This window comes from Heptranchias perlo, chromosome 35 (assembly GCF_035084215.1).
Source record: "Heptranchias perlo isolate sHepPer1 chromosome 35, sHepPer1.hap1, whole genome shotgun sequence".
NCBI classification, from domain to species: domain Eukaryota; kingdom Metazoa; phylum Chordata; class Chondrichthyes; order Hexanchiformes; family Hexanchidae; genus Heptranchias; species Heptranchias perlo.
This window is the reverse complement of record NC_090359.1, coordinates 2,283,977-2,347,459: the sequence shown is the minus strand read 5'-3', so window position 1 is coordinate 2,347,459 and position 63,483 is coordinate 2,283,977. Positions and strand designations below refer to the sequence as shown.

At 55.6% G+C, this 63,483-nt stretch overlaps 1 protein-coding gene across 1 annotated transcript; it reads left to right on the top strand.

Annotated features, from left to right (window-relative positions):
- The first annotated feature begins 3,387 nt into the window (after window positions 1-3,387).
- On the top strand, window positions 3,388-37,220 carry LOC137301970 (zinc finger protein 665-like). The gene is made up of 2 exons (XM_067971687.1): window positions 3,388-3,649; window positions 34,333-37,220. The coding sequence occupies exon 2, from the start codon at window positions 34,452-34,454 to the stop codon at window positions 36,501-36,503; it is 2,052 nt and encodes a 683-aa protein (XP_067827788.1). The 5' UTR covers window positions 3,388-3,649; window positions 34,333-34,451; the 3' UTR covers window positions 36,504-37,220.
- Window positions 37,221-63,483: the final 26,263 nt, after the last annotated feature.

Here is a 63,483-nt window from a genome sequence, read left to right as displayed (position 1 = left end):
TCCCCCTCCCCTCCCCAGTGACGGGGGTCTCTGCCCGTCCCCCACCCTCCCCAGTGACGGGGGTCTCTGCCCGTCCCCCCCCCTCCCCAGTGACGGGGGTCTCTGCCCGTCCCCCCCTCCCCAGTGACGGGGGTCTCTGCCCGTCCCCCCTCCCCAGTGACGGGGGTCTCTGCCCGTCCCCCCCCCTCCCCAGTGACGGGGGTCTCTGCCCGTCCCCCCCCCCTCCCCAGTGACGGGGGTCTCTGCCCGTCCCCCCCCCCTCCCCAGTGACGGGGGTCTCTGCCCGTCCCCCCCCCCTCCCCAGTGACGGGGGTCTCTGCCCGTCCCCCCCCCTCCCCAGTGACGGGGGTCTCTGCCCGTCCCCCCCCCCTCCCCAGTGACGGGGGTCTCTGCCCGTCCCCCCCCCCTCCCCAGTGACGGGGGTCTCTGCCCGTCCCCCCCGTCCCCCCAGTGACGGGGGTCTCTGCCCGTCCCCCGTCCCCCAGTGACGGGGGTCTCTGCCCGTCCCCCGTCCCCCAGTGACGGGGGTCTCTGCCCGTCCCCCCCCCCCCCAGTGACGGGGGTCTCTGCCCGTCCCCCCCCCTCCCCAGTGACGGGGGTCTCTGCCCGTCCCCCCCCCTCCCCAGTGACGGGGGTCTCTGCCCGTCCCCCCCCCCTCCCCTCCCCAGTGACGGGGGTCTCTGCCCGTCCCCCCCCCCCTCCCCTCCCCAGTGACGGGGTCTCTGCCCGTCCCCCCCCCCTCCCCTCCCCAGTGACGGGGGTCTCTGCCCATCACCCCCCTCCCCAGTGACGGGGGTCTCTGCCCGTCCCCCCCCCTCCCCAGTGACGGGGGTCTCTGCCCGTCCCCCCCCCCCCTCCCCAGTGACGGGGGTCTCTGCCCGTCCCCCCCCCCCCCTCCCCAGTGACGGGGGTCTCTGCCCGTCCCCCCCCCCCCCCTCCCCAGTGACGGGGGTCTCTGCCCGTCCCCCCCCCCCCTCCCGTCCCCAGTGACGGGGGTCTCTGCCCGTCCCCCACCCTCCCCAGTGACGGGGGTCTCTGCCCGTCCCCCCCCCTCCGCAGTGACGTGTGTCTCTGCCCGTCCCCCCTCCCCAGTGACGGGGGTGTCTGCCCGTCCCCCCTCCCCAGTGATGGGGGTCTCTGCCCGTCCCCCCCCCCTCCCCAGTGACGGGGGTCTCTGCCCGTCCCCCCCCCTCCCCAGTGACGGGGGTCTCTGCCTGTCCCCCCCCTCTCCCCAGTGACGGGGGTCTCTGCCCGTCCCCCCCCCCCCTCCCGTCCCCAGTGACGGGGGTCTCTGCCCGTCCCCCCCCCCCCCCCAGTGACGGGGGTCTCTGCCCGTCCCCCCCCCCCCCAGTGACGGGGGTCTCTGCCCGTCCCCCCCCCCCCCAGTGACGGGGGTCTCTGCCCATCCCCCCCCCCCCCAGTGACGGGTGTCTCTGCCCGTCCCCCCCCCTCCCCAGTGACGGGGGTCTCTGCCCGTCCCCCCCCCTCCCCAGTGTCGGGGGTCTCTGCCCGTCCCCCCCCCCCCTCCCCAGTGACGGGGGTCTCTGCCCGTCCCCCCCCCCCTCCCCAGTGATGGGAGTCTCTGCCCGTCCCCCCCCCCTCCCCAGTGACGGGGTTCTCTGCCCGTCCCCCCCCCCCCTCCCCAGTGATGGGGGTCTCTGCCCTTCCCCCCCCCTCCCCAGTGACGGGGGTCTCTGCCGTTCCCCCCCCCCCCTCCCCAGTGACGGGTGTCTCTGCCCTTCCCCCCCCCCCTCCCCAGTGACGGGGGTCTCTGCCGTTCCCCCCCCCCTCCGCAGTGACGGGGGTCTCTGCCGTTCCCCCCCCCCTCCGCAGTGACGGGGGTCTCTGCCCGTCCCCCCCCCCTCCCCAGTGACGGGGGTCTCTGCCCGTCCCCTCCCCCTCCCAAGTGACGGGGGTCTCTGCCCGTCCCCCCTCCCCAGTGACGGGGGTCTCTGCCCGTCCCCCCCCCTCCCCAGTGACGGGGGTCTCTGCCCGTCCCCCCCCCCTCCCCAGTGACGGGGGTCTCTGCCCGTCCCCCCCCCCCCCAGTGACGGGGGTCTCTGCCCGTCCCCCCCCCCCCCCCCCCCAGTGACGGGGGTCTCTGCCCGTCCCCCCCCCCCCTCCCCAGTGACGGGGGTCTCTGCCCGTCCCCCCCTCCCCAGTGACGGGGGTCTCTGCCTGTCCCCCCCCCCTCCCCAGTGACGGGGGTCTCTGCCCGTCCCCCCCCCTCCCCAGTGACGGGGGTCTCTGCCCGTCCCCCCCCTCCCCAGTGACGGGGGTCTCTGCCCGTCCCTCCCCCCCCCCCTCCCCAGTGATGGGAGTCTCTGCCCGTCCCCCCCCCCCTCCCCAGTGACGGGGGTCTCTGCCCGTCCCCCCCCCCCTCCCCAGTGATGGGGGTCTCTGCCCTTCCCCCCCCCCCCCCTCCCCAGTGACGGGGGTCTCTGCCCTTCCCCCCCCCCCTCCCCAGTGACGGGGGTCTCTGCCCGTCCCCCCCCCCCTCCCCAGTGACGGGGGTCTCTGCCCGTCCCCCCCCCCCCCTCCCCAGTGACGGGTGTCTCCCCCCCCCCCCTCCCCAGTGACGGGGCTCTCTGTCCCCTCCCCACCTCCCCAGTGACGGGGCTCTCTGTCCCCTCCCCACCTCCCCAGTGACGGGGCTCTCTGTTCCCTCCCCACCTCCCCAGTGACGGGGCTCTCTGTTCCCTCCCCACCTCCCCAGTGACGGGGGTCTCTGTTCCCTCCCCACCTCCCCAGTGACGGGGGTCTCTGCCCGTCCCCCCCCCCCCCCTCCCCAGTGACGGGGGTCTCCACCTCCCCAGTGACGGGGCTCTCTGTTCCCTCCCCCCCTCCCCAGTGACGGGGCTCTCTGTTCCCTCCCCCCCTCCCCAGTGACGGGGGTCTCTGTTCCCTCCCCCCCTCCCCAGTGACGGGGGTCTCTGTTCCCTCCCCCCCCCCCCTCCCCAGTGACGGGGGTCTCTGCCCGTCCCCCCCCCCCTCCCCAGTGACGGGGGTCTCTGCCCGTCCCCCCCCCCCCTCCCCAGTGACGGGGGTCTCTGCCCGTCCCCCCCCCTCCCCAGTGACGGGGCTCTCTGTTCCCTCCCCCCCCTCCCCAGTGACGGGGGTCTCTGTTCCCTCCCCCCCCTCCCCAGTGACCGGGGTCTCTGTTCCCTCCCCCCCCTCCCCAGTGACGGGGGTCTCTGTTCCCCCCCCCCCCCAGTGATGGGGGTCTCTCGGGGGGCAGTAGAGGGTGATGGGATTGCCCTTTGTGTTGTTTGTTTTTCTTTCTCTCGGGAGACACTGGCTCCTTTCAGTTCCACCCTTATTGGTCCAATGAAAATCGGTGATGTGATCTCCAAGCTCCTTCATCATCTTCACTTGTTCACCCAGTAGGTCTCCAGGAAGTCGCCCAACTGAGGGTCAGTGCTGTCAGTGGACAGTTTGTGCAGAGCATTGCCACCAGACCAGACCATTGCTCCACTCAGTCCTGCTCTGGCTTCTTGATGTCCTCCAGGATGACTCGGCCCCCACGCTGCTCCTGGATTGTCGGCAGTTTCTCAGCACGCTCCCATTCCTTATGTGACTTCTCCTTGAAGAACTCAGCACAGTGACGCAGGACAACATCATCCCGGTCAAAGTAGAAGGACATGGAGAGGTAAACAGGAGGAATCGAGCTCCATATTGACCTGCTTGTTGTCACCATCCTCACACTCCTTTTGGTAGTTCTGACGCACTTGCGAAATCATCTTTAATCATCTTTAATGGACCAGCCATTTGAGTTGATAGTAAGAATAGCACAGTAGGAGGCCCATCGTGCCTGTGCTGCTTCTTTGAAAGGACAATCCAATTAGTCCCATTCCCCTGCTCTCTCCCCACAGCGTTGTAAATTTTTTCGTTCAGGCAGTGAATTCCAGATCATAACAACTCACTGTGTAAAAAAATGTTTCCTGATGTCTCCTCTGGTTCTTTTGCCGATCACCTTAAATCTATGCCCTCAGGTTCTTGAGCCACCAATGGGAACAGTTTCTCTCGATCTACTCTGTCCAGACCCTTCATGATTTTGAACACTTCGATCAAATCTCCTCTCAACCTTCTCTGCTCCAAGGAGAACAATCCCAGCTTCTCCAGTCTATCCACGTAATTTAAGTCCCTCATCCCTGGAATCATTCTAGTAAATCTCTTCTGCACCCTCTCTAAGGCCTTTCCTAAAGTGCGGTGCCCAGAATTGGACACAATACTCAAGTTGTGGCCGAACCAGTGTTTTATAAAGGTTCATCATGACTTCCATACTTTTGTACTCTCTGCCTCTATTTATAAAGCCCAGGATCCCCTATGTTTTTTTAACCGCTTTCTCAACCTGTCCTGCCACCTTCAACGATTTGTGCACATATACCCCCAGATCTCTCTGTTCCTGGACCCCTTTTAGAATTGTGCTCTCTAGTTTATATTGCCTCTCCTCGTTCTTCCTACTGAAACGCATCACCTCACATTTTTCCGTGTTAAATTTCATCTGCCATGTGTCCGCCCATGCCACCAGAATGCCTATCTTCCTGAAGTCTATCACTATCCTCCTCACTGTTCACTACACTTCCAAGTTTTGTGTCATCTGCAAATTTGGAAATTGTGCCCTGAACACCCAAGTCCAAGTCATTAATATATATCAAGAAAAGCAGTGGTCCCAGCACCGACCCCTGGGGAACACCACTGTACACCTCCCTCCAGTCTGAAAAACAACCGTTCACCACTACTCTGTTTCCTGTCATTTAGCCGATTCTGTATCCATGCTGCTACTGCCCCCTTTTATTCCATGGGCTGCAATCTTAATAGCAAGCTTACCTTTTTGAAAGTCCATATAAACCACATCAACTGCATTCCCCTCATCAAAAAAACTCTATCAAGTTGGTTAAACACGATTTGCTTGTAACAAATCCGTGCTGGCTTTCCCCAATCAATCCACACTTGTCCAAGTGACTGTTAATTCTGTCCCGGATTATCGTTTCTAAAAGTTTCCCCACCACCGAGGTTAAACTGACCGGCCTGTAGTTGCTGGGTTTATCCTCTCACACTTTTTTGTACAAGGGTGTAAAGTTTGCAATTCTCCAGTCCTCTGGCACCACCCTGTATCTAAGGAGGATTGATTCACTAGATTAATTCCTGGGATGAGAGGGTTTTCCTATGAGGAGAGATTGAGTAGAATGGGCCGATACTCTCTGGAGTTCAGAAGAATGAGAGGTGATCTCATTGAAACATATAAGATTCTAAGGGGGCTTGACAGGGTCGATGCTGAGAGATTGTTTCCCCTGGCTGGAGAGTCTAGAACTAGGGGGGCATAGTCTCAGGATAAGGGGTCGGCCATTTAAGACTGAGATGAAGAATTTCTTCACTCAGAGGGTGGTGAATCTTTGGAATTCTCTACCCCAGAGGGCTGTGGATGCTGATTCGTTGAATATATTCAAGGCTGAGATCGATAGACTTTTGGACTCTAGGGGAATCAAGGGATATGGGGATCGGGGGGGAAAGTGGAGTTGAGGTTGAAGATCAGCCATGATCTTATTGAATGGCGGAGCAGGCTCGAGGGGCCGAATGGCCTACCCCTGCTCCTATTTCTTATGTTCTTATGTGCGTACCAAAATGTATCACTTCACACTTCTCTGCGTTAAATTTTATCTGCCATGTGTCTGCCCATTTCACCAGTCTGTCTCTGTTCTCCTGAAGTCTGTTACTATCCTCCACATTGTTTACTACATTCCCGAGTTTCATGTCATCTGCAAACTTTGAAATTATAGCCTCGAAACCCAAGTCCAGGTCATTAATATATATTGAAAAGAGGTGGTCCTAATACTGACCCCTGGGGAACACCACTGTATATTTCCCTCCAGTCTGAAAAACAACCGTTCACCATTACTCTGCTTTCTGTCCCTTAGCCAATTTTGTATCCACACTGCCCACTGTCCCTTTAATCCCATGGGCTTCAATTTTGCTAATAAGTTATTATGTGGTACTTTTTCAAACGCCTTTTGAAAGTCCATATACACAACATCAACCACACTCCCCTCATCAACCCTCTCCGTTACTTCATCAAAGAATGCAATCAAGTTAATCAAACATGATTTTCCTTTAAAAAAATCCGTGCTGACTTTCATTTATTAGCCCATATTTTTCCAAGTGCCAATTAATTTTGTCCCAGATTATTGTCTCTAACAGTCGCCCCCCACTGAGTTGTTGGGTTCGGTTGCCCTGGGCCAACTCTTGGGGTTGTTGGTTGGCCTTTGGTTTATTGGGTTCAGTTGGTCTGGGCCAGACCTTTGGGTTCTTGACCAAAAGACGCCTCCTGCTCCCTCGACCCTATTTCCACCAAACTGCTGACCACCCAACTTGCCTTCCTGGCCCCCGTGTCAGCTGATATTGTAAACGGTTCCCTCTCCTCAGGAACTTTCCCCCTCCCCTTCAAATCTGCCTTCATCACCCCCTCCTCAAAAAAACCCACCCTTGACCCCCTCTGTCCCTGCAAACCACCACCCCGTCTCTAACCTTCCTCTCCTCTCCAAAGTCCTTGACCGTGTTGTCGCCTCCAAAATCCGTGCCCAACTTTCCCACAACTCCGTGTTTGAATCCCTCCAATCAGGTTTCAGCCCCTCCCACAGTGCTGAAACGGTCCGAATCAAAGGCACAAATAACATCCTGTGTGACCGTAACCGTGGGAAACGATCCCTCCTCATCCTGTGTGACTGTGGGAAACGATCCCTCCTCATCCTGTGTGACTGTGGGAAACTATCCCTCCTCATCCTGTGTGACCGTGGGAAACGATCCCTCCTCATCCTGTGTGACCGTGGGAAACGATCCCTCCTCATCCTGTGTGACCGTGGGAAACTATCCCTCCTCATCCTGTGTGACTGTGGGAAACGATCCCTCCTCATCCTGTGTGACTGTGGGAAACGATCCCTCCTCATCCTGTGTGACTGTGGGAAACTATCCCTCCTCATCCTGTGTGACTGTGGGAAACTATCCCTCCTCATCCTGTGTGTCTGTGGGAAACTATCCCTCCTCATCCTGTGTGACTGTGGGAAACGATCCCTCCTCATCCTGTGTGACTGTGGGAAACTATCCCTCCTCATCCTGTGTGACCGTGGGAAACTATCCCTCCTCATCCTGTGTGACTGTGGGAAACTATCCCTCCTCATCCTGTGTGACTGTGGGAAACGATCCCTCCTCATCCTGTGTGACTGTGGGAAACTATCCCTCCTCATCCTGTGTGACTGTGGGAAACTATCCCTCCTCATCCTGTGTGACTGTGGGAAACGATCCCTCCTCATCCTGTGTGACCGTGGGAAACTATCCCTCCTCATCCTGTGTGACTGTGGGAAACTATCCCTCCTCATCCTGTGTGACTGTGGGAAACGATCCCTCCTCATCCTGTGTGACTGTGGGAAACTATCCCTCCTCATCCTGTGTGACTGTGGGAAACTATCCCTCCTCATCCTGTGTGACTGTGGGAAACGATCCCTCCTCATCCTGTGTGACTGTGGGAAACTATCCCTCCTCATCCTGTGTGACCGTGGGAAACTATCCCTCCTCATCCTGTGTGACCGTGGGAAACTATCCCTCCTCATCCTGTGTGACCGTGGGAAACTATCCCTCCTCATCCTGTGTGACTGTGGGAAACTATCCCTCCTCATCCTGTGTGACTGTGGGAAACTATCCCTCCTCATCCTGTGTGACTGTGGGAAACGATCCCTCCTCATCCTGTGTGACCGTGGGAAACGATCCCTCCTCATCCTGTGTGACTGTGGGAAACTATCCCTCCTCATCCTGTGTGACTGGGAAACAATCCCTCCTCATCCTGTGTGACTGTGGGAAACTATCCCTCCTCATCCTGTGTGACTGTGGGAAACGATCCCTCCTCATCCTGTGTGACTGTGGGAAACTATCCCTCCTCATCCTGTGTGACCGTGGGAAACTATCCCTCCTCATCCTGTGTGACCGTGGGAAACTATCCCTCCTCATCCTGTGTGACTGTGGGAAACTATCCCTCCTCATCCTGTGTGACTGTGGGAAACTATCCCTCCTCATCCTGTGTGACTGGGAAACTATCCCTCCTCATCCTGTGTGACCGTGGGAAACGATCCCTCCTCATCCTGTGTGACTGTGGGAAACGATCCCTCCTCATCCTGTGTGACCGTGGGAAACTATCCCTCCTCATCCTGTGTGACTGGGAAACTATCCCCCCTCATCCTGTGTGACTGTGGGAAACTATCCCTCCTCATCCTGTGTGACTGTGGGAAACTATCCCTCCTCATCCTGTGTGACTGTGGGAAACTATCCCTCCTCATCCTGTGTGACTGTGGGAAACTATCCCTCCTCATCCTGTGTGACTGTGGGTAACGATCCCTCCTCATCCTGTGTGACCGTGGGAAACGATCCCTCCTCATCCTGTGTGACTGGGAAACTATCCCTCCTCATCCTGTGTGACTGTGGGAAACTATCCCTCCTCATCCTGTGTGACTGGGAAACTATCCCTCCTCATCCTGTGTGACTGGGAAACTATCCCTCCTCATCCTGTGTGACTGTGGGAAACTATCCCTCCTCATCCTGTGTGACTGTGGGAAACTATCCCTCCTCATCCTGTGTGACTGTGGGAAACTATCCCTCCTCATCCTGTGTGACTGTGGGAAACGATCCCTCCTCATCCTGTGTGACCGTGGGAAACTATCCCTCCTCATCCTGTGTGACTGGGAAACTATCCCTCCTCATCCTGTGTGACCGTGGGAAACTATCCCTCTTCATCCTGTGTGACTGTGGGAAACGATCCCTCCTCATCCTGTGTGACTGTGGGAAACTATCCCTCCTCATCCTGTGTGACTGTGGGAAACGATCCCTCCTCATCCTGTGTGACCGTGGGAAACTATCCCTCCTCATCCTGTGTGACTGGGAAACGATCCCTCCTCATCCTGTGTGACTGTGGGAAACTATCCCTCCTCATCCTGTGTGACTGGGAAACTATCCCTCCTCATCCTGTGTGACTGTGGGAAACTATCCCTCCTCATCCTGTGTGACTGGGAAACTATCCCTCCTCATCCTGTGTGACCGTGGGAAACTATCCCTCCTCATCCTGTGTGACCGTGGGAAACTATCCCTCCTCATCCTGTGTGACCGTGGGAAACGATCCCTCCTCATCCTGTGTGACTGTGGGAAACGATCCCTCCTCATCCTGTGTGACTGTGGGAAACTATCCCTCCTCATCCTGTGTGACTGGGAAACTATCCCTCCTCATCCTGTGTGACTGTGGGAAACGATCCCTCCTCATCCTGTGTGACTGTGGGAAACTATCCCTCCTCATCCTGTGTGACCGTGGGAAACTATCCCTCCTCATCCTGTGTGACTGTGGGAAACTATCCCTCCTCATCCTGTGTGACCGTGGGAAACGATCCCTCCTCATCCTGTGTGACTGTGGGAAACGATCCCTCCTCATCCTGTGTGACCGTGGGAAACGATCCCTCCTCATCCTGTGTGACTGTGGGAAACGATCCCTCCTCATCCTGTGTGACTGTGGGAAACTATCCCTCCTCATCCCGTGTGACTGGGAAACTATCCCTCCTCATCCTGTGTGACTGTGGGAAACTATCCCTCCTCATCCTGTGTGACTGTGGGAAACTATCCCTCCTCATCCTGTGTGACTGGGAAACTATCCCTCCTCATCATGGAATCATAGAAGTTTACAACATGGAAACAGGCCCTTCGGCCCAACATGTCCATGTCGCCCAGTTTATACCACTAAGCTAGTCCCAATTGCCTGCACTTGGCCCATATCCCTCTATACCCATCTTACCCATGTAACTGTCCAAATGCTTTTTAAAAGACAAAATTGTACCCGCCTCTACTACTGCCTCTGGCAGCTCGTTCCAGACACTCACCACCCTTTGAGTGAAAAAATTGCCCCTCTGGACCCTTTTGTATCTCTCCCCTCTCACCTTAAATCTATGCCCCCTCGTTATAGACTCCCCTACCTTTGGGAAAAGATTTTGACTATCGACCTTATCTATGCCCCTCATTATTTTATAGACTTCGATAAGATCATCCCTTAACCTCCTGCTCTCCAGGGAAAAAAGTCCCAGTCTGTCTAACCTCTCCCTGTAAGTCAAACCATCAAGTCCCGGTAGCATCCTAGTAAATCTTTTCTGCACTCTTTCTAGTTTAATAATATCCTTTCTATAATAGGGTGACCAGAACTGTACACAGTACTCCAAGTGTGGCCTCACCAATGCCCTGTACAACTTCAACAAGACATCCCAACTCCTGCATTCAATGTTCTGACCAATGAAACCAAGCATGCTGAATGCCTTCTTCACCACCCTATCCACCTGTGACTCCACTTTCAAGGAGCTATGAATCTGTACTCCCAGATCTCTTTGTTCTATAACTCTCCCCAACGCCCTACCATTAACGGAGTAGGCCCTGGCCCGATTCGATCTACCAAAATGCATCACCTCACATTTATCTAAATTAAACTCCATCTGCCATTCATCGGCCCACTGGCCCAATTTATCAAGATCCCGTTGCAATCCTAGATAACCTTCTTCACTGTCCACAATGCCACCAATCTTGGTGTCATCTGCAAACTTACTAACCATGCCTCCTAAATTCTCATCCAAATCATTAATATAAATAACAAATAACAGCGGACCCAGCACCGATCCCTGAGGCACACCGCTGGACACAGGCCTCCAGTTTGAAAAACAACCCTCTCCAACCACCCTCTGTCTTCTGTCGTCAAGCCAATTTTGTATCCAATTGGCTACCTCACCTTGGATCCCATGAGATTTAACCTTATGTAACAACCTACCATGCGGTACCTTGTCAAATGCTTTGCTGAAGTCCATGTAGACCACGTCTACTGCACAGCCCTCATCTATCTTCTTGGTTACCCCTTCAAAAAACTCAATCAAATTCGTGAGACATGATTTTCCTCTCACAAAACCATGCTGACTGTTCCTAATTAGTCCCTGCCTCTCCAAATGCCTGTAGATCCTGTCCCTCAGAATACCCTCTAACAACTTACCCACTACAGATGTCAGGCTCACTGGTCTGTAGTTCCCAGGCTTTTCCCTGCCGCCCTTCTTAAACAAAGGCACAACATTTGCTACCCTCCAATCTTCAGGCACCTCACCTGTAGCGGTGGATGATTCAAATATCTCTGCTAGGGGACCCGCAATTTCCTCCCTAACCTCCCATAACGTCCTGGGATACATTTCATCAGGTCCCGGAGATTTATCGACCTTGATGCGCGTTAAGACTTCCAGCACCTCCCTCTCTGTAATATGTACACTCCTCAAGACATCACTATTTATTTCCCCAAGTTCCCTAACATCCATGCCTTTCTCAACCGTAAATACCGATGTGAAATATTCATTCAGGATCTCACCCATCTCTTGTGGTTCCGCACATAGATGACCTTGTTGATCCTTAAGAGGCCCTACTCTCTCCCTAGTTACCCTTTTGCCCTTTATGTATTTGTAGAAGCTCTTTGGATTCACCTTTGCCTGATCTGCCAAAGCAATCTCATATCCCCTTTTTGCCCTCCTGATTTCTCTCTTAACTCTACTCCGGCAATCTCTATACTCTTCAAGGGATCCACTTGATCCCAGCTGCCTATGCATGTCATATGCCTCCTTCTTCTTTTTGACTAGTGCCTCAATCTCCCGAGTCATCCAAGGTTCCCTACTTCTACCAGCCTTGCCCTTCACTTTATAAGGAATGTGCTTACCCTGAACCCTGGTTAACACACTTTTGAAAGCCTCCCACTTACCAGACGTCCCTTTGCCTGCCAACAGACTCTCCCAATCAACTTCTGAAAGTTCCTGTCGAATACCATCAAAATTGGCCTTTCCCCAATTTAGAATTTTAACTTTTGGGCCAGACCTATCCTTCTCCATAGCTATCTTAAAACTAATGGAATTATGATCACTGGTCCCAAAGTGATCCCTCACTAACACTTCTGTCACCTGCCCTTCCTTATTTCCCAAGAGGAGGTCAAGTTTTGCCCCCTCTCTAGTCAGGCCATCCACATACTGAATGAGAAATTCCTCCTGAATACACAACAAATTTCTCTCCGTCCAAGCCCCTAATGCTATGGCTGTCCCAGTCAATGTTGGGAAAGTTAAAGTCCCCTACTATTACCACCCTATTTTTCTTGCAGCTGTCTGTAATCTCCTTACATATTTGCTCCTCAATTTCCCGTTGACTATTTGGGGGTCTGTAGTACAATCCTATCAAAGTGATCTCTCCCTTCTTATTTTTCAGTTCTACCCATATAGACTCAGTGGGCGAACCCTCGGATATATCCCCTCTCACTACTGCCGTGATGTTCTCCCTAATCAAGAACGCAACTCCCCCTCCTCTCTTACCTCCTGCTCTATCTTTCCTATAGCATCTGTACCCTGGAACATTGAGCTGCCAGTCCTGCCCCTCCCTTAGCCATGTTTCAGTAATAGCTATAACATCCCAGTCCCATGTACCCATCCATGCCCTGAGTTCATCTGCCTTGCCCATCAGACTTCTTGCATTGAAATAAATGCAGTTTAATCTAGACTTCCCTTGGTCTTTGCCCTGCTTTCTCAGACCATCTGTCCGGTCATGTTCTGTACACTCTCCCTTACTGCCTTTTGTTTCTGTCACCACTTTATTTCCCACTGACTTCCTGCATCGGTTCCCATCCCCCTGCCACATTAGTTTAAACCCTCCCCAACAGCACTGGCAAACACTCCCCCTAGGACATTGGTTCCAGTCCTGCCCAGATGCAGACCGTCCAATTTGTACTGGTCCCACCTCCCCCAGAACCGGTTCCAATGGCCCAGGAATTTGAATCCCTCCCTCTTGCACCATCTCTCAAGCCACGTATTCATCTTAGCTATCCTGTCATTCCTACTCTGACTAACCCGTGGCACTGGTAGCAATCCTGAGATTACTACCTTTGAGGTCCTACTCTTTAGTTTAACTCCTAACTCCCTAAATTCAGGTTGTAGGACCTCATCCTGTTTTTTACCTATATCGTTGGTGCCTATATGCACCACGACAACTGGCTGTTCACCCTCCCCCTCCAGAATGTCCTGCAGCCGCTCCGAGACATCCTTGACCCTTGCACCAGGGAGGCAACATACCATCCTGGAGTCTCGGTTGCGTCCGCAGAAACGCCTGTCTATTCCCCTTACAATCGAGTCCCCTATCAGTATAGCTCTGCCACTCTTTTTCCTGCCCTCCTGTGCAGCAGAGCCAGCCACGGTGCCATGAACCTGGCCACTGCCACCTTCCCCTGGTGAGCCATCTCCCCCAACAGTATCCAAAACGGTATACCTGTTTTGGAGGGAGATGACCGCAGGGGACCCCTGCACTGCCTTCCTACTCTTCTGTGTGACTGTGGGAAACGATCCCTCCTCATCCTGTGTGACTGTGGGAAACTATCCCTCCTCATCCTGTGTGACTGTGGGAAACTATCCCTCCTCATCCTGTGTGACTGTGGGAAACTATCCCTCCTCATCCTGTGTGACTGTGGGAAACGATCCCTCCTCATCCTGTGTGACTGGGAAACGATCCCTCCTCATCCTGTGTGACTGGGAAACTATCCCTCCTCATCCTGTGTGACTGGGAAACTATCCCTCCTCATCCTGTGTGACTGTGGGAAACGATCCCTCCTCATCCTGTGTGACTGTGGGAAACTATCCCTCCTCATCCTGTGTGACTGGGAAACTATCCCTCCTCATCCTGTGTGACTGTGGGAAACTATCCCTCCTCATCCTGTGTGACTGTGGGAAACGATCCCTCCTCATCCTGTGTGACTGTGGGAAACTATCCCTCCTCATCCTGTGTGACTGTGGGAAACTATCCCTCCTCATCCTGTGTGACCGTGGGAAACTATCCCTCCTCATCCTGTGTGACTGTGGGAAACTATCCCTCCTCATCCTGTGTGACTGTGGGAAACGATCCCTCCTCATCCTGTGTGACCGTGGGAAACGATCCCTCCTCATCCTGTGTGACCGTGGGAAACTATCCCTCCTCATCCTGTGTGACTGTGGGAAACTATCCCTCCTCATCCTGTGTGACTGGGAAACTATCCCTCCTCATCCTGTGTGACTGTGGGAAACTATCCCTCCTCATCCTGTGTGACTGGGAAACGATCCCTCCTCATCCTGTGTGACTGGGAAACTATCCCTCCTCATCCTGTGTGACCGTGGGAAACTATCCCTCCTCATCCTGTGTGACTGTGGGAAACTATCCCTCCTCATCCTGTGTGACTGTGGGAAACGATCCCTCCTCATCCTGTGTGACTGGGAAACTATCCCTCCTCATCCTGTGTGACTGGGAAACGATCCCTCCTCATCCTGTGTGACTGGGAAACTATCCCTCCTCATCCTGTGTGACTGGGAAACGATCCCTCCTCATCCTGTGTGACTGGGAAACGATCCCTCCTCATCCTGTGTGACTGGGAAACTATCCCTCCTCATCCTGTGTGACTGGGAAACGATCCCTCCTCATCCTGTGTGACTGTGGGAAACTATCCCTCCTCATCCTGTGTGACTGTGGGAAACGATCCCTCCTCATCCTGTGTGACTGTGGGAAACTATCCCTCCTCATCCTGTGTGACTGTGGGAAACTATCCCTCCTCATCCTGTGTGACTGTGGGAAACTATCCCTCCTCATCCTGTGTGACTGTGGGAAACTATCCCTCCTCATCCTGTGTGACTGTGGGAAACTATCCCTCCTCATCCTGTGTGACTGTGGGAAACGATCCCTCCTCATCCTGTGTGACTGTGGGAAACTATCCCTCCTCATCCTGTGTGACTGGGAAACTATCCCTCCTCATCCTGTGTGACTGTGGGAAACTATCCCTCCTCATCCTGTGTGACTGGGAAACTATCCCTCCTCATCCTGTGTGACTGTGGGAAACTATCCCTCCTCATCCTGTGTGACTGTGGGAAACTATCCCTCCTCATCCTGTGTGACTGTGGGAAACTATCCCTCCTCATCCTGTGTGACTGTGGGAAACTATCCCTCCTCATCCTGTGTGACTGTGGGAAACGATCCCTCCTCATCCTGTGTGACTGTGGGAAACTATCCCTCCTCATCCTGTGTGACTGTGGGAAACTATCCCTCCTCATCCTGTGTGACTGTGGGAAACTATCCCTCCTCATCCTGTGTGACCGTGGGAAACGATCCCTCCTCATCCTGTGTGACTGGGAAACTATCCCTCCTCATCCTGTGTGACTGTGGGAAACTATCCCTCCTCATCCTGTGTGACCGTGGGAAACGATCCCTCCTCATCCTGTGTCACTGTGGGAAACGATCCCTCCTCATCCTGTGTGACCGTGGGAAACGATCCCTCCTCATCCTGTGTGACCGTGGGAAACTATCCCTCCTCATCCTGTGTGACTGGGAAACTATCCCTCCTCATCCTGTGTGACTGGGAAACGATCCCTCCTCATCCTGTGTGACCGTGGGAAACTATCCCTCCTCATCCTGTGTGACCGTGGGAAACTATCCCTCCTCATCCTGTGTGACTGGGAAACGATCCCTCCTCATCCTGTGTGACCGTGGGAAACTATCCCTCCTCATCCTGTGTGACTGTGGGAAACGATCCCTCCTCATCCTGTGTGACTGTGGGAAACTATCCCTCCTCATCCTGTGTGACTGTGGGAAACTATCCCTCCTCATCCTGTGTGACTGTGGGAAACTATCCCTCCTCATCCTGGGTGACTGTGGGAAACTATCCCTCCTCATCCTGGGTGACTGTGGGAAACGATCCCTCCTCATCCTGTGTGACTGTGGGAAACGATCCCTCCTCATCCTGTGTGACTGTGGGAAACTATCCCTCCTCATCCTGTGTGACTGTGGGAAACGATCCCTCCTCATCCTGTGTGACTGTGGGAAACTATCCCTCCTCATCCTGTGTGACTGTGGGAAACTATCCCCCCTCATCCTGTGTGACTGTGGGAAACTATCCCTCCTCATCCTGTGTGACCGTGGGAAACTATCCCTCCTCATCCTGTGTGACTGTGGGAAACTATCCCCCCTCATCCTGTGTGACTGTGGGAAACTATCCCTCCTCATCCTTTGTGACTGGGAAACTATCCCTCCTCATCCTGTGTGACTGTGGGAAACTATCCCTCCTCATCCTGTGTGACTGTGGGAAACTATCCCTCCTCATCCTGTGTGACTGTGGGAAACTATCCCTCCTCATCCTGTGTGACTGTGGGAAACGATCCCTCCTCATCCTGTGTGACTGTGGGAAACTATCCCTCCTCATCCTGTGTGACTGTGGGAAACTATCCCTCCTCATCCTGTGTGACTGTGGGAAACGATCCCTCCTCATCCTGTGTGACTGGGAAACTATCCCCCCTCATCCTGTGTGACTGTGGGAAACGATCCCTCCTCATCCTGTGTGACTGGGAAACTATCCCTCCTCATCCTGTGTGACTGTGGGAAACTATCCCTCCTCATCCTGAGTGACTGTGGGAAACTATCCCTCCTCATCCTGTGTGACTGTGGGAAACTATCCCTCCTCATCCTGGGTGACTGTGGGAAACGATCCCTCCTCATCCTGTGTGACTGTGGGAAACGATCCCTCCTCATCCTGTGTGACTGTGGGAAACGATCCCTCCTCATCCTGTGTGACTGGGAAACTATCCCTCCTCATCCTGTGTGACTGTGGGAAACTATCCCTCCTCATCCTGTGTGACTGTGGGAAACGATCCCTCCTCATCCTGTGTGACTGTGGGAAACTATCCCTCCTCATCCTGTGTGACTGTGGGAAACTATCCCTCCTCATCCTGTGTGACTGTGGGAAACTATCCCTCCTCATCCTGTGTGACTGTGGGAAACTATCCCTCCTCATCCTGTGTGACTGTGGGAAACGATCCCTCCTCATCCTGTGTGACCGTGGGAAACTATCCCTCCTCATCCTGTGTGACTGTGGGAAACTATCCCTCCTCATCCTGTGTGACTGTGGGAAACGATCCCTCCTCATCCTGTGTGACTGTGGGAAACGATCCCTCCTCATCCTGTGTGACTGGGAAACTATCCCTCCTCATCCTGTGTGACTGTGGGAAACGATCCCTCCTCATCCTGTGTGACTGGGAAACGATCCCTCCTCATCCTGTGTGACCGTGGGAAACGATCCCTCCTCATCCTGTGTGACTGTGGGAAATTATCCCTCCTCATCCTGTGTGACTGGGAAACGATCCCTCCTCATCCTGTGTGACTGTGGGAAACGATCCCTCCTCATCCTGTGTGACTGTGGGAAACGATCCCTCCTCATCCTGTGTGACTGGGAAACGATCCCTCCTCATCCTGTGTGACTGGGAAACTATCCCTCCTCATCCCGTGTGACCGTGGGAAACGATCCCTCCTCATCCTGTGTGACTGTGGGAAACTATCCCTCCTCATCCTGTGTGACTGTGGGAAACTATCCCTCCTCATCCTGTGTGACTGTGGGAAACTATCCCTCCTCATCCTGTGTGACTGTGGGAAACTATCCCTCCTCATCCTGTGTGACTGTGGGAAACTATCCCTCCTCATCCCGTGTGACTGTGGGAAACGATCCCTCCTCATCCTGTGTGACTGTGGGAAACGATCCCTCCTCATCCTGTGTGACTGTGGGAAACTATCCCTCCTCATCCTGTGTGACTGGGAAACGATCCCTCCTCATCCTGTGTGACTGTGGGAAACGATCCCTCCTCATCCTGTGTGACTGTGGGAAACGATCCCTCCTCATCCTGTGTGACTGTGGGAAACTATCCCTCCTCATCCTGTGTGACCGTGGGAAACTATCCCTCCTCATCCTGTGTGACTGTGGGAAACGATCCCTCCTCATCCTGTGTGACCGTGGGAAACTATCCCTCCTCATCCTGTGTGACCGTGGGAAACGATCCCTCCTCATCCTGTGTGACTGTGGGAAACTATCCCTCCTCATCCTGTGTGACCGTGGGAAACTATCCCTCCTCATCCTGTGTGACTGTGGGAAACGATCCCTCCTCATCCTGTGTGACTGTGGGAAACGATCCCTCCTCATCCTGTGTGACTGTGGGAAACGATCCCTCCTCATCCTGTGTGACTGTGGGAAACGATCCCTCCTCATCCCGTGTGACTGTGGGAAACTATCCCTCCTCATCCTGTGTGACCGTGGGACACTATCCCTCCTCATCCTGTGTGACTGTGGGAAACGATCCCTCCTCATCCCGTGTGACTGTGGGAAACTATCCCTCCTCATCCTGTGTGACTGGGAAACTATCCCTCCTCATCCTGTGTGAGTGTGGGAAACGATCCCTCCTCATCCTGTGTGACTGGGAAACGATCCCTCCTCATCCTGTGTGACCGTGGGAAACTATCCCTCCTCATCCTGTGTGACTGTGGGAAACTATCCCTCCTCATCCTGTGTGACTGGGAAACTATCCCTCCTCATCCTGTGTGACCGTGGGAAACTATCCCTCCTCATCCTGTGTGACCGTGGGAAACGATCCCTCCTCATCCTGTGTGACTGTGGGAAACGATCCCTCCTCATCCTGTGTGACTGTGGGAAACGATCCCTCCTCATCCTGTGTGACTGGGAAACGATCCCTCCTCATCCTGTGTGACCGTGGGAAACTATCCCTCCTCATCCTGTGTGACTGTGGGAAACTATCCCTCCTCATCCTGTGTGACTGTGGGAAACTATCCCTCCTCATCCTGTGTGACTGTGGGAAACTATCCCTCCTCATCCTGTGTGACTGTGGGAAACGATCCCTCCTCATCCTGTGTGACTGTGGGAAACGATCCCTCCTCATCCTGTGTGACTGTGGGAAACTATCCCTCCTCATCCTGTGTGACTGGGAAACGATCCCTCCTCATCCTGTGTGACTGTGGGAAACTATCCCTCCTCATCCTGTGTGACTGGGAAACGATCCCTCCTCATCCTGTGTGACTGTGGGAAACTATCCCTCCTCATCCTGTGTGACTGTGGGAAACTATCCCTCCTCATCCTGTGTGACTGGGAAACTATCCCTCCTCATCCTGTGTGACCGTGGGAAACTATCCCTCCTCATCCTGTGTGACTGGGAAACTATCCCTCCTCATCCTGTGTGACTGTGGGAAACTATCCCTCCTCATCCTGTGTGACTGTGGGAAACTATCCCTCCTCATCCTGTGTGACTGGGAAACTATCCCTCCTCATCCTGTGTGACTGGGAAACTATCCCTCCTCATCCTGTGTGACCGTGGGAAACTATCCCTCCTCATCCTGTGTGACTGGGAAACTATCCCTCCTCATCCTGTGTGACTGTGGGAAACTATCCCTCCTCATCCTGTGTGACTGGGAAACTATCCCTCCTCATCCTGTGTGACTGGGAAACTATCCCTCCTCATCCTGTGTGACTGTGGGAAACTATCCCTCCTCATCCTGTGTGACTGGGAAACTATCCCTCCTCATCCTGTGTGACTGTGGGAAACTATCCCTCCTCATCCTGTGTGACTGGGAAACGATCCCTCCTCATCCTGTGTGACTGTGGGAAACTATCCCTCCTCATCCTGTGTGACTGGGAAACTATCCCTCCTCATCCTGTGTGACTGTGGGAAACTATCCCTCCTCATCCTGTGTGACCGTGGGAAACTATCCCTCCTCATCCTGTGTGACTGTGGGAAACGATCCCTCCTCATCCTGTGTGACTGTGGGAAACGATCCCTCCTCATCCTGTGTGACTGTGGGAAACGATCCCTCCTCATCCTGTGTGACTGTGGGAAACTATCCCTCCTCATCCTGTGTGACTGGGAAACGATCCCTCCTCATCCTGTGTGACTGTGGGAAACTATCCCTCCTCATCCTGTGTGACTGTGGGAAACGATCCCTCCTCATCCTGTGTGACTGTGGGAAACTATCCCTCCTCATCCTGTGTGACTGTGGGAAACTATCCCTCCTCATCCTGTGTGACTGTGGGAAACTATCCCTCCTCATCCTGTGTGACTGTGGGAAACGATCCCTCCTCATCCTGTGTGACTGTGGGAAACGATCCCTCCTCATCCTGTGTGAGTGTGGGAAACGATCCCTCCTCATCCTGTGTGACTGTGGGAAACTATCCCTCCTCATCCTGTGTGACTGTGGGAAACGATCCCTCCTCATCCTGTGTGACTGTGGGAAACGATCCCTCCTCATCCTGTGTGACTGTGGGAAACGATCCCTCCTCATCCTGTGTGACTGTGGGAAACTATCCCTCCTCATCCTGTGTGACTGTGGGAAACTATCCCTCCTCATCCTGTGTGACTGTGGGAAACTATCCCTCCTCATCCTGTGTGACTGGGAAACTATCCCTCCTCATCCTGTGTGACTGGGAAACGATCCCTCCTCATCCTGTGTGACCGTGGGAAACTATCCCTCCTCATCCTGTGTGACTGTGGGAAACTATCCCTCCTCATCCTGTGTGACTGTGGGAAACTATCCCTCCTCATCCTGTGTGACTGGGAAACTATCCCTCCTCATCCTGTGTGACTGTGGGAAACTATCCCTCCTCATCCTGTGTGACTGTGGGAAACGATCCCTCCTCATCCTGTGTGACTGTGGGAAACTATCCCTCCTCATCCTGTGTGACCGTGGGAAACGATCCCTCCTCATCCTGTGTGACTGTGGGAAACTATCCCTCCTCATCCTGTGTGACTGGGAAACTATCCCTCCTCATCCTGTGTGACCGTGGGAAACGATCCCTCCTCATCCTGTGTGACCGTGGGAAACGATCCCTCCTCATCCTGTGTGACTGTGGGAAACTATCCCTCCTCATCCTGTGTGACTGGGAAACTATCCCTCCTCATCCTGTGTGACTGTGGGAAACTATCCCTCCTCATCCTGTGTGACTGTGGGAAACGATCCCTCCTCATCCTGTGTGACTGTGGGAAACTATCCCTCCTCATCCTGTGTGACCGTGGGAAACGATCCCTCCTCATCCTGTGTGACTGTGGGAAACTATCCCTCCTCATCCTGTGTGACTGGGAAACTATCCCTCCTCATCCTGTGTGACCGTGGGAAACGATCCCTCCTCATCCTGTGTGACCGTGGGAAACGATCCCTCCTCATCCTGTGTGACTGTGGGAAACGATCCCTCCTCATCCTGTGTGACCGTGGGAAACGATCCCTCCTCATCCTGTGTGACTGTGGGAAACGATCCCTCCTCATCCTGTGTGACTGTGGGAAACGATCCCTCCTCATCCTGTGTGACTGTGGGAAACTATCCCTCCTCATCCTGTGTGACTGTGGGAAACTATCCCTCCTCATCCTGTGTGACTGGGAAACGATCCCTCCTCATCCTGTGTGACTGTGGGAAACTATCCCTCCTCATCCTGGGTGACTGTGGGAAACGATCCCTCCTCATCCTGTGTGACCGTGGGAAACTATCCCTCCTCATCCTGTGTGACTGTGGGAAACTATCCCTCCTCATCCTGTGTGACCGTGGGAAACGATCCCTCCTCATCCTGTGTGACTGTGGGAAACGATCCCTCCTCATCCTGTGTGACTGTGGGAAACTATCCCTCCTCATCCTGTGTGACTGTGGGAAACTATCCCCCCTCATCCTGTGTGACTGTGGGAAACTATCCCCCCTCATCCTGTGTGACTGTGGGAAACTATCCCTCCTCATCCTGTGTGACTGTGGGAAACTATCCCTCCTCATCCTGTGTGACTGTGGGAAACTATCCCCCCTCATCCTGTGTGACTGTGGGAAACGATCCCTCCTCATCCTGTGTGACTGGGAAACTATCCCTCCTCATCCTGTGTGACTGGGAAACTATCCCTCCTCATCCTGTGTGACTGTGGGAAACTATCCCTCCTCATCCTGTGTGACTGGGAAACGATCCCTCCTCATCCTGTGTGACTGTGGGAAACTATCCCTCCTCATCCTTTGTGACTGGGAAACTATCCCTCCTCATCCTGTGTGACTGTGGGAAACTATCCCTCCTCATCCTGTGTGACTGTGGGAAACTATCCCTCCTCATCCTTTGTGACTGGGAAACTATCCCTCCTCATCCTGTGTGACTGTGGGAAACTATCCCTCCTCATCCTGTGTGACTGTGGGAAACTATCCCTCCTCATCCTGTGTGACTGTGGGAAACGATCCCTCCTCATCCTGTGTGACTGTGGGAAACTATCCCTCCTCATCCTGTGTGACTGTGGGAAACTATCCCTCCTCATCCTGTGTGACTGTGGGAAACTATCCCTCCTCATCCTGTGTGACTGTGGGAAACTATCCCTCCTCATCCTGTGTGACTGTGGGAAACGATCCCTCCTCATCCTGTGTGACTGGGAAACTATCCCCCCTCATCCTGTGTGACTGTGGGAAACGATCCCTCCTCATCCTGTGTGACTGGGAAACTATCCCTCCTCATCCTGTGTGACTGTGGGAAACTATCCCTCCTCATCCTGTGTGACTGTGGGAAACTATCCCTCCTCATCCTGTGTGACTGGGAAACTATCCCTCCTCATCCTGTGTGACTGTGGGAAACTATCCCTCCTCATCCTGTGTGACTGTGGGAAACGATCCCTCCTCATCCTGTGTGACTGTGGGAAACTATCCCTCCTCATCCTGTGTGACTGTGGGAAACGATCCCTCCTCATCCTGTGTGACCGTGGGAAACTATCCCTCCTCATCCTGTGTGACTGTGGGAAACGATCCCTCCTCATCCTGTGTGACTGTGGGAAACGATCCCTCCTCATCCTGTGTGACTGGGAAACTATCCCTCCTCATCCTGTGTGACTGTGGGAAACGATCCCTCCTCATCCTGTGTGACTGGGAAACTATCCCTCCTCATCCTGTGTGACTGTGGGAAACTATCCCTCCTCATCCTGTGTGACTGTGGGAAACGATCCCTCCTCATCCTGTGTGACTGTGGGAAACTATCCCTCCTCATCCTGTGTGACTGGGAAACTATCCCTCCTCATCCTGTGTGACTGTGGGAAACGATCCCTCCTCATCCTGTGTGACTGTGGGAAACTATCCCTCCTCATCCTGTGTGACTGTGGGAAACGATCCCTCCTCATCCTGTGTGACCGTGGGAAACTATCCCTCCTCATCCTGTGTGACTGTGGGAAACGATCCCTCCTCATCCTGTGTGACTGTGGGAAACGATCCCTCCTCATCCTGTGTGACTGGGAAACTATCCCTCCTCATCCTGTGTGACTGTGGGAAACGATCCCTCCTCATCCTGTGTGACTGTGGGAAACGATCCCTCCTCATCCTGTGTGACCGTGGGAAACTATCCCTCCTCATCCTGTGTGACTGTGGGAAACGATCCCTCCTCATCCTGTGTGACTGTGGGAAACGATCCCTCCTCATCCTGTGTGACTGTGGGAAACTATCCCTCCTCATCCTGTGTGACTGGGAAACTATCCCTCCTCATCCTGTGTGACTGTGGGAAACGATCCCTCCTCATCCTGTGTGACTGGGAAACGATCCCTCCTCATCCTGTGTGACCGTGGGAAACGATCCCTCCTCATCCTGTGTGACTGTGGGAAACTATCCCTCCTCATCCTGTGTGACTGGGAAACGATCCCTCCTCATCCTGTGTGACTGTGGGAAACGATCCCTCCTCATCCTGTGTGACTGTGGGAAACGATCCCTCCTCATCCTGTGTGACTGTGGGAAACTATCCCTCCTCATCCTGTGTGACTGTGGGAAACTATCCCTCCTCATCCTGTGTGACTGGGAAACTATCCCTCCTCATCCTGTGTGACTGTGGGAAACTATCCCTCCTCATCCTGTGTGACCGTGGGAAACGATCCCTCCTCATCCTGTGTGACTGTGGGAAACTATCCCTCCTCATCCTGTGTGACTGGGAAACTATCCCTCCTCATCCTGTGTGACTGTGGGAAACGATCCCTCCTCATCCTGTGTGACTGTGGGAAACGATCCCTCCTCATCCTGTGTGACTGTGGGAAACGATCCCTCATCATCCTGTGTGACTGTGGGAAACGATCCCTCCTCATCCTGTGTGACTGTGGGAAACTATCCCTCCTCATCCTGTGTGACTGTGGGAAACGATCCCTCCTCATCCTGTGTGACTGTGGGAAACGATCCCTCCTCATCCTGTGTGACTGTGGGAAACGATCCCTCCTCATCCTGTGTGACTGTGGGAAACTATCCCTCCTCATCCTGTGTGACTGTGGGAAACGATCCCTCCTCATCCTGTGTGACTGTGGGAAACGATCCCTCCTCATCCTGTGTGACTGTGGGAAACGATCCCTCCTCATCCTGTGTGACTGTGGGAAACTATCCCTCCTCATCCTGTGTGACTGTGGGAAACGATCCCTCCTCATCCTGTGTGACTGTGGGAAACGATCCCTCCTCATCCTGTGTGACCGTGGGAAACGATCCCTCCTCATCCTGTGTGACTGTGGGAAACGATCCCTCCTCATCCTGTGTGACTGTGGGAAACGATCCCTCCTCATCCTGTGTGACTGTGGGAAACGATCCCTCCTCATCCTGTGTGACTGTGGGAAACTATCCCTCCTCATCCTGTGTGACTGGGAAACTATCCCTCCTCATCCTGTGTGACTGTGGGAAACTATCCCTCCTCATCCTGTGTGACTGTGGGAAACTATCCCTCCTCATCCTGTGTGACTGTGGGAAACTATCCCTTCTCATCCTGTGTGACCGTGGGAAACTATCCCTCCTCATCCTGTGTGACTGTGGGAAACGATCCCTCCTCATCCTGTGTGACTGTGGGAAACTATCCCTCCTCATCCTGTGTGACCGTGGGAAACTATCCCTCCTCATCCTGTGTGACCGTGGGAAACGATCCCTCCTCATCCTGTGTGACTGTGGGAAACTATCCCTCCTCATCCTGTGTGACTGTGGGAAACTATCCCTCCTCATCCTGTGTGACTGGGAAACGATCCCTCCTCATCCCGTGTGACTGTGGGAAACTATCCCTCCTCATCCCGTGTGACTGTGGGAAACGATCCCTCCTCATCCTGTGTGACTGGGAAACTATCCCTCCTCATCCTGTGTGACCGTGGGAAACTATCCCTCCTCATCCTGTGTGACCGTGGGAAACTATCCCTCCTCATCCCGTGTGACCGTGGGAAACTATCCCTCCTCATCCTGTGTGACTGTGGGAAACGATCCCTCCTCATCCTGTGTGACCGTGGGAAACGATCCCTCCTCATCCTGTGTGACCGTGGGAAACTATCCCTCCTCATCCCGTGTGACCGTGGGAAACTATCCCTCCTCATCCTGTGTGACTGTGGGAAACTATCCCTCCTCATCCTGTGTGACTGTGGGAAACGATCCCTCCTCATCCTGTGTGACTGTGGGAAACTATCCCTCCTCATCCTGTGTGACTGGGAAACGATCCCTCCTCATCCTGTGTGACTGTGGGAAACGATCCCTCCTCATCCTGTGTGACTGTGGGAAACTATCCCTCCTCATCCTGTGTGACCGTGGGAAACTATCCCTCCTCATCCTGTGTGACTGTGGGAAACGATCCCTCCTCATCCCGTGTGACTGTGGGAAACTATCCCTCCTCATCCTGTGTGACCGTGGGACACTATCCCTCCTCATCCTGTGTGACTGTGGCAAACGATCCCTCCTCATCCCGTGTGACTGTGGGAAACTATCCCTCCTCATCCTGTGTGACTGGGAAACTATCCCTCCTCATCCTGTGTGAGTGTGGGAAACGATCCCTCCTCATCCTGTGTGACTGGGAAACGATCCCTCCTCATCCTGTGTGACCGTGGGAAACTATCCCTCCTCATCCTGTGTGACTGGGAAACTATCCCTCCTCATCCTGTGTGACCGTGGGAAACTATCCCTCCTCATCCTGTGTGACTGTGGGAAACTATCCCTCCTCATCCTGTGTGACTGGGAAACTATCCCTCCTCATCCTGTGTGACCGTGGGAAACGATCCCTCCTCATCCTGTGTGACTGGGAAACGATCCCTCCTCATCCTGTGTGACTGTGGGAAACGATCCCTCCTCATCCTGTGTGACTGTGGGAAACGATCCCTCCTCATCCTGTGTGACTGGGAAACGATCCCTCCTCATCCTGTGTGACTGTGGGAAACTATCCCTCCTCATCCTGTGTGACTGTGGGAAACTATCCCTCCTCATCCTGTGTGACTGGGAAACGATCCCTCCTCATCCTGTGTGACTGTGGGAAACTATCCCTCCTCATCCTGTGTGACTGTGGGAAACTATCCCTCCTCATCCTGTGTGACTGTGGGAAACGATCCCTCCTCATCCTGTGTGACTGTGGGAAACGATCCCTCCTCATCCTGTGTGACTGTGGGAAACTATCCCTCCTCATCCTGTGTGACTGGGAAACGATCCCTCCTCATCCTGTGTGACTGTGGGAAACTATCCCTCCTCATCCTGTGTGACTGGGAAACTATCCCTCCTCATCCTGTGTGACTGTGGGAAACTATCCCTCCTCATCCTGTGTGACTGGGAAACTATCCCTCCTCATCCTGTGTGACTGTGGGAAACTATCCCTCCTCATCCTGTGTGACCGTGGGAAACTATCCCTCCTCATCCTGTGTGACTGTGGGAAACGATCCCTCCTCATCCTGTGTGACTGTGGGAAACGATCCCTCCTCATCCTGTGTGACTGTGGGAAACGATCCCTCCTCATCCTGTGTGACTGTGGGAAACTATCCCTCCTCATCCTGTGTGACTGTGGGAAACTATCCCTCCTCATCCTGTGTGACTGTGGGAAACGATCCCTCCTCATCCTGTGTGACTGTGGGAAACTATCCCTCCTCATCCTGTGTGACTGTGGGAAACTATCCCTCCTCATCCTGTGTGACCGTGGGAAACGATCCCTCCTCATCCTGTGTGACTGTGGGAAACTATCCCTCCTCATCCTGTGTGACTGTGGGAAACTATCCCTCCTCATCCTGTGTGACTGTGGGAAACTATCCCTCCTCATCCTGTGTGACTGGGAAACTATCCCTCCTCATCCTGTGTGACTGGGAAACTATCCCTCCTCATCCTGTGTGACTGTGGGAAACTATCCCTCCTCATCCTGTGTGACTGTGGGAAACTATCCCTCCTCATCCTGTGTGACTGGGAAACGATCCCTCCTCATCCTGTGTGACCGTGGGAAACTATCCCTCCTCATCCTGTGTGACTGTGGGAAACTATCCCTCCTCATCCTGTGTGACTGGGAAACTATCCCTCCTCATCCTGTGTGACTGGGAAACTATCCCTCCTCATCCTGTGTGTCTGTGGGAAACTATCCCTCCTCATCCTGTGTGACCGTGGGAAACTATCCCTCCTCAACCTGTGTGACTGTGGGAAACGATCCCTCCTCATCCTGTGTGACCGTGGGAAACGATCCCTCCTCATCCTGTGTGACTGTGGGAAACTATCCCTCCTCATCCTGTGTGACCGTGGGAAACGATCCCTCCTCATCCTGTGTGACCGTGGGAAACTATCCCTCCTCATCCTGTGTGACTGTGGGAAACGATCCCTCCTCATCCTGTGTGACCGTGGGAAACGATCCCTCCTCATCCTGTGTGACCGTGGGAAACTATCCCTCCTCATCCTGTGTGACTGTGGGAAACTATCCCTCCTCATCCTGTGTGACCGTGGGAAACTATCCCTCCTCATCCTGTGTGACTGTGGGAAACGATCCCTCCTCATCCTGTGTGACTGTGGGAAACTATCCCTCCTCATCCTGTGTGACCGTGGGAAACTATCCCTCCTCATCCTGTGTGACTGTGGGAAACTATCCCTCCTCATCCTGTGTGACTGGGAAACTATCCCTCCTCATCCTGTGTGACTGTGGGAAACTATCCCTCCTCATCCTGTGTGACTGGGAAACGATCCCTCCTCATCCTGTGTGACTGTGGGAAACTATCCCTCTTCATCCTGTGTGACCGTGGGAAACGATCTCTCCTCATCCTGTGTGACTGTGGGAAACTATCCCTCCTCATCCTGTGTGACTGTGGGAAACTATCCCTCCTCATCCTGTGTGACTGGGAAACTATCCCTCCTCATCCTGTGTGACTGTGGGAAACTATCCCTCCTCATCCTGTGTGACCGTGGGAAACGATCCCTCCTCATCCTGTGTGACCGTGGGAAACGATCCCTCCTCATCCTGTGTGACCGTGGGAAACTATCCCTCCTCATCCTGTGTGACTGTGGGAAACTATCCCTCCTCATCCTGTGTGACTGTGGGAAACTATCCCTCCTCATCCTGTGTGACTGTGGGAAACTATCCCTCCTCATCCTGTGTGACTGTGGGAAACGATCCCTCCTCATCCTGTGTGACTGTGGGAAACTATCCCTCCTCATCCTGTGTGACCGTGGGAAACAATCCCTCCTCATCCTGTGTGACTGTGGGAAACTATCCCTCCTCATCCTGTGTGACTGTGGGAAACTATCCCTCCTCATCCTGTGTGACTGTGGGAAACTATCCCTCCTCATCCTGTGTGACTGTGGGAAACTATCCCTCCTCATCCTGTGTGACTGTGGGAAACGATCCCTCCTCATCCTGTGTGACTGTGGGAAACGATCCCTCCTCATCCTGTGTGACCGTGGGAAACGATCCCTCCTCATCCTGTGTGACTGTGGGAAACTATCCCTCCTCATCCTGTGTGACTGTGGGAAACGATCCCTCCTCATCCTGTGTGACTGTGGGAAACTATCCCTCCTCATCCTGTGTGACTGTGGGAAACTATCCCTCCTCATCCTGTGTGACTGTGGGAAACTATCCCTCCTCATCCTGTGTGACTGTGGGAAACTATCCCTTCTCATCCTGTGTGACCGTGGGAAACTATCCCTCCTCATCCTGTGTGACTGGGAAACTATCCCTCCTCATCCTGTGTGACTGTGGGAAACTATCCCTCCTCATCCTGTGTGACTGTGGGAAACGATCCCTCCTCATCCTGTGTGACCGTGGGAAACTATCCCTCCTCATCCTGTGTGACTGGGAAACGATCCCTCCTCATCATGTGTGACTGTGGGAAACGATCCCTCCTCATCCTGTGTGACCGTGGGAAACTATCCCTCCTCATCCTGTGTGACTGGGAAACGATCCCTCCTCATCCTGTGTGACTGGGAAACTATCCCTCCTCATCATGTGTGACTGTGGGAAACGATCCCTCCTCATCCTGTGTGACCGTGGGAAACTATCCCTCCTCATCCTGTGTGACTGTGGGAAACTATCCCTCCTCATCCTGTGTGACTGGGAAACGATCCCTCCTCATCCTGTGTGACTGGGAAACTATCCCTCCTCATCCTGTGTGACTGGGAAACGATCCCTCCTCATCCTGTGTGACTGTGGGAAACTATCCCTCCTCATCCTGTGTGACCGTGGAAACTATCCCTCCTCATCCTGTGTGACTGTGGGAAACTATCCCTCCTCATCCTGTGTGACCGTGGGAAACTATCCCTCCTCATCCTGTGTGACTGGGAAACTATCCCTCCTCATCCTGTGTGACTGTGGGAAACGATCCCTCCTCATCCTGTGTGACTGGGAAACTATCCCTCCTCATCCTGTGTGACTGTGGGAAACGATCCCTCCTCATCCTGTGTGACTGGGAAACGATCCCTCCTCATCCTGTGTGACTGTGGGAAACGATCCCTCCTCATCCTGTGTGACTGGGAAACTATCCCTCCTCATCCTGTGTGACTGTGGGAAACGATCCCTCCTCATCCTGTGTGACTGGGAAACTATCCCTCCTCATCCTGTGTGACTGTGGGAAACGATCCCTCCTCATCCTGTGTGACTGGGAAACGATCCCTCCTCATCCTGTGTGACCGTGGGAAACGATCCCTCCTCATCCTGTGTGACTGTGGGAAACTATCCCTCCTCATCCTGTGTGACTGGGAAACGATCCCTCCTCATCCTGTGTGACTGTGGGAAACTATCCCTCTTCATCCTGTGTGACCGTGGGAAACGATCTCTCCTCATCCTGTGTGACTGTGGGAAACTATCCCTCCTCATCCTGTGTGACTGGGAAACTATCCCTCCTCATCCTGTGTGACTGTGGGAAACTATCCCTCCTCATCCTGTGTGACCGTGGGAAACGATCCCTCCTCATCCTGTGTGACCGTGGGAAACGATCCCTCCTCATCCTGTGTGACTGTGGGAAACTATCCCTCCTCATCCTGTGTGACTGTGGGAAACGATCCCTCCTCATCCTGTGTGACTGTGGGAAACTATCCCTCCTCATCCTGTGTGACCGTGGGAAACGATCCCTCCTCATCCTGTGTGACTGTGGGAAACTATCCCTCCTCATCCTGTGTGACTGTGGGAAACTATCCCTCCTCATCCTGTGTGACTGTGGGAAACTATCCCTCCTCATCCTGTGTGACTGTGGGAAACTATCCCTCCTCATCCTGTGTGACTGGGAAACGATCCCTCCTCATCCTGTGTGACTGTGGGAAACTATCCCTCCTCATCCTGTGTGACCGTGGGAAACGATCCCTCCTCATCCTGTGTGACTGTGGGAAACTATCCCTCCTCATCCTGTGTGACTGTGGGAAACTATCCCTCCTCATCCTGTGTGACTGGGAAACTATCCCTCCTCATCCTGTGTGACTGTGGGAAACGATCCCTCCTCATCCTGTGTGACTGTGGGAAACTATCCCTCCTCATCCTGTGTGACTGTGGGAAACGATCCCTCCTCATCCTGTGTGACTGTGGGAAACTATCCCTCCTCATCCTGTGTGACCGTGGGAAACGATCCCTCCTCATCCTGTGTGACTGTGGGAAACTATCCCTCCTCATCCTGTGTGACTGTGGGAAACGATCCCTCCTCATCCTGTGTGACTGTGGGAAACTATCCCTCCTCATCCTGTGTGACTGTGGGAAACTATCCCTCCTCATCCTGTGTGACTGTGGGAAACTATCCCTCCTCATCCTGTGTGACCGTGGGAAACGATCCCTCCTCATCCTGTGTGACTGTGGGAAACTATCCCTCCTCATCCTGTGTGACTGGGAAACTATCCCTCCTCATCCTGTGTGACTGTGGGAAACTATCCCTCCTCATCCTGTGTGACTGTGGGAAACTATCCCTCCTCATCCTGTGTGACCGTGGGAAACGATCCCTCCTCATCCTGTGTGACCGTGGGAAACGATCCCTCCTCATCCTGTGTGACCGTGGGAAACGATCCCTCCTCATCCTGTGTGACCGTGGGAAACTATCCCTCCTCATCCTGTGTGACCGTGGGAAACTATCCCTCCTCATCCTGTGTGACTGTGGGAAACTATCCCTCCTCATCCTGTGTGACCGTGGGAAACTATCCCTCCTCATCCTGTGTGACTGTGGGAAACTATCCCTCCTCATCCTGTGTGACTGTGGGAAACTATCCCTCCTCATCCTGTGTGACTGTGGGAAACTATCCCTCCTCATCCTGTGTGACTGTGGGAAACGATCCCTCCTCATCCTGTGTGACTGTGGGAAACTATCCCTCCTCATCCTGTGTGACTGTGGGAAACTATCCCTCCTCATGCTGTGTGACTGTGGGAAACTATCCCTCCTCATCCTGTGTGACTGGGAAACTATCCCTCCTCATCCTGTGTGACTGTGGGAAACTATCCCTCCTCATCCTGTGTGACTGTGGGAAACTATCCCTCCTCATCCTGTGTGACTGTGGGAAACTATCCCTCCTCATCCTGTGTGACTGTGGGAAACTATCCCTCCTCATCCTGTGTGACTGGGAAACGATCCCTCCTCATCCTGTGTGACCGTGGGAAACTATCCCTCCTCATCCTGTGTGACTGTGGGAAACTATCCCTCCTCATCCTGTGTGACTGGGAAACTATCCCTCCTCATCCTGTGTGACTGTGGGAAACTATCCCTCCTCATCCTGTGTGACCGTGGGAAACTATCCCTCCTCATCCTGTGTGACTGGGAAACTATCCCTCCTCATCCTGTGTGACTGTGGGAAACGATCCCTCCTCATCCTGTGTGACCGTGGGAAACTATCCCTCCTCATCCTGTGTGACCGTGGGAAACTATCCCTCCTCATCCTGTGTGACCGTGGGAAACTATCCCTTCTCATCCTGTGTGACCGTGGGAAACTATCCCTCCTCATCCTGTGTGACTGGGAAACTATCCCTCCTCATCCTGTGTGACTGTGGGAAACGATCCCTCCTCATCCTGTGTGACTGGGAAACTATCCCTCCTCATCCTGTGTGACTGTGGGAAACGATCCCTCCTCATCCTGTGTGACTGTGGGAAACTATCCCTCCTCATCCTGTGTGACTGTGGGAAACGATCCCTCCTCATCCTGTGTGACCGTGGGAAACTATCCCTCCTCATCCTGTGTGACTGGGAAACGATCCCTCCTCATCATGTGTGACTGGGAAACTATCCCTCCTCATCCTGTGTGACTGGGAAACGATCCCTCCTCATCCTGTGTGACTGTGGGAAACGATCCCTCCTCATCCTGTGTGACTGTGGGAAACTATCCCTCCTCATCCTGTGTGACTGTGGGAAACTATCCCTCCTCATCCTGTGTGACTGGGAAACTATCCCTCCTCATCCTGTGTGACCGTGGGAAACTATCCCTCCTCATCCTGTGTGACTGTGGGAAACTATCCCTCCTCATCCTGTGTGACTGTGGGAAACTATCCCTCCTCATCCTGTGTGACTGGGAAACTATCCCTCCTCATCCTGTGTGACTGTGGGAAACTATCCCTCCTCATCCTGTGTGACTGGGAAACTATCCCTCCTCATCCTGTGTGACTGTGGGAAACTATCCCTCCTCATCCTGTGTGACTGGGAAACGATCCCTCCTCATCCTGTGTGACCGTGGGAAACGATCCCTCCTCATCCTGTGTGACTGTGGGAAACTATCCCTCCTCATCCTGTGTGACTGTGGGAAACTATCCCTCCTCATCCTGTGTGACCGTGGGAAACTATCCCTCCTCATCCTGTGTGACTGTGGGAAACTATCCCTCCTCATCCTGTGTGACTGTGGGAAACTATCCCTCCTCATCCTTCTCCACCTGTCCCCAGCCTTTGACACGTTGACCTCACCATCCTCCTCCAATGCCTCTCCTCCATCCTCCAGCTGGGTGGGACTGCCCTCACCTGGTTCCATTCCTATCTATCCAGTCGTTGTCAGAGAATCACCTGCAATAGTCTCTCTTCCCACTCCCGCACCGTTACCCCTGGAGTCCCCCAAGGATCTCTCCTTGACCCCCTCCTGTTCCTCATCTTCATTCTGCCCCTCGGCGACATCATCTAAAAACATGACGTCAGATTCCACATGTACGCTGACGACACCCAGCTCTACCTCACCACCACCTCCCTCGACCCCTTCACTGTCTCTGATCTGTCACATTGCTTGTCTGACGTTCAGTACTGGATGAGCAGAAATTTCCTTCAACTTAATATTGGGAAGACCGAACACATTGTCTTCGGTCCCCAGCACAATCTCCGTTCCCGAGTCACCGACTCCATCCCTCTCCCTGGTCACTGTCTGAGATGGAACCAGACTGTTCACAACCTTGGCCTCCTATTTGACCCTGAGATGACCTTCCGACCCCATATCCTCTCCATCACCAAGACCTTCCACTTCCACAACATCGCCCGTCTCCACCCCCGCCTCAGCTCATCTGCTGCTGAAACCCTCATCCATGCCTTTGTTACCTCCAGACTGGAATATTCCAGTGTTGTCCTGGGCGGCCTCCCATCTTCCCCCCTCCATAAACTATTTGAGCTCATCCAAAACTCTGCTGCCCGTATCGTAACTCGCACCAAGTCCTGTTCACCCATCACCCCTGCGCTCGCTGACCTGCATTGGCTCCCGGTCCGGGAACGCCTCGATTTTAAAATTCTCATCCTTGTGTTCAAATCCCTCCATGGCCCTCACCCCTCCCTATCTCTGTAACTTCCTCCAGCCCTGCAACCCTCCGAGATCTCTGCGCTCCTCCAATTCTGGCCTCTTGCACATCCCCGATTTTATACACCCTACCCTTGGCGACCGTGCCTTCAGCTGCCTCAGCCCTAAGCTCTGGAATTCCCTTCCTAAACCTCTCTGCCTCTGTACTTCTCCATCTTTAAGACGCTCCTTAAAACCTACCTCTTTGACCAAGCTTTTGGTCACCTGTCCTAATATCTCCTTATTTAGCTCAGTGTCAAATTTTGTTTGAAAATCGCTCCTGTGTAGCGTTTTTCTATGTTAAAGGCGCTGTATAAATGCAAGATGTTGATGGTTGGCGTGGCTGGATCTTTGGGGGGCTGGATCTTTGTGGGGCTGGACTCGATGGCCGAGAGTGGGTCCACTGGGTCATTGGTCGGTATTGGGTGCTGTGTGACGGTGCTGATGTGCAGTGTGAGTATCCAATGGTTACTTTTTCTTTCCCACATACCTGTGACCAGGGACCCTGAGCACGTTGAAGAGTTGGATCTCACTGAGACTGGGGGGACGAGTCTGCCCCCCCCCTGAAAACGGCCTGCGCGAGCGGAAGGACAAACTGGAGAAAGAACCGCGTCTGCAAATGGAAGTGGTGTCGTCGGACGAGTCGGAGGGAGGGGGCAGGGTGTTGGAGGGCGGGGGAAACGAGTCCAAGGATGCGGGAGACCCTTCCGAAACCGCAGAGCCTGAGAAGGATGGTACCGAGGAGGCGTTGCTGGAGGCTGGACGGAAAGGTGGGAGGTGGGCGAGGGCCGCCTCGTACTGCTGCTCCCAGTGCAGGCAGGACTTTGTCTCAATGTCCAAGCTGCGATGCCATGAGAGGACCCACACAGGCGAGCAGCCCTTCACCTGCTGCAGCTGCGGCAAACGCTTCTCACAGAGGTTCAACTTCCAGCGCGACTCCAGCACACGTGAGGAGCAGCCCCCCTCCAAGTGTGGCCCGTGTGGGAGGGCCTTGGTCAGCGTGTTGGCCCTGCAGGATCACGAGCGCGTACACACTGACCAGCGGCCCCGCCCATGCTCGCATTGCGACGGGAGCTTGAGCTGCGTGTCCGCACTCAGTGACCTCGTGCGCCCGTTTGAGTGTCCCAAGTGTGATAAAGGCTTTGGGCGCCTCGCCACGCTGCCCGGCCACCAGCAGATCCACAGCGCCCAGTGCCCGTCCAGGTGCAGCAAGTGTGACCAGACCTCCCACCACCTGACGGGCCTGCAGGAGCACCAGCGAGGCCAGGCCCAGGACAAGCCCCACCGATGTGACGAGTGTGGCCTGACTTTGGTCTTTGTGAAGCAGCTGTCTAACCAGGCCGGGGCCAGGCCCTTCACCTGCTCCCAGTGCCACCACTCCTTCCACCGCCTGCAGGAACTGAAGCAGCACCAGGAGAGACACAGCACCCAGAACTCCTACACCTGTGGGCCACGCGGCATGGGCTGTACGTCGGCCGCAGACCCGGAGAGACACAGCCAGGTGCACGGCCCAGAGACCAGGCCCTTCGCCTGTGGCAAGGCCTTCAGCCAGGCCAGCACCCTCCAGAGACACAAGTGTTTCCTCCCCAAGGGGCAGGCCGGGACGAGGGACCGGAGGTCAGGCTGGCATCGGGGGTCGGACCAGGGACCGGGGTGCGGTCGGGGGTCTGGGCGGGGACCGGGCCGGGGGTCGGACCAGAGACCGGGGTGTGGGCGGGGACCGGGCCGGGGGTCGGACCAGAGACCGGGGTGTGGGCGGGGACCGGGCCGGGGGTCGGACCAGAGACCGGGGTGTGGGCGGGGACCGGGCCGGGGGTCGGACCAGAGACCGGGGTGTGGGCGGGGACCGGGCCGGGGGTCGGACCAGAGACCGGGGTGTGGGCGGGCGTTGGCTCGGGGTCGGGTTCAGCCCTACAGCTGTCCTGAGTGCGACGTGGCATTCAGTGAGAAGGCCCAGCTGCAGTGTCACCTGGCCTCCCACGCAGGGGAGCGCCCGTTCGAGTGCACCGAGTGCGGGAAGGCCTTCACCCGACTGCGCGGGTTGCAGGACCACCAGCGGATCCACACGGGCGAGCGACCCTTCCTCTGCATCCAGTGCAGCAAGTCCTTCACGCGGATGTCGGCCCTGCGGGTTCACCTACAGGTGCACGGTGGGGACAGGCCCTACGCGTGCAGCCTCTGCGGCATGAAGTTTGCCTTCGGCTCCCGCCTGCGGCGTCACATGAGGACTCACACGGGCGAGCGGCCGTATGTCTGTGCCCAGTGCGGGGTGGCCTTTGCTCAGTCCTCCAACCTCAAGGACCATCAGCGCAGCCACTCTGGGGAGAAGCCCCACGTGTGCCGGGACTGCGGCCGGGCCTTCGTCTCTTCCTCCACGCTGGTCAAACACCTGCGCACTCACACTGGGGAGAAGCCCTACACCTGCCAGCTGTGCTGCAAATCCTTCACCCAGTCCTCCACCCTGAAGAGGCACAAGTGCCCAGCGGCTCAGCAGGAGGCGGGGGAACCCGGGCAGGACGGAGCTCCTGCTGCCGAGGGGATGGAGCAAATTGAGGAGGATATCCTGTGTATCTGCGAGTGCGGCAAACCGTACGTGAAGCGACCCTGCGGCCAGCCCCTGCGATGCCCACATAAAGCCCAGGGACGCTGCAAGAGCAAGGACCTGTCGTGAGGGACATCAGGTGCCAACACTGACCTGACCGGCAGTACCTTGGATGCTTTGTGCTGATCACTGCACTGGTGCTGATTATCAGAGGCGTTGACAAGCACACAGTGGGCAGTGCCAGTCTACAAGTGGCACTCTCCTCACAAACAAATAACCAACAGAACAAACATTCAGAGAGAAGCTGCTGTGGAAGGAGAAGGATTGCACCAAGTGGAGACCTGGGTTGCAGCTGCTGAATGTGGTTCATCACTGCCAGCCCTGGGCCATTCCGTCACCATCACCATCTCCGTCGGGCTATGGCGGTGACTGCTCTATGGGCTCTGGCATTGTGAGAGATGAGGCAACAACTGGGCATGAGCAGGGCACACTGCCAGCTGCCCATGTCAACAGTATTGATGTAAACTGCAAGCTGACAGTCCAGCCTTTCACCTTCAATCAGACAAACTAACCCACAGGGAGCCCTCACTCCTCTCACAAATCCCCTCAGGATGCCTCAGATCTCCACCTCAATGAACGCTTACTGATCAATCAGAATTGAGCTGAATGTTCTGACTCCAGAAACCTCCTGTGCTGTAATAGTTTGAGACGTGACAGGCGGTGGACCAGGGCCCCTTTTCAAAGGGGTGGGATGGGCAGGATGAGAGGACAGCCAGTGTATCGAGGAGCAACAGGCAGCCAAGGTCAGGGGGTACAGACTAGTGCATTGGGGAGAGGGTGGGGCAGGGTGAGGGGGTACAGACTAGCGCATTGGGGAGAGGGTGGGGCAGGGTGAGGGGGTACAGACTAGCGCATTGGGGAGAGGGTGGGGCAGGGTGAGGGGGTACAGACTAGCGCATTGGGGAGAGGGTGGGGCAGGGTGAGGGGGTACAGACTAGCGCATTGGGGAGAGGGTGGGGCAGGGTGAGGGGGTACAGACTAGCACATTGGGGAGAGGGTGGGGCAGGGTGAGGGGGTAATGGGTAGAGACGAGTATCGGGAGTTTGGCCAGGATAAGGGGGTACACTAGAACGGAGAGAAGGGGCACGGTGAGGGGGCAGATACTAGTTTGTCGAGGTGGGGGGGGGGGGGCAAGTGAGACAGTATACACGAGTCTATCAGGAGATTGGCCAGGATGAAGGGGTATGCATTAGTGTGACAAAGGGAGAGGGGCAGGGTGAGGGGGAACAAAGTAATTTATCGGGGAGAGAGGGTGAGGGGGACCACAATAATGAACACTCGTGTATCAGGGCGAGGGGCATGTCGAGGGAGTTCACTAGTGTATTAGGGCGAGGGGCAGGGTGAGGGAGTACACGAGTGTATCAGGGTGAGGGAGTACACTAGTGTATCAGGGTGAGGGAGTACACTAGTGTATCGGTGAGGGAGTACACTAGTGTATCAGGGCGAGGGGCAGGGTGAGGGAGTACACTAGTGTATCAGTGAGGGGCAGGGTGAGGGAGTACACTAGTGTATCAGGGCAAGGGACAGGGTGAGGGAGTACACTAGTGTGTCAGGGCGAGGGGCAGGGCCAGTGAGTGCACTAGTGTATCAGGGTGAGGTAGTACACTCGTGTATCGGCGAGGGGCAGGGTGAGGGAGTACACGAGTGTGTCAGGGCGAGGGGCAGGACCAGGGAGCACACTGGTGTATCAGGGCGAGGGGCAGGGTGAGGGAGTACACGAGTGTATCAGGGTGAGGGGCAGGATGCGGGAGTACGCTAGTGTATCAGGGTGAGGGGGAGGGTGCAAGAGTACACTGGTGTATCAGGGTGAGGGAATACACTCGTGGATCAGGGTGAGGGAGTACACTAGTGTATCAGGGTGAGGGGAAGGGTGCAGGTGTACACTAGTGTATCAGGGTGAGGGAGTACACTAGTGTGGCAGGGTGAGGATGTACACTAGTGTATCAGGGCGAGGAGCAGGGTGAGGGAGTAAACTAGTGTATCAGGGTGAGGGAGTACACTAGTGTATCAGGGCGAGGAGCAGGGTGAGGGAGTAAACTAGTGTATCAGGGTGAGGGAGTACACGAGTGTATCAGGGCGAGGAGCAGGGTGAGGGAATACACTCGTGGATCAGGGTGAGGGAGTACACGAGTGTATCAGGGTGAGGGAGTACACTAGTGTGGCAGGGTGAGGATGTACACTAGTGTATCAGGGCGAGGGGCAGGGTGAGGGAGTACACTAGTGTATCAGGGTGAGGGAGTACACTAGTGTGGCAGGGTGAGGATGTACACGAGTGTATCAGGGCGAGGAGCAGGGTGAGGGAGTACACTAGTGTATCAGGGTGAGGGAGTACACCAGTGTATCAGGGTGAGGGAGTACACCAGTGTGTCAGGGTGAGGGAGTACACTAGTGTATCAGGGTGAGGGAGTACACTAGTGTATCAGGGTGAGGGAGTACACTAGTGTATCAGGGTGAGGGATGTACACTAGTGTGGCAGGGTGAGGGAGTACACCAGTGTGTCAGGGTGAGGGAGTACACTAGTGGGGCAGGGTGAGGGTGCACACTAGTGTATCAGGGCGAAGGGGAGGGAGTACACTCGTGTATTGGCGAGTGGCAGTGTGAGGGAGTATACTCGTGTATCAGGGTGAGGGAGTACACTCGTGCATCAGGGCGAGGGGCAGGGTGAGGGAGTATACTCGTGTATCAGGGTGAGGGAGTACACTCGTGTATCAGGGCGAGGGGCAGGGTGAGGGAGTATACTCGTGTATCAGGGTGAGGGAGTACACTCGTGCATCAGGGCGAGGGAGTACACTCGTGTATCAGGGCGATGGGCAGGGTGAGGGAGTACACTCGTGTATCAGGGCGAGGGGCAGGGTGAGGGAGTACACTTGTGTATCAGGGCGAGTGGCAGTGTGAGGGAGTACACTAGTGTATCAGGGCGAGGGGCAGGGTGAGGGAGTACACTAGTGTATCAGGGCGAGGGGCAGGGTGAGGGAGTACAATAGTGTATGAGGGCGAGGGGCAGGGTGAGGGTGTACCTAGTGTACGAGGGCGAGGGGCAGGGTGAGGGTGCACACTAGTGTATCAGGGCGAAGGGGAGGGAGTACACTCGTGTATCAGGGTGAGGGAGTACACTCGTGTATTGGCGAGTGGCAGTGTGAGGGAGTATACTCGTGTATCAGGGTGAGGGAGTACACTCGTGCATCAGGGCGAGGGGCAGGGTGAGGGAGTATACTCGTGTATCAGGGTGAGGGAGTACACTCGTGCATCAGGGCGAGGGAGTACACTCGTGTATCAGGGCGAGGGGCAGGGTGAGGGAGTACACTCGTGTATCAGGGCAGGGTGAGGGAGTACACTCGTGTATCAGGGCGAGTGGCAGTGTGAGGGAGTACACTAGTGTATCAGGGCGAGGGGCAGGGTGAGGGAGTACAATAGTGTATGAGGGCGAGGGGCAGGGTGAGGGTGTACCTAGTGTACGAGGGCGAGGGGCAGGGTGAGGGTGTACCTAGTGTACGAGGGCGAGGGGCAGGGTGAGGGAGTACACTAGTGTATCAGGGCGAGGGGCAGGGTGAGGGAGTACACTAGTGTATCAGGGCGAGGGGCAGTGTGAGGGAGTACACTCGTGTATCAGGGTGAGTGTGTGCAGTAGTGTATCGGCGATGGGCAGGATGAGGGAGTACACTCGTGTATCAGGGCGAGGGAGTACACTTGTGTATCAGGGTGAGGGGCATGATGAGGGAGTATGCTAGTGTATCAGTGTGAGGGAGTACACTAGTGCATCAGGGTGAGGGGCAGTGTGAATGTGTGCACTAGTGTATCAGGGCGAGGGGCAGGGTGAGGAAGTATACTAGTGTATCAGGGTGAGTGAGTACACGAGTGTATCAGGCTGAGTGTGTGCACTAGTGTATCAGGGCGAGGGGCAGGGTGAGGGAGTATACTAGTGTATCAGGGTGAGTGAGTACACGAGTGTATCAGGCTGAGTGTGTGCACTAGTGTATCAGGGCGATGGGCAGGGTGAGGGAGTACACTAGTGTATCAGAGCGAGGGGCAGGGTGAGGGAGTACACTCGTGTATCAGGGTGAGCGAGTACACGAGTGTATCAGGGTGAGCGAGTACACTTGTGTATGAGGGTGAGGGGCATGGTGAGGCAGTATGCTCGTGTATCAGGGTGAGGGAGTACACTTGTGTATCGGCGATGGGCAGAGTGAGGGAATGCACTAGTGTATCAGGGTGAGGGGCAGGGTGAGTGTGTGCAGTAGTGTATCAGGGCGAGGGGCAGGACGAGGGAGCACACTCGTGTATCAGGGAGGTGGGGCAGATTCAGGGGGTGTACACTAGTATATCGTTGAGTGGAGCGGGATGAGGGTACACACTAGTGTATTGAGTGAGGGAGTACACACTAGTGTATTGAGTGAGGGAGTACACACTAGTGTATTGAGTGAGGGAGTACACACTAGTGTATTGAGTGAGGGAGTACACACTAGTGTATTGAGTGAGGGAGTACACACTAGTGTATTGGGGAGAGATGCAGGGTGAGGGGGTAAACACTATCGGAGAGAGTGGCAGGGTGAGGGAGAACACAAGTTTATCAGGGCGAGGAGCACGATGTGGGAGTAAACACGACTGTGTCGGGGAGGAGGACGACTCTTGAGTTCGATACTCGTGTGGTTTAATGGAATGCCGGGCAGTTTTTAGTTGGTGATTCTGCCAGTTAATTCACCTGAACCCATGGCCTTCTCTTCCAATTGTGTGTTTGAGTATGTATGTGTGCGTGTGCGTGTCCGTAAGTGCGCATGCATCTGTGTGCGTGTGTGTTTGGTGTGTGTGTGTCTGTCAGTGGTGAGAACTGCACCAGCTCCCAAAGCAGCACCAGTCCATGAACACACAGCAGAGACACGTGGGAGTGGGAGTGAGTTAGGGGTGTGGGAGTGGGTGAGGGGAGAGTGTGTGAGGGGTGTGGGAGTGGGTGAGGGGTGTGGGAGTGGGTGAGGGGTGTGGGAGTGGGTGAGGGGTGTGGGAGTGGGTGAGGGGTGTGGGAGTGGGTGAGGGGTGTGGGAGTGGGTGAGGGGAGAGTGTGTGAGGGGTGTGGGAGTGGGTGAGGGGAGAGTGTGTGAGGGGTGTGGGAGTGGGTGAGGGGAGAGTGGGTGAGGGGTGTGGGAGTGGGTGAGGGGTGTGGGAGTGGGACTGTGTGAGGGAGTGGGTGTGGGACTGTGTGAGGGGTGTGGGAGTGGATGAGGGGTGGGTGAGGGGAGTGGGAGTGTGTGAGGGAGTGTGTGAGGGGTGTGGGTGAGGGGTGTGGGAGTGGGTGAGGGGTGTGGGAGTGGGTGAGGGGAGTGGGAGTGTGTGAGGGAGTGGGTGAGGGGTGTGGGTGAGGGGTGTGGGAGTGGGTGAGGGGAGAGTGGGTGAGGGGTGTGGGAGTGGGTGTGGGAGTGGGTGAGGGGTGTGGGAGTGGGTGAGGGGAGTGGGTGTGGAGCAAGGGGTGAGGGTGACAGTTTGCCTAAAGCAATAAAGGTTTCACTGAAATAAATGTGTTTTTACTGTGTGAACTGGTTTTTACTCCCCCCCAGTGCAGAGTCGTGCCCAGCGGGTACTGTGCACTCCCCCCAGTGCAGAGTCGTGCCCAGCGGGTACTGTCCACTCCCCCCAGTGCAGAGTCGTGCCCAGCGGGTACTGTCCACTCCCCCCAGTGCAGAGTCGTGCCCAGCGGGTACTGTCCACTCCCCCCAGTGCAGAGTCGTGCCCAGCGGGTACTGTCCACTCCCCCCAGTGCAGAGTCGTGCCCAGCGGGTACTGTCCACTCCCCCCAGTGCAGAGTCGTGCCCAGCGGGTACTGTCCACTCCCCCCAGTGCAGAGTCGTGCCCAGCGGGTACTGTCCACTCCCCCCAGTGCAGAGTCGTGCCCAGCGGGTACTGTCCACTCCCCCAGTGCAGAGTCGTGCCCAGCGGGTACTGTCCACTCCCCCCAGTGCAGAGTCGTGCCCAGCGGGTACTGCCCACTCCCCCAGTGCAGAGTCGTGCCCAGCGGGTACTGTCCACTCCCCCCAGTGCAGAGTCGTGCCCAGCGGGTACTGTCCACTCCCCCAGTGCAGAGTCGTGCCCAGCGGGTACTGTCCACTCCCCCCAGTGCAGAGTCGTGCCCAGCGGGTGCTGTCCACTCCCCCCAGTGCAGTGTCGTGCCCAGCGGGTACTGTCCACTCCCCCCACTGCAGAGTCGTGCCCAGCGGGTACTGTCCACTCCCCCCTGTACAGAGTCGTGCCCAGCGGGTACTGTCCACTCCCCCCAGTGCAGTGTCGTGCCCAGCGGGTACTGTCCACTCCCCCCAGTGCAGAGTCGTGCCCAGCGGGTACTGTCCACTCCCCCCTGTACAGAGTCGTGCCCAGCGGGTACTGTCCACTCCCCCCAGTGCAGTGCCATGCCCAGCGGGTACTGTCCACTCCCCCCAGTGCAGACTCGTGCCCAGCGGGTACTGTCCACTCCCCCCAGTGCAGACTCGTGCCCAGCGGGTACTGTCCACTCCCCCCAGTGGAGAGTCGTGCCCAGCGGGTGCTGTCCACTCCCCCCAGTGCAGAGTCGTGCCCAGTGGGTACTGTCCACTCCCCCCTGAACAAAGTCGTGCCCAGCGGGTACTGTCCACTCCCCCCAGTGCAGAGTCGTGCCTAGCGGGTACTGTCCACTCCCCCCGTACAGAGTCGTGCCCAGCGGGTACTGTCCACTCCCCCCAGTGCAGAGTTGTGCCCAGCGGGTACTGTCCATTCCCCCCAGTGCAGTGTCGTGCCCAGCGGGTACTGTCCACTCCCCCCAGTGCAGAGTCGTGCCCAGCGGGTACTGTCCATTCCCCCCAGTGCAGTGTCGTGCCCAGCGGGTATTGTCCACTCCCCCCAGTGCAGAGTCGTGCCCACCGGGTACTGTCCATTCCCCCCAGTGCAGAGTCGTGCCCAGCGGGTATTGTCCACTCCCCCCAGTGCAGAGTCGTGCCCACCGGGTACTGTCCACTCCCACCAGTCAAGACGGGGACCTAGCAGGTACTGTCCAATCCATCCAGTAGAGGGCGAGGCAGGGTGAGGAGGTACACATTAGTGCTTCAGGGAGATAGGGGCAGTGAGTGGGTAAATGCTGGTGCAGCAGGGAGATTGGAAGGATGAGAGGGGGACACATTATTCCAGACAAAAGGGATGCAAGGGGCTAGGGTGATTGGGTTCACACGAGTGTATGAAGGAGAGAGGGGCAATACGAGTGGGTAAACACTTGTTTATGGGGGAGGTGGAGGAAGGGTGAGGGGGAACACAGTAATGTATCGGGGAGAGGGTGAGGGGGAACACAGGAATGTATCGGGGAGAGAGGGGGGTGAGGGGGAACACAGGAATTTATCGGGGCGAGAGGGAGGGTGAGGGGGAACACAGGAATTTATCGGGGTGAGGGGGAACACAGTAATGAATCGGGGAGAGAGGGTGAGGTGGGATACTGTAATCTATTGGGGAGAGAGGGAGGGTGAGGGGGAGCACAGTAATGTATCGGGGAGAGAGGGAGGGTGAGGGGGAACACAGCAATGTATCGGGGAGAGAGGGGGGTGAGGGGGAACACAGGAATTTATCGGGGCGAGAGGGAGGGTGAGGGGGAACACAGGAATTTATCGGGGTGAGGGGGAACACAGTAATGAATCGGGGAGAGAGGGTGAGGTGGGATACTGTAATGTATTGGGGAGAGGCAGGGTGAGGGGGAACACAGCAATGTATCGGGGAGAGAGGAAGTGTGAGGGGGAACACAGTAATGTATCGGGGAGAGCAGGAGAGTGAGAGGGAACAAAGTAACCTATCGGGGAGAGAGGCAGGGTGAGGGGGAACACAGTAATGTATCAGGGAGAGAGGGTGAGGGTGAGGGGGAACACAGTAATGTATCAGGGAGAGAGGGTGAGGGTGAGGGGGAATACAGCAATGTATCGGGGAGAGGGGGAGAGTGAGGGAGAACACAGTAATGTATCGGGGAGAGGGTCAGGGTGAGGGGGAACACAGTAATGTATCGGGGAGAGGGGGAGATTGAGGGGGAACACAGTCATGTCTCGGGGAGAGAGGCGGAGTGAGGGGGAACATAGTAATGTATCGGGGAGAGAGGGGATGGTGATGGGGATCATAGTAATGTATCGGGGAGAGGGGGAAGGGTGAGGGGGAACACAGTGATGTATCGAGGAGAGGGTGAGGGGGAACACAGGAATTTATCGGGGAGAGAGTGAGGGTGAGGAGGAACACAGGAATGTATCGGGGAGAGAGGCAGGTTGAGGGGGGAACACAGTAATGTATCGGGGAGAGAGGGAGGGTGAGATGGAACACAGTAACATATCTGGGCGAGGGAGAGGGGGAACACAGTAATATATCAGGGAGAGGGGGAGGCGGAACACAGTAATGTATCGGGGAGAGGGAAGGTGAGGGGGAGCACAGAAATGTATCGGGGAGAGGGGTAGAGTGAGGGGGAACACAGTAATGTATCGGGGAGAGTCGGAGAGTGAGGGGGAACAAAATAATGTATCGGGGTGAGGGGGAACACGGTTATGTATCGGGAAGACAGCGGCAGGGTGCGGGGGTACACAGTAATTTATCGGGGAGAGCAGGGATGGTGATGGGGATCACAGTAATGTATCGGGGAGAGGGGGAAGGGTGAGGGGGATCACAGTAATGTATCGGGGAGAGGGGCAGAGTGAGGGGGAACACTGTAATATCGGGAAGAGTGGGAGAGTGCGGGGGAACACAGTAATGGATCGGGGAGAGAGGGAGGGTGAGGGGGAACACAGTAATGAATCGGGGAGAGAGGCAGGGTGAGGGGGAACACAGTAATGTATCGGGGAGAGGGGCAGGGTGAGGGGGAACACAGTAATGTATCGGGGAGAGGGGCAGGGTGTGATGGAACACAGCAATGTATGGGGAGAGAGGGAACGCTGAGGGGGAACACAGGAATGTATCGGGGGGAGAGGAATGGTGAGGGGGAACAGAGTAATGTATTGGGGAGAGAGGGGGGGTGAGGGGGAACACAGTAATGTATCAGGGAGAGTCGGAGAGTGAGGGGGAACAAAGTAATGTATCGGGGAGAGAGGCAGGGTGAGGGGGAACACAGTAATGTATCGGGGAGAGTCGGAGAGTGAGGGGGAACAAAGTAATGTATCGGGGAGAGAGACAGGGTGAGTGGGAACACAGTAATGTATCGGGGAGAGGGGGAGAGTGAGGGGGAACAGAGTAAATATCGGGGAGAGAGGGAGCGTGAAGGGGAACACAGTAATGTATCGGGGAGAGAGGGAGAGTGAGGGGGAACAGAGTAATGTATCGGGGAGAGAGGGGATGGTGATGGGGATCATAGTAATGTATCGGGGAGAGGGGGAAGGGTGAGCGGGAACACAGTGATGAATCGGGGAGAGAGGAATGGTGAGGGGGAACACGAATGTATCGGGGAGAGAGGGTGAGGTGGGACACTTTAATGTATTGGGGAGAGAGGAAGTGTGAGGGGGAACACAGTAATGTATCGGGGAGAGAGGGTGAGGGTGAGGCGGAACACAGTAATGTATCAGGGAGAGAGTCAGGGTGAGGGGGAACACAGTAATGTATCGGGGAGAGGGTCAGGGTGAGGGGGAACACAGTAATGTATCGGGGAAAGGGGGAAGGGTGAGGGGGAACACAGTAATGTATCGGGGAGAGGGGGAGATTGAGGGGGAACACAGTCATGTCTCGGGGAGAGAGGCGGAGTGAGGCGGAACACAGTAATGTATCGAGGAGAGAGGGAGGGTGAGGAGGAACACAGGAATGTATCGGGCAGAGAGGGAGGGTGAGATGGAACACGGTAACATATCTGGGCGAGGGAAAGGGGGAACACAGTCATATATCAGGGAGAGGGGGAGGCGGAACACAGTAATGTATCGGGGAGAGGGAGGGTGAGGGGGAGCACAGTAATGTATCGGGGAGAGGGGTAGAGTGAGGGGGAACACAGTAATGTATCGGGGTGAGGGGGAACACGGTTATGTATCGGGTAGACAGCGGCAGGGTGCGGGGGTGCACAGTAATTTATCGGGGAGAGCAGGGATGGTGATGGGGATCACAGTAATGTATCGGGGAGAGCAGGGATGGTGATGGGGATCACAGTAATGTATCGGGGAGAGGGGCAGAGTGAGGGGGAACACTGTAATATCGGGAAGAGTGGGAGAGTGAGGGGAACACAGCAATGTATCGGGGAGAGGGGCAGAGTGTGATGGAACACAGTAATGTATCGGGGAGAGAGGGAACGCTGAGGGGGAACACAGGAATGTATCGGGGAGAGAGGGAGGGTGAGGGGAAACACAGTAATGTATCGGGGAGAGTCGGAGAGTGAGGGGGAACGCAGTAATGTATCGGGGAGAGAGGAATGGTGAGGGGGAACAGAGTAATGTATTGGGGAGAGAGGGGGGGTGAGGGGGAACACAGTAATGTATCGGGGAGAGAGGCAGGGTGAGGGGGAACAAAGTAATGTATCGGGGAGAGAGGCAGGGTGAGGGGGAACACAGTAATGTATCGGGGAGAGTCGGAGAGTGAGGGGGAACACAGTAATGTATCGGGGAGAGAGGAATGGTGAGGGGGAACAGAGTAATGTATTGGGGAGAGAGGGGGGTGAGGGGGAACACAGTAATGTATCAGGGAGAGTCGGAGAGTGAGGGGGAACAAAGTAATGTATCGGGGAGAGAGGCAGGGTGAGGGGGAACACAGTAATGTATCGGGGAGAGTCGGAGAGTGAGGGGGAACAAAGTAATGTATCGGGGAGAGAGGCAGGGTGAGGGGGAACACAGTAATGTATCGGGGAGAGAGACAGGGTGAGTGGGAATACAGTAATGTATCAGGGAGAGGGGGAGAGTGAGGGAGAACACAGTAATGTATCGGGGAGAGGGTCAGGGTGAGCGGGAACACAGTAATGTATCGGGGAGAGGGGGAGAGTGAGGGGGAACACAGTAATGTCTCGGGGAGAGAGGCAGGGTGAGGGGGAACACAGTTAATATCGGGGAGAGAGGGAGCGTGAAGGGGAACACAGTAATGTATCGGGGAGAGAGGGAGAGTGAGGGGGAACAGAGTAATGTATCGGGGAGAGGGGTGGAGGGGGAACACAGTAAAGTATCGGTGAGAGAGGGGGAGGGGCAACACAGTAATGTATCGGGGAGAGAGGAATGGTGAGGGGGAACACGAATGTATCGAGGAGAGGTGCAGGGTGAGGAGGAATAAAGTAATGTATCGGGGAGAGAGGGAGGGTGAGTGGGAACACAGGAATTTATCGGGGCGAGAGGGTGAGGGGGAACACAGTAATGTATCGAGGAGAGAGGAAGTGTGAGGGGAACACAGTAATGTATCGGGGAGAGTAGGAGAGTGAGGGGGAACAAATTAACGTATCGGGGAGAGAGGCCGGGTGAGGGGGAACACAGTAATGTATCAGGGATGGAGGGTGAGGGTGAGGCGGAACACAGTAATGTTTCGGGGAGAGGGTCAGGGTGAGGGGGAACACAGTCATGTATCGGTGAGAGGGGGAGATTGAGGGGGAACACAGTCATGTCTCGGGGAGAGAGGCGGAGTGAGGGGGAACACAGTAATGTATCGGAGAGAGAGGGAGGGTTAAGGGGAACACAGTAATGTATCGGAGAGAGAGGGAGGGTTAAGGGGAACACAGTAATGTATCGGGGAGAGAGGGAGAGTGAGGGGGAACAGAGTAATGTATCGGGGAGAGAGACAGGCTGAGTGGGAATACAGTAATGTATCAGGGAGAGGGGGAGAGTGAGGGAGAACACAGTAATGTATCGGGGAGAGGGTCAGGGTGAGCGGGAACACAGTAATGTATCGGGGAGAGGGGGAGAGTGAGGGGGAACACAGTAATGTCTCGGGGAGAGAGGCAGGGTGAGGGGGAACACAGTAAATATCGGGGAGAGAGGGAGCGTGAAGGGGAACACAGTAATGTATCGGGGAGAGGGGGAGAGTGAGGGGGAACAGAGTAATGTATCGGGGAGAGGGGTGGAGGGGGAACACAGTAAAGTATCGGTGAGAGAGGGGGAGGGGGAGGGTCAACACAGTAATGTATCGCGGAGAGAGGAATGGTGAGGGGGAACACGAATGTATCGAGGAGAGGTGCAGGGTGAGGAGGAATAAAGTAATGTATCGGGGAGAGAGGGTGAGGGTGAGGGGGAACACAGGAATGTATCGGGGAGAGAGGGAGGGTGAGTGGGAACACAGTAATGTATCGGGGAGAGAGGGGGGTGAGGGGGAACACAGGAATTTATCGGGGCGAGAGGGAGGGTGAGGGGGAACACAGGAATTTATCGGGGGGAGGGTGAGGGGGAACACAGTAATGAATCGGGGAGAGAGGGTGAGGGGGAACACAACAATGTATCGGGGAGAGAGGCAGGGTGAGGGGGAACACAGTAATGTATCAGGGATGGAGGGTGAGGGTGAGGCGGAACACAGTAATGTATCGGGGAGAGGGTCAGGGTGAGGGGGAACACAGTAATGTATCGGGGAGAGGGGGAGATTGAGGGGGAACACAGTCATGTCTCGGGGAGAGAGGCGGAGTGAGGGGGAACACAGTAATGTATCGGCGAGAGAGGGAGGGTTAAGGGGAACACAGTTATGTATCGGGGAGAGAGGGAGAGTGAGGGGGAACAGAGTAATGTATCGGGGAGAGGGGGAAGGGTGAAGGGGAACACAGTGATGTATCGAGGAGAGGGGGAGGGTGAGGGGGAACACAGGAATTTATCGGGGAGAGAGGAAGGGTGAGGGGGAACACAGTAATGTATGGGGAAGAGAGTGAGGGTGAGGAAGAACACAGCAATGTATCGGGTTGAGAGGCAGGTTGAGGGGGGAACACAGTAATGTATCGGGGAGAGAGGGAGGGTGAGGGGGAACACAGTAATGTATCGGGGAGAGAGGGAGGGTGAGGGGGAACACAGTGAAGTATCGTGGAGAGAGGGAGGGTGAAGGGGAACACAGTGATGTATCGAGGAGAGGGGGAGGGGGAGGGGGAACACAGGAATTTATCGGGGAGAGAGTGAGGGTGAGGAGGAACACAGGAATGTATCGGGGAGAGAGGCAGGTTGAGGGGGGAACACAGTCATGTATCGGGGAGAGAGGGAGGGTGAGGGGGAACACAGTAATGTATCGGGGAGAGAGGGAGGGTGAGGTGGAACACAGTAAGGTATCGGGGAGAGAGGCAGGTTGAGGGGGGAACACAGTAATGTATCGGGGAGAGAGGGAGGGTGAGGGGGAAGACAGTAATGTATCCGGGAGAGAGGGAGGGTGAGGGGGAACACAGTAATGTATCGGGGAGAGGGGCAGAGTGAGATGGAACACAGTAATGTATCTGGGAGAGAGGGAGAATGAGGGGGAACACAGTAATGTATCGGGGAGAGAGGGAGGGTGAGGGGGGAACACAGTAATGTCTCGGGGAGAGAGAGAGGGTGAGGGGGGGAACACAGTAATATATCGGGGAGAGGGGCAGGGTGAGATGGAACACAGTAATGTATCGGGGCGAGAGGGAACGGTGAGGGGGAACACAGGAATGTATTGGGGAGAGGGGGAAGGGTGAGGGGGAACACAGTAATGTATCGGGGAGAGAGGGGGGTGAGGGGGAACACAGTAATGTATCGGGGAGAGAGGCAAGGTGAGGGGGGAACACAGTAATGTATCGGGGAGAGAGGGAGGGTGAGGGGGGAGCACAGTAATGTATCGGGGAGAGAGGCAGGGTGAGGGGGAACACAGTAATGTATCGGGGAGAGGGGCAGGGTGAGATGGAACACAGTAATGTATCGGGGAGAGAGGGAGGGTGAGGGGGAACACAGTAATGTATCGGGGAGAGAGGGAGGGTGAAGGGGAACACAGTAATGTATCGGGGAGAGGGGCAGAGTTAGATGGAACACAGTAATGTATCTGGGAGAGAGGGAGAATGAGGGGGAACACAGTAATGTATCGGGGAGAGTGGGAGGGTGAGGGGTAACACAGTAATGTATCCGGGAGAGAGGGAGGGTGAGGGGGAACACAGTAATGTATCGGGGAGAGTGGGAGAATGAGGGGGAACACAGTAATGTATCGGTGAGAGAGCGGGAGGAGGAGAGGGAACACAGTAAGGTATCGGGGAGAGGGGGGAGGGTGAGGTGGGAACACAGTAATGTATCGGGGAGAGAGGGAAGTGAGGGGCAACACAGTAATGTATCGGGGAGAGAGGCAGGGTGAGGGGGAACAAAGTAATGTATCGGGGAGAGAGGGAGGGTGAAGGGGAACACAGTAATGTATCGGGGAGAGAGGGAGGGTGAAGGGGAACACAGTAATGTATCGGGGAGAGAGGGAGGGTGAGATGGAACACAGTAACATATTTGGGCGAGGGAGGGGGGGAACACAGTAATATATCAGGGAAAGGGGGAGCCGGAACTCAGTAATGTATCGGGGAGAGGGAGGGTGAGGGGGAGCACAGTAATGTATCGGGGTGAGGGGGAACACGGTTATGTATCGGGGAGAGAGGGAGGGTGAGGGGGAACAAAGTAATGTATCGGGGTGAGGGGGAACACGGTTATGTATCGGCAAGACAGCGGCAGGGTGCGGGGGTACACAGTAATTTATCGGGGAGAGCAGGGATGGTGATGGGGATCACAGTAATGTATCGGGGAGAGGGGCAGAGTGAGGGGGAACACTGTAATATCGGGAAGAGTGGGAGAGTGCGGGGGAACACAGTAATGGATCGGGGAGAGAGGGAGGGTGAGGGGGAACACAGTAATGAATCGGGGAGAGAGGCAGGGTGAGGGGGAACACAGTAATATATCGGGGAGAGGGGCAGGGTGAGATAGAACACAGTAATGTATCGGGGAGAGAGGGGGGGTGAGGGGGGGAACACAGTAATCTATCGGGGAGAGGGGCAGGGTGAGATGGAACACAGTAATGTATCGGGGAGAGAGGGAACGGAAAGGGGGAACACAGGAATGTATTGGGGAGAGGGGGAAGGGTGAGGGGGAACACAGTGATGGATCCGGGAGAGAGGGAGGTTGAGGGGGAACACAGTAATGTATCGGGGAGAGAGGCAAGGTGAGGGGGGAACACAGTAATGTATCGGGGAGAGTGGGAGGGTGAGGGGTAACACAGTAATGTATCGGGGAGAGAGGCAAGGTGAGGGGGGAACACACTAATGTATCGGGGAGAGAGGGAGTGTGAGGGGGAACACAGTAATGCATCGGGGAGAGAGGCAAGGTGAGGGGGGAACACAGTAATGCATCGGGGAGAGTGGGATGGTGAGGGGTAACACAGTAATGTATCCGGGAGAGAGGGAGGGTGAGGGGGAACACAGTAATGTATCGGGCAGAGTGGGAGAATGAGGGGGAACACAGTGATGTATCGGGGAGAGAAGGGGAGGGAGAACACAGTAATGTATCGGGGAGAGAGCGGGAGGGGGAGAGGGAACACAATAAGGTATCGGGGAGAGAGGGGAGGGTAGGGGGAACACAGTAATATATCGGGGAGAGAGGCAGGGTGAGGGGGAACACAGTAATGTATCGGGGAGAGAGGGGGAGTGAGGGGAACACAGTAATGTATCGGGGAGAGAGGCAGGGTGTGGGGGAACAAAGTAATGTATCGGGGAGAGAGTGAGGGTGAAGGGGAACACAGTAATGTATCGGGGAGAGAGGGAGGGTGAAGGGGAACACAGTAATGTATCGGGGTGAGAGGGAGGGTGAGATGGAACACAGTAACATATTTGGGCGAGGGAGAGGGGGAACACAGTAATATATCAGGGAGAGGGGGAGCCGGAACTCAGTAATGTATCGGGGAGAGGGAGGGTGAGGGGGAGCACAGTAATGTCTCGGGGAGAGAGAGAGGGTGAGGGGGGGAACACAGTAATGTAACGGGGAGAGAGGGAACGGAAAGGGGGAACACAGGAATGCATTGGGGAGAGGGGGAAGGGTGAGCGGGAACACATTAATGTATTGGGGAGAGAGGGAGGGTGAGGGGTAACACAGTAATGTATCGGGGAGAGAGGCAAGGTGAGGGGGGAACACAGTAATGTATCGGGGAGAGAGGGAGGGTGAGGGGGAACACAGTAATGTATCGGGGAGAGAGGCAAGGTGAGGGGGGAACACAGTAATGTATCGGGGAGAGTGGGAGGGTGAGGGGTAACACAGTAATGTATCGGGGAGAGAGGCAAGGTGAGGGGGGAACACAGTAATGTATCGGGGAGAGAGGGAGGGTGAGGGGGAACACAGTAATGTATCGGGGAGAGAGGCAGGGTGAGGGGGAACAAAGTAATGTATCGGGGAGAGAGGGAGGGTGAAGGGGAACACAGTAATGTATCGGGGAGAGAGGGAGGGTGAAGGGGAACACAGTAATGTATCGGGGAGAGAGGGAGGGTGAAGGGGAACACAGTAATGTATCGGGGAGAGAGGGAGGGTGAAGGGGAACACAGTAATGTATCGGGGAGAGAGGGAGGGTGAGATGGAACACAGTAACATATTTGGGCGAGGGAGAGGGGGAACACAGTAATATATCAGGGAGAGGGGGAGCCGGAACTCAGTAATGTATCGGGGAGAGGGAGGGTGAGGGGGAACACAGTAATGTATCGGGGAGAGAGGGAGGGTGAGATGGAACACAGTAACATATTTGGGCGAGGGAGAGGGGGAACACAGTAATATATCAGGGAGAGGGGGAGCCGGAACTCAGTAATGTATCGGGGAGAGGGAGGGTGAGGGGGAACTCAGTAATGTATCGGGGAGAGGGAGGGTGAGGGGGAGCACAGTAATGTCTCGGGGAGAGTGAGAGGGTGAGGGGCGGATCACAGTAATGTATCGGGGAGAGTGGGAGGGTGAGGGGGAACATTGGAATGTATCGGGGTGAGGGGGAACACGGTTATGTATCGGGAAGACAGCGGCAGGGTGCGGGGGTACGCAGTAATTTATCGGGGAGAGCAGGGATGGTGATGGGGATCACAGTAATGTATCGGGGAGAGGGGCAGAGTGAGGGGGAACACTGTAATATCGGGAAGAGTGGGAGAGTGCGGGGGAACACAGTAATGAATCGGGGAGAGAGGCAGGGTGAGGGGGAACACAGTAATATATCGGGGAGAGGGGCAGGGTGAGATGGAACACAGTAATGTATCGGGGAGAGAGGGAACGGAAAGGGGGAACACAGGAATGTATTGGGGAGAGGGGGAAGGGTGAGGGGGAGCACAGTGATGGATCCGGGAGAGAGGGAGGTTGAGGGGGAACACAGTAATGTATCGGGGAGAGAGGCAAAGTGAGGGGGGAACACAGTGATGTATCGGGGAGAGTGGGAGGGTGAGGGGTAACACAGTAATGTATCGGGGAGAGAGGCAAGGTGAGGGGGGAACACACTAATGTATCGGGGAGAGAGGGAGGGTGAGGGGGAACACAGTAATGCAACGGGGAGAGAGGCAAGGTGAGGGGGGAACACAGTAATGTATCGGGGAGAGTGGGATGGTGAGGGGTAACACAGTAATGTATCCGGGAGAGGGGGAGGGGGAGGGGGAACACAGTAATGTATCGGGCAGAGTGGGAGAATGAGGGGGAACACAGTGATGTATCGGGGAGAGAGCGGGAGGGGGAGAGGGAACACAATAAGGTATCGGGGAGAGAGGGGAGGGTAGGGGGAACACAGTGATGTATCGGGGAGAGAGGCAGGGTGAGGGGGAACACAGTAATGTATCGGGGAGAGAGAGGGAGTGAGGGGAACACAGTAATGTATCGGGGAGAGAGGCAGGGTGTGGGGGAACAAAGTAATGTATCGGGGAGAGAGTGAGGGTGAAGGGGAACACAGTAATGTATCGGGGTGAGAGGTAGGGTGAGATGGAACACAGTAACATATTTGTGCGAGGGAGAGGGGGAACACAGTAATATATCAGGGAGAGGGGGAGCCGGAACTCAGTAATGTATCGGGGAGAGGGAGGGTGATGGGGAGCACAGTAATGTCTCGAGGAGAGAGAGAGGGTGAGGGGGGGAACACATTAATATATCGGGGAGAGAGGGAGGGTGAGGGGAAACACAGTAATGTATCGGTGAGAGAGGCAAGGTGAGCGGGGAACACAGTAATGTATCGGGGAGAGTGGGAGGGTGAGGGGTAACACAGTAATGTATCGGGGAGAGAGGCATGGTGAGGGGGGAACACAGTAATGTATCGGGGAGAGAGGGAGGGTGAGGGGGAACACAGTAATGTATCGGGGAGAGAGGCAAGGTGAGGGGGGAACACAGTAATGTATCGGGGAGAGTGGGAGGGTGAGGGGTAACACAGTAATGTATCGGGGAGAGAGGCAAGGTGAGGGGGGAACACAGTAATGTATCGGGGAGAGAGGGAGGGTGAGGGGGAACACAGTAATGTATCGGGGAGAGAGGCAAGGTGAGGGGGGAACACAGTAATGTATCGGGGAGAGTGGGAGGGTGAGGGGTAACACAGTAATGTATCCGGGAGAGAAGGGGAGGGAGAACACAGTAATGTATCGGGGAGAGAGCGGGAGGGGGAGAGGGAACACAGTAAGGTATCGGGGAGAGAGGGGAGGGTAGGGGGAACACAGTAATGTATCGGGGAGAGAGGCAGGGTGAGGGGGAAAACAGCAATGTATCGGGGAGAGAGGGGGAGTGAGGGGGAACACAGTAATGTATCGGGGAGAGAGGCAGGGTGAGGGGGAACAAAGTAATGTATCGGGGAGAGAGGGAGGGTGAAGGGGAACACAGTAATGTATCGGGGAGAGAGGGAGGGTGAGATGGAACACAGTAACATATTTGTGCGAGGGAGAGGGGGAACACAGTAATATATCAGGGAGAGGGGGAGCCGGAACTCAGTAATGTATCGGGGAGAGGGAGGGTGAGGGGGAGCACAGTAATGTATCGGGGAGAGGGGCAGAGTGCGGGGGAACACAGCAATGTATCAGGGAGAGAGGGAGGGTGAGGGGGAACACTGTAATATCGGGAAGAGTGGGAGAGTGCGGGGGAACACAGTAATGGATCGGGGAGAGAGGCAGGGTGAGTGGGAGCACCGTAATGTATCGGGGAGAGGGGCAGAGTGCGGGGGAACACAGTAATGTATCGGGGAGAGAGGGAGGGTGAGTGGGAACACAGTAATGTATCGGGGAGAGAGGGAACGGTGAGGGGGAACACAGTAATGTATCGGGGAGAGTCGGAGAGTGAGGGGGAACACAGTAATGTATCGGGGAGAGAGGAATGGTGAGGGGGAACACAGTAATGTATCGGGGAGAGTCGGAGAGTGAGGGGGAACACAGTAATGTATCGGGGAGAGAGGGAACGGTGAGGGGGAACACAGTAATGTATCGGGGAGAGTCGGAGAGTGAGGGGGAACACAGTAATGTATCGGGGAGAGAGGGGGGTGAGGGGGAACACAGTAATGTATCAGGGAGAGTCGGAGAGTGAGGGGGAACAAAGTAATGTATCGGGGAGAGAGGCAGGGTGAGGGGGAACACAGTAATGTATCGGGGAGAGTCGGAGAGTGAGGGGGAACAAAGTAATGTATCGGGGAGAGAGGCGGGGTGAGGGGGGAACACAGTAATGTATCGGGGAGAGAGACAGGGTGAGTGGGAATACAGTAATGTATCAGGGAGAGGGGGAGAATGAGGGGGAACACAGTGATGTATCGGGGAGAGGGGTGGAGGGGGAACACAGTAAAGTATCGGTGAGAGAGGGGGAGGGGGAGGGGCAACACAGTAATCTATCGGGGAGAGTGGGAGAGGGTGAGGGGGAACAAAGTAATGTATCGGGGAGAGGGTCAGGGTGAGGGGGAACACAGTAATGTATCGGGGACAGGGGGAGAGTGAGGGGGAACACAGTAATGTCTCGGGGAGAGAGGCAGGGTGAGGGGGAACACAGTAATGTATCGGGGAGTGAGGGAGGGTGAAGGGGAACACAATGATGTATCGGGGAGAGAGGGGGAGTGAGGGGGAACACAGTAATGTATCGGGGAGAGAGGCAGGGTGAGGGGGAACACAGTAATGTATCGGGGAGAGAGGGAGGGTGAAGGGGAACACAGTAATGTATCGGGGAGAGAGGGAGGGTGAGATGGAACACAGTAACATATTTGGGCGAGGGAGAGGGGGAACACAGGAATATATCAGGGAAAGGGGGAGCCGGAACTCAGTAATGTATCGGGGAGAGGGAGGGTGATGGGGAGCACAGTAATGTCTCGAGGAGAGAGAGAGGGTGAGGGGGGGAACACAGTAATATATCGGGGAGAGAGGGAGGGTGAGGGGGAACACAGTAATATATCAGGGAGAGGGGGAGCCGGAACTCAGTAATGTATCGGGGAGAGGGAGGGTGAAGGGGAGCACAGTAATGTATCGGGGAGAGTCGGAGATTGAGGGGGAACAAAGTAATGTATCGGGGAGAGAGGCGGGGTGAGGGGGGAACACAGTAATGTATCGGGGAGAGAGACAGGGTGAGTGGGAATACAGTAATGTATCAGGGAGAGTGCTAGAATGAGGGGGAACACAGTGATGTATCGGGGAGAGGGGTGGAGGGGTAACACAGTAAAGTATCGGTGAGAGAGGGGGAGGGGGAGGGGCAACACAGTAATCTATCGGGGAGAGTGGGAGAGGGTGAGGGGGAACAAAGTAATGTATCGGGGAGAGGGTCAGGGTGAGGGGGAACACAGTAATGTATCGGGGACAGGGGGAGAGTGAGGGGGAACACAGTAATGTCTCGGGGAGAGAGGCAGGGTGAGGGGGAACACAGTAATGTATCGGGGAGTGAGGGAGGGTGAAGGGGAACACAGTGATGTATCGGGGAGAGAGGGAGGGTGAGGGGGAACAGAGTAATGTATCGGGGAGAGAGGGGATGGTGATGGGGATCATAGTAATATATCGGGGAGAGGGGGAAGGGTGAGGAGGAACACAGTAATGTGTCGGGGAGAGAGGCAGGTTGAGGGGGGAACACAGTAATGTATCGGGGAGAGGGGGAAGGGTGACGGGGAACACAGTTATGTATCGTGGAGAGAGGGAAGGGTGATGGGGAACACAGTAATGTATTGGTGGAGAGGGGGAAGGGTGAGTGGGAACACAGTTATGTATCGTGGAGAGAGGGAAGGGTGAGGGGGAACACAGTAATGTATCGGGGAGAGGGGGAGGGGGAACACAGGAATTTATCGGGGAGAGAGGGAGGGTGAGGTTGAACAGAGTTCTGTATCGGGGAGAGAGGGAGGGTGAGGTGGAACACAGTAATGTATCGGGGAGAGGGCGAAAGTTGAGCGGGAACACAGTAATGTATCGGAGAGAGAGGCAGGGTGAGGGGGAACCGAGTAATGTATCGGGGAGAGTAGGAGGGTGAGGGGGAACACAGCAAAGCATCGGGGAGAGAGTGAGGGTGAGGTGGAACACAGTCAGGTATCGGGGAGAGAGGGAAGGGTGAGGGGGAACACAGTAATGTAGCGGGGAGAGAGTCAGGGTGAGGGGGAAGGGTGAGGGGAGAGAGGGAGGGTGAGGGGGAACACGTTTATGTATCGGGGAGAGAGGGAGGGTGAGGGGGAGGGTGAACAGAGTTATGTATCGGGGTGAGGGGGAACACGTTTATGTATCGGGGAGAGAGGGAGGGTGAGGGGGGAACACAGTAATGTATCGGGGAGAGGGTGAAGGGTGAGGGGGAACACAATAATGTATCGGGGAGAGAGGGAAAATGAGGGGGAACACAGTAATGTATCGGGGAGAGGGGCAGAGTGAGGGGGAACATAATAATGTCTCAGGGAGAGAGAGAGGGTGAGGGGGGAACACAGTAATATATCGGGGAGAGGGGCAGGGTGAGGGGGAACACAGTAATGTATCGGGGAGAGAGGGAGGTTGAGGGGGAACACAGTAATGTATCGGGGAGAGAGGGAGGGTGAGGGGGAACACAGTAATGTATCGGGGAGAGAGGCAAAGTGAGGGGGGAACACAGTAATGTATCGGGGAGAGTGGGAGGGTGAGGGGTAACACAGTAATGTATCGGGGAGAGAGGCAAGGTGAGGGGGGAACACAGTAATGTATCGGGGAGAGTGGGATGGTGAGGGGTAACACAGTAATGTATCCGGGAGAGGGGGAGGGGGAGGGGGAACACAGTAATGTATCGGGCAGAGTGGGAGAATGAGGGGGAACACAGTGATGTATCGGGGAGAGAGCGGGAGGGGGAGAGGGAACACAATAAGGTATCGGGGAGAGAGGGGAGGGTAGGGGGAACACAGTAATGTATCGGGGAGAGAGAGGGAGTGAGGGGAACACAGTAATGTATCGGGGAGAGAGGCAGGGTGTGGGCGAGCAAAGTAATGTATCGGGGAGAGAGTGAGGGTGAAGGGGAACACAGTAATGTATCGGGGTGAGAGGGAGGGTGAGATGGAACACAGTAACATATTTGTGCGAGGGAGAGGGGGAACACAGTAATATATCAGGGAGAGGGGGAGCCGGAACTCAGTAATGTATCGGGGAGAGGGAGGGTGATGGGGAGCACAGTAATGTCTCGAGGAGAGAGAGAGGGTGAGGGGGGGAACACAGTAATATATCGGGGAGAGAGGGAGGGTGAGGGGAAACACAGTAATGTATCGGGGAGAGTGGCAAGGTGAGGGGGGAACACAGTAATGTATCGGGGAGAGTGGGAGGGTGAGGGGTAACACAGTAATGTATAGGGGAGAGAGGCAAGGTGAGGGGGGAACACAGTAATGTATCGGGGAGAGAGGGAGGGTGAGGGGGAACACAGTAATGTATCGGGGAGAGAGGCAAGGTGAGGGGGGAACACAGTAATGTATCGGGGAGAGTGGGAGGGTGAGGGATAACACAGTAATGTATCCGGGAGAGAAGGGGAGGGAGAACACAGTAATGTATCGGGGAGAGAGCGGGAGGGGGAGAGGGAACACAGTAAGGTATCGGGGAGAGAGGGGAGGGTAGGGGGAACACAGTAATGTATCGGGGAGAGAGGCAGGGTGAGGGGGAACACAGCAATGTATCGGGGAGAGAGGGGGAGTGAGGGGGAACACAGTAATGTATCGGGGAGAGAGGCAGGGTGAGGGGGGAACACAGTAATGTATCGGGGAGAGAGGCAGGGTGAGGGGGAACAAAGTAATGTATCGGGGAGAGAGGGAGGGTGAAGGGGAACATAGTAATGTATCGGGGAGAGTGGGAGGGTGAAGGGGAACACAGTAATGTATCGGGGAGAGAGGGAGGGTGAGATGGAACACAGTAACATATTTGGGCGAGGGAGAGGGGGAACACAGTAATATATCAGGGAGAGGGGGAGCCGGAACTCAGTAATGTATCGGGGAGAGGGAGGGTGAGGGGGAGCACAGTAATGTATCGGGGAGAGGGGCAGAGTGCGGGGGAACACAGCAATGTATCAGGGAGAGAGGGAGGGTGAGGGGGAACACTGTAATATCGGGAAGAGTGGGAGAGTGCGGGGGAACACAGTAATGGATCGGGGAGAGAGGCAGGGTGAGGGGGAACAAAGTAATGTATCGGGGAGAGGGGCAGGGTGAGTGGGAACACAGTAATGTATCGGGGAGAGGGGCAGGGTGAGATGGAACACAGCAATGTATCGGGGAGAGAGGGAACGGTGAGGGGGAACACAGTAATGTATCGGGGAGAGTCGGAGAGTGAGGGGGATCACAGTAATGTATCGGGGAGAGGGCGAAAGTTGAGCGGGAACACAGTAATGTATCGGAGAGAGAGGCAGGGTGAGGGGGAACCGAGTAATGTATCGGGGAGAGTAGGAGGGTGAGGGGGAACACAGCAAAGCATCGGGGAGAGAGTGAGGGTGAGGTGGAACACAGTCAGGTATCGGGGAGAGAGGGAAGGGTGAGGGGGAACACAGTAATGTAGCGGGGAGAGAGGCAGGGTGAGGGGGAACCGAGTAATGTATCGGGGAGAGTGGGAGGGGGAGGGGGAACACAGCAATGTATCGGGGAAATAGGGGGAGGGGGAACACAGTAATGTATCGTGGAGAGAGGGGGAGGGTGAGGGGGAACACAGTAATGTATCGGGGGCGAGGGAAGCGTGAGGTGGAACACAGTAATGTATCGGGGAGAGAGGGTAGGGTGAGGGGGAATACATTAATGTATCGGGTGAGGGGGAACCGAGTAATATATCGGGGATAATGGGAAGGTGAGGGGGAACACAGTAATGTATCGGGGAGACAGTGAGGGTGAGGGTGAACAGAGTTATGTATCGGGGTGAGGGGGAACACGTTTATGTATCGGGGAGAGAGGGAGGGTGAGGGGGAACACAGTAATGTATCGGGGAGAGAGGGAAAATGAGGGGGAACACAGTGATGTATCGGGGAGAGGGGCAGAGTGAGGGGGAACATAATAATGTCTCAGGGAGAGAGAGAGGGTGAGGGGGGAACACAGTAATATATCGGGGAGAGGGGCAGGGTGAGGGGGAACACAGTAATGTATCGGGGAGAGAGGGAGGGTGAGGGGGAACACAGTAATGTATCGGGGAGAGAGGCAAGGTGAGGGGGAACACAGTAATGTATGGGAGAGTGGGAGAATGAGGGGGAACACAGTAATGTATCGGTGAGAGAGCGGGACGGGGAGGGGGAACACAGTAAGATATCGGGGAGAGAGGGGAGGGGAGGGAGAACACAGTAATGTATCGGGGAGAGAGGCAGTGTGAGGGGGAACAGAGTAATGTATCGGGGAGAGAGGGAGGGTGAGGGGGAACACAGTAATGTATCCGGGAGAGAGCGGGAGGGGGAGGGGGAACACAGTAAGATATCGGGGAGAGAGGGGAGGGGAGGGGGAACACATTAATGTATCGGGGAGAGAGGCAGGGTGAGGGGGAACACAGTAATGTATCGGGGAGAGAGGGAGGGTGAGATGGAACACAGTAACACATCTGGGAGAGGGAGAGGGTGAGGGGGAACACAGTAATATATTTGGGAGAGGGAGAGAGTGAGGCGGAACACAGTAATGTATCGGGGAGAGGGAGGGTGAGGGGGAACACAGTAACATATCTGGGAGAGGGAGAGGGGGAACACAGTAATATATCTGGGAGAGGGAGAGGGGGAGGCGGAACACAGTAATGTATCGGGGAGAGGGAGGGTGAGGGGGAACACAGTAATGTATCGGGAGAGGGAGGGTGAGGGGGAACACAGTAATGTTGCGGGGAGAGTCAGAGAGTGAGGGGGAACACAGTAATGTATCGGGGTGAGGGGGAACACGGTTATGTATCGGGAAGACATCGGCAGGGTGCCGGGGTACACAGTAATTTATCGGGGAGAGCAGGGATGGTGATGGGGATCACAGTTATGTATCGGGGAGAGGGGCAGAGTGAGGGGGAGCACAGTAATGTATCGGAGAGAGGGGGAGAGTGAGGGGAACACAGCAATGTATCGGGGACAGAGGGAGGGTGAGGGGGAAAACAGTAATGTATCGGGGAGAGGGGGAGAGTGAGGGGAACACAGCAATGTATCGGAGAGAGGGGGAGAGTGAGGGGAACACAGCAATGTATCGGGGACAGAGGGAGGGTGAGGGGGAAAACAGTAATGTATCGGGGAGAGGGGGAGAGTGAGGGGAACACAGCAATGTATCGGGGACAGAGGGAGGGTGAGGGGGGAACACAGTAATGTATCTGGGAGAGAGGTGGAGGGGGAACACAGTAAAGTATCGGTGAGAGAGGGGGAGGGGGAGGGGCAACACAGTAATGTATCGGAGAGAGAGGAATGGTGAGGGGGAACACTAATGTATCGAGGAGAGGTGCAGGGTGAGGGGGAACACAGGAATTTATCGGGGAGAGAGGGAGGGTGAGGGGGAACACAGTAATGAATCGGGGAGAGAGGGTGAGGGGGGACACAGTAATGTATCGGGGAGAGTCGGAGAGTGAGGGGGAACAAAGTAATGTATCGGGGAGAGAGGCAGGGTGAGGGGGAACACAGTAATGTATCGGGGAGAGAGGGTGAGGGTGAGGGGGAACACAGTAATGTATCGGGGAGAGAGACAGGGTGAGTGGGAATACAGTAACATATCGGGGAGAGGGGGAGAGTGAGGGGGAACACAGTGATGTCTCGGGGAGAGAGGCAGGGTGAAGGGGAACACAGTAATGTATCGGGGAGAGGGGGAGAGTGAGGGGGAACACAGTAATGTATCGGGGAGAGGGGGAGGGTGAAAGGGAACACAGTGATGGATCGGGGAGAGAGGGAGAGTGAGGGGGAACAGAGTAATATATCGGGGAGAGAGGGGATGGTGATGGGGATCAGAGTAATGTATCGGGTAGAGGGGGTAGGATGAGGGGGAACACAGTGATGTATCGGGGAGAGGGGGAGGGGGAGGGGGAACACAGTGATGTATCGGGGAGAGAGTGAGGGTGAGGTGGAACACAGTAATGTATCGGGGAGAGAGTGAGGGTGAGGGGGAACACAGTAATGTATCGGGGAGAGAGGCAGGGTGAGGTGGAACACAGTAATGTATCGGGGAAAGAGGGAAGGGTGAGGGGGAACACAGTAATGTATTGGGGAGAGGGTGAAGGGTGAGGGGAACACAGTAATATATCGGGGAGAGAGGGAGAATGAGGGGGAACACAGTAACGTATCGGGGAGAGAGGCAGGGTGAGGGGTGAACAAAGTAATGTATCGGGGAGAGAGGGAGGGTGAGGGGGGGAACACAGTCATGTCTCGGGGAGAGAGGGAGGGTGAGGGGGGAACACAGTAATGTATCTGGGAGAGGGGGAAGGGTGAGGGGGAACACAGTAATGTATCGGGGAGAGAGGGGGAGGGGGAACACAGTAATGTATCGTGAAGAGAGGGGGAGCGGGAGGAGGAACACTGTAATGTATCAGGGAGAGAGGCAGGGTGAGGGGGGAACACAGTCATGTATCGGGGAGAGAGGGAGGGTGAGGGGCGTACACAGTAATATAACGGGGAGAGGGGCAGGGTGAGGGGGGAACACAGTAATGTCTCGGGGAGAGAGGGAGGGTGAGGGGGGACACATTAATGTATCGGGGAGAGAGGGAGAATGAGGGGGAACACAGTAATGTATCGGGGAGAGAGGCAGGGTGAGGGGGGTAACACAGTAATGTCTCGGGGAGAGATGGAGGGTGAGTGGGAACATTGGAATGTATCGGGGAGAGAGGGAAGGTGAGGGG

Coding starts and splice junctions, on each gene's coding strand:
- LOC137301970 (XM_067971687.1), top strand. CDS start 34,452: ATGGAAGTGGTGTCGTCGGACGAGTCGGAGGGAGGGGGCAGGGTGTTG.